General features: G+C 44.9%; 1 protein-coding gene and 1 pseudogene across 1 annotated transcript; both read right to left on the minus strand.

The window, feature by feature from the left end:
• Window positions 1-2,432: 2,432 nt before the first annotated feature.
• Window positions 2,433-57,252, minus strand: LOC136379563 (adhesion G protein-coupled receptor E2-like). The gene is given in 19 exon segments (XM_066346931.1): window positions 2,433-2,830; window positions 2,916-3,084; window positions 3,989-4,080; window positions 4,343-4,409; window positions 11,455-11,690; window positions 11,964-12,161; window positions 15,889-16,068; window positions 16,239-16,459; window positions 16,648-16,755; window positions 30,478-30,655; window positions 31,167-31,244; window positions 31,373-31,419; window positions 32,108-32,187; window positions 32,189-32,252; window positions 32,829-32,975; window positions 47,644-47,799; window positions 49,090-49,224; window positions 49,406-49,456; window positions 57,128-57,252. Coding segments are annotated over 19 exon segments (2,340 nt in total). The 5' UTR covers window positions 57,168-57,252; the 3' UTR covers window positions 2,433-2,737.
• Window positions 7,037-9,694, minus strand: LOC136388981 (endosome-associated-trafficking regulator 1-like; annotated as a pseudogene).
• Window positions 57,253-72,089: the final 14,837 nt, after the last annotated feature.

The raw sequence follows: 72,089 nt of genomic DNA on the forward strand, positions 1-72,089 counted from the left end.
CTAAAGGAGTGTAAAGGAGATGGAAGAAGAGGTGAGAACCCATAAGTAAAAGAACTTTGTATGTCTACAAAAAATTAAAAAAATTAAAAAGAAATTTGTAAATATAAACTGTGGTTGTTCTTAGTAATCATCGCCAAGAACTATTCTATGCAATTCTGTCTTTTCCTTCCTGCTTTTGCAGTGGGTGGAGGGTGCTGAAAATACCAGGCAACCTCCTTAAGAAAGTCTAAAATAGCAGCTAATGCTTGTTTCTGTTTAATTCTTAAATTTGTACATATTTCTCCCATTTTTTGCCTTTGTTGGGAGGCACTGAGTGACTGAGATAGAGGTGGAGGAAGGATAGATAATGTGGCTGGGAGTGGAATGAGCATCTCTGCTGCCCATCAGTGAATCTTGCTTATTTAGTTAATTGTGCATGGCACACGGCAGGTGTTCAGTAAGAGTGCTGATGTGTAGATCTTACTGGACTGAAGGAGCAAGCTGCCAGCAGGTACACACTGCAAGAAAATGAACTCTGCTCTCAGGGAGATGAGCTAAGAAGAGAACTCTGAGCCTCAGTTGGGAGCACAGCACAGGCTGATGACTTGGTTGCAGCCATGTCAGATCCTGAACAGAAGACACAACCAAGTCGTGATTTGACTCCTGGCCCATGATAAACGTAAGATAATGCACGTATACTGTTTCAAGCTGCTAAGTTTCTGGAAATCTGTTGAACAGCAATGGAAAAGTAATTTATGTTACAAAAGTGCGTATGTTACAAGGTGCTCCATTTGATAATGGTTTATTAAACAATGTTTCTACTATAAATTTTAGTTTAATAAACTATTATGAATTAAAAAATGTTCCATAATATCAAAGACTGTTTCTCTCCTAACATTTGCAAAAGTTCATTAGTAGAAACTTTTCAAGCATGGCGGCTATAGGTAAGTCTTTTTTTTTTTTTTTTTTTTGTATTTTTCTGAAGCTGGAAACGGGGAGAGATAGTAAGACAGACTCCCGCATGCGCCCGACCGGGATCCACCCGGCACGCCCACCAGGGGCGAGGCTCTGCCCACCAGAGGGCGATGCTCTGCCCCTCCGGGGCATCGCTCTGCCGCGACCAGAGCCACTCTAGCGCCTGGGGCAGAGGCCAAGGAGCCATCCCCAGCTCCCGGGCCATCTTTGCTCCAATGGAGCCTTGGCTGCGGGAGGGGAAGAGAGAGACAGAGAGGAAGGAGGGGGGGGTGGAGAAGCAAATGGGCGCTTCTCCTATGTGCCCTGGCTGGGAATCGAACCCGGGTCCCCCGCACGCCAGGCCGACGCTCTACCGCTGAGTCAACCGGCCAGGGCCACTATAGGTAAGTCTTAATCATACTTGTTCCCAGTTAAAATTGATTTAATTTATATCCTTACATTTAAAAGATGCTATTCCAAAGGCAGACTGGGTAAGAAAGAGAGTTATTATAATACATGGGAAAATAAAAGAGATTTACAGTATAACCAATGAAAGTTTAGTTCTAATGCTAGTTTTCTAAGCTGACTGGACTTGTTTTGTTTTTGTTTTTAGACTTTATTCACTTAGAGAGAAGACATAAAGTGTGTGTGTGTGTGTGGGGAGAGAGAGAGAGAGAGAGAGAGAGAGAGAGAGAAATAAGGGAGAGAGGAGCAGGAAACATCAACTCCCATCTGTGCCTTGGCCAGGCAAGCCCAGGATTTCAAACCAGCGACCTCAACATTCCAGGTCGATACTTTATCCACTGAGCCACCTCAGGTCAAACCTCTAAGCTGACTGGATTTGTAAAACAGAAGTGAAAAGTGGATTATGAAATAAAAAGGGATTCTTTTCCAATACACACAATTGCAGAGGGAGATCTGGCAGGAGTCAGTGTAAAAGGATGCATTCTTTCATAAGCATTATTTAGTTTGTAATAATACTTAGGAAATTTAGAAACTTTTTAAAGGATAAGAATAGAAGAAGCAAGCCCTGGCTCAGTGGTAGAGCATCAGCCCAGCATGTGGATGTCCCGGGTTCAATTCCCTGTCAGGGCACACAGGAGAAGCAACAATCTGCTTCTCCACTCCCCCCCTTCTCTCTCTCTCTCTCTAGCAGCCATGGCTGGATTGATTTGAGCCATTGGCCCTGGGCACTGAGGATCCTCTGTGGAGCCTCTGCCTCAGGCACTAGAATAGCTCACTCAGTTGTGAGCATGGTCCCAGATGGGCAGAGCATCAGCTCCAGATGGAGGTTGCCAAGTGGATCCAGGTTGGGGTACAAGTATGAGTCTGTCTCTTTATCTCCCATCCTCTTGCTTGGAAAAAGAAGGGGGGAAAAAACGAATAGAAGAAACCAAAGAAGCTTTATTTCAATGTCTTTTATTTCTGTTTAGAAATACTATAGTAAATGAAAAAGAATTTCTTTTTATCATTAAAGAAAAGTTGCCATAGTACTAACAGGTATTGGGGACATTAAATAAAGTTAGAATATAGGGTTATACAAGGAGAAGAAAAATAAAGAGTGCTGATGTGTAAAAGTCAAGATAAACACAATTCCTCAGGAGTAGAACAAAAGACATGCTTTTTAGCTAAGACCATTGCTAATGGTTCAGGAGTCAAAAGTAAATCCAGTGGGAGCTGTCTTAGAGGATCGCCTACTACATATGCAGCTTGTCCAGTGTGATGGGCATGTCCTACTCAAATGGATCAGTTAGTGACGGGCTCTAGGACCAATGTGTGATCTTACCATGCTGGGCTTGGAAGATTAAGACATGGCCTTGCTGGAGAGGGTATAAGTCTCAGAGCTGGCTTTGGTTTTCTTGATCCCTTTCAACCATTTCCGGTACTGCTCCCGGACCTGCAGAGGCAAAGCACGATCTGAGTCAGCTCACTGCGAGGGCTGAGAATGGAAAGAGTCCTGGGTGGGAGCTGAGCAGTGGTACCTGCTGGCTGAGGAGACAGTACACCAGGAAGATGAAGACGCCTTGCAGGCTGTTGATGATGGTGAAGAGATAGGCCATGGCGTGGGCAGCAGGACCCACCTGCAGGATTCCCAGACACCACGTGCAGCCCAAGAGGAAGAGTTGAGCCATTGCTTTGAATGTCAGCATCCTGGGTAGGAGGAGAAGGGAGGCCCATGGTGCACCCAGAGCAACAGAATCAAGGTCATTCTCATCTCCACCCCATGGATATTCCTGCCTTCCTTTTGGTGATGAATTCTTAGATTGAGTGTGATCAGTGTTAACCTTCACTGTCAAAGATTCTCTACAATAGAAATGCCACTTGGGTCCTGGACAGCATTTTGATTGGATCAAGTAGGGTCATAACATTTCATAATGTAAGTTTCAAAATTGCATGATGCTCCATAGACATCCCTAATTTTATGTGACCCACCTTACTGCGGCTGCACTGTGCATCAGGCTCTGTGCTGGGGTCTGGGCAGTAAGAGTAACAGAGGCAAGATTTCTATTTTCATGACAGTCACAGGCTATTCAAAGGACTGGTACAACCAAATAATAGCATGCAAGATTTAGAAAGGATACTGACAGGGACATACAAGAAAGAGCATTAAATTTGCACAGGGGCTCCTGGAGCGAAGGACTACCCACATTCCATGGAATAGAATTTTTTCCAGAGATTGAAACAGACAGGGGTGAGAAGGAGCCTGAACCCAGGGTGGGTGTGCAGTGCAGGCTGCGTTGTGGGAGAAGTCACAGATTTTTCTAAGTGCGGACAGGACTGCTGACAAAAGTCCAGAGAACGTTTATCAACCAAAGTCAGTTCTTCCTGTTGCTGAGGGAGTGACGATCTGGGATTAGAGACAGAAGGTTGTGGCTAGGCGTCAGCCACACACCACAGAATCCGAGGTGACTGCCACAGAAGGACAGCTGCACCTCCTTCCTCTGGGGTCCCTCAGGAGACGCTGAGAAGGGACATCAGGTACTGCTGAGGCACATGATTTGCACCTGGGACCACACATGTGTCTCTGGGGTTGCCACGCTCTTCTCCATCTTACCTTGTATTCCGGAGGGTGGACAAATCACTGTTGAGGGAAGAGAGTTTGCTTCTCAAAATCCAGAGGGTCATCAGGAAGAAAGCTAGATTGACCTTTAGGAAACCATGAAAAGTTTAGTGAATAAAATTTTAACTTATCTCTCTTCTAGCCTGTCCAACAGCAATTCCACACTTAAGCAGTTTTCGTATTTAGTAACAGTGTTAGAATTTATAGTTTGAGGAGCAGTCTTACAACCCAAACCAAACCCATGGCAACGTAGAAACATTCCTGCCTGTGTCATTCCTCCCCAGTTATAATTCTGCTCGTCTAATGACCCCAGCTAAGTGTAAAGGATGCTCTGATGTCATCACTCACAAAGATGATGGCGCAGACTGGTCCAAGGAAGCCCCATGTAAATCCCTTTTCTGGGCGGAGCCAGCAGCTAAGCAAGAGAGAGAATTAAAAATGCATTGGTTTTTAGAAATATAGAACAGTTATGTAAAGTAATTAATTAATTCATAAACAAATATTGAGTGTCTCTTCTGTGACAAGCTCTGTGGTTGGCCCTGAGGATATAGTTGTGGAGAAAGTACATGTCTTGACTCTCACACACCTCACATCAGGTAGGAATCACACAATCAGACACACTGTGACAATAAAACAAAAATAGGAGACTAAGAGAGTGCTTTCCTGGATGTCATGCTTAGCTTTGGGTCTAGGAGAATAAGATGGTTTAGGAAGATTTCACAAGAAATTATACTTGAGCTGAGATTTGAGCAATGAGTGGAGGTTACTGCGATGTGTGGAAGCCCAGGAGAAGTCTGTACATGTGTTAACAGTTTATGAGAGCCCTGTGAATCTAACATGGTTTTAAGGGTCTTTCCTGCACTATTCAATTTATTAAATTTTTTATCTATTGCAAAGCTTATCTACTGAATTATTTTTTATTTTTAATGAATTTTAGAATTTCTTTAAGAAAGCCTTCAATTTGAACAGGAGAAAAAATTTATTGGATAAAAAAGAACATCTATAGAAAAAACAGCCAAAAAAGGCACTGATTGCATGTTGCACCTTTTTTATGTCAGAAAGAGGCTGGAAAGGCAGCCTGGGAGACCTGGTGCTAACTTGGGAAGGCTCTGCACATCCTCTGATCCCTGAATTCTAAACTTCATCATACAAAAAGGCCACTTGGACTGTGTATCAAAATTCTCCAGGCAAAAGCATTTTTTTTAAACCTGAAGACCCCCTACAGAGGTGGGTTTCCAGAGGGCTACAGTGTGGAATCAGTGCTGAGCTTGGTCCCTGTGTGAGGATAGCAATGTCCACCACGTGGGGTGTCCACACTCAGGTCACCAACTGCAGGAGCCGCCCCTGTGAAGGCTGAAGGAGTGAGCTGAGCCAGAGAGGCACTAAGTGATGGCAAAAAGGCATGAGTCTGTGTCCAAGGCAATGTTTTGAATTTTGGCTCATTTAGTGTTTTTCTTTACTTGGGAAATCAAGAATCATCATTGAACTTATCTTAGAATGAATGTTCTAGAATAAAAATGGATGCCATGCATCACAGGTCTGCTGTTTTCATGTTCAGTAACTTTAAAAAATCGGTGGTTTTTCAATTAAGTACATAGAAGAAGACATAGGTACTCAACTCATGGACCTGGGTTTTAAAGAGCATTTTATGAATTTGACTCCACAGGCAAGAGAAGTGAAGGCAAAAATTAATGAATGGGACTACATCAGACTAAGAAGTTTTTGCTCAGCAAGAGAAACTGATAACAAAATAAACAGAAAGCCAACTAAATGGGAAATGATATTTTCAAACAACTGCGCAGATAAGGGCCTAATATCCAAAATATACAAAGAACTCATAAAACTCAACAACAAACAAACAAACAATCCAATAAAAAAATGGGAAGAGGACATGAACAGACACTTCTCCCAGGAAGAAATACAAATGGCCAACAGATATATGAAAAGATGCTCATCTTCTTTAGCTATTAGAGAAATGCAAATCAAAACGGCAATGAGATACCACCTCACACCTGTTCGATTAGCTGTTATTAGCAAGACAGGTAATAGCAAATGTTGGAGAGGCTGTGGAGAAAAAGGAACCCTCATACACTGTTGGTGGGAATGTAAAGAGTACAACCATTATGGAAGAAAGTATGGTGGTTCCTCAAAAAACTGAAAATAGAACTACCTTATGACCCAGCAATCCCTCTACTGGGTATATATCCCAAAAACTCAGAAACATTGATACGTAAAGACACATGCAGCCCCATGTTTATTGCAGCATTGTTCACAGTGGCCAGGACATGGAAACAACCAAAAAGCCCATCAATAGATGACTGGATAAAGAAGATGTGGCCCATATACACTATGGAATACTACTTAGCCATAAGAAATGATGACATCGGAACATTTACAGCAAAATGGTGGGATCTTGATAACATGATACGAAGCGAAATAAGTAAATCAGAAAAAACCAGGAACTGTATTATTCCATACGTAGGTGGGACATAATAGTGAAACTAAGAGACATTGATAAGAGTGTGGTGGTTACGGGGGGGAGGGGGGAATGGGAGAGGGAAAGGGGGTGGGGAGGGGCACAAAGAAAACAAGATAGAAGGTGACAGAGGACAATCTGACTTTGGGTGGTGGGTATGCAACATAATTGAACGACAAGATAACCTGGACTTGTTATCTTTGAATATATGTATCCTGATTTATTGATGTCACCCATTAAAAAAATAAAATTATTAAAAAAAAAAATCGGTGGTTTTTATAGAATGTCTTTGAGTAGATCACAGAGTCTCTATAACAATAGGGAGTTTAGCAAGAAGGAAGGGCTACCTAGAAACCTCAGATGTGACCTTCACCCTCATTACAGAGCTGCAGTTGGCTAATAATACTATCCTAAGTCTATATTAGTATCTAGATACTATGATACTATGTTAGCATCTATGATAAATATTTTTACTGTGAAGACTGCATATTTAGAGACTCAATGGCATTTTAAATCCAGTAAGTAGTAATTTCAGGATGTAAACAGAGATGGGAGCTGGAAGCTTTTCAAGACCCATCTTCCTCTTTAATTTCAGAAATTCTGTCTATGGATTTAAGGATTTCAGCAAGCAACAAGGTTCAGCATTTCAGCTCCAGAAACCAGCTGTTTTATGAAGGCCTGCACGTAGTTCATGACCATGTGGAGGATCTCCAAGGCCACATAGTGTTTTGCTTGGCCGCCATCAGATGGCCGCCCTGGCCCAAATGCAGGGCCTGGTCTGGTGCTTGAAGTTGGAGACCTGTACCTGGAGGTCTTCTTTCGGTTTTATGACATGATTTTTCTGTCATTACAGCACGTTTGGTCATCAGCTCCAGGGTCTGCTCCACCTGCTGAACCATGGATTCCAGATCATGGTATCCTCACTCTCCTCCTTGATCACTATTGCTTCTAATTTCCGCTCAAGCATCCTCACCATTTCTTTTTGTGTCTCAGAGAATCCCGGAGCCTCACAGTCAGCTTTTTATTTTGTTTAGAGAGAGAGAGAGAGTGGTTCATTGATTGCTTCTCATACCTGCCTTGATGAGGGTGGAGGGTCCTCTAACTGAACCAGTGACCCCTTTCTCAAGCCAGCAACCTTGGGCTTTAAGCCAGCAACCTTTGGACTCAAGCTAGAGACCATGGGGTCATGTCTATAATCCTATGCTCAAGTCACCCCAGGATCACCTGCTCAAAGCCAGGAAGTTCTAGGCCTGGAACCTGGGTCCTCAGCGTCCAGGGTGAAGCTCTATCCACTGCGCCACTGCCTGGTCAGGCTAAATCAGCTTTTTCTTAGCTTCAAATTCTCACCTTTCAGTGCTTGGTAATTTATCTGCAGTGCCGCAGGTGTCTATCTCCCAGAAACTCTCTGTGGGCTGCAAAATCTGCTCTGCCCCGCCCCAGACCTAGGACAGTAGGAGTCACTCAGCTCCCACAGGGGCGGGGCCTCGGCCCACCAGCTCCAATGGGCTGGAGAAGAAGGAGCTGTATGGGTTGCAAAGCCATGCACTGGCTGTGACTCTGGAGGAGTGAGCGGGTCTGCTCCACAGCAGAGAGCAGATAGACCCTGTCCCACCTGACAGCATCCTGCTCCTCCTCCATGAGGTCTCTAGCTCCCGTGAGTCCGAACCCCACAGTTTGGGAGGTTGGAAAGTTGCAGTGGAGTCCCAGTGAGTGACTCTTGGCTTCCTTTGAATAAAGTCTGCTGTTAGCCGTGTCCTCTTTCAACAGGCTGACTCCTTTGAGTACAATAGAATGGATTTGCCATTCCGAGATCTGCAAGTTTACTATCTCCAAAATGTGTCTCCTGGGCTCCTACTAGACCTTGCTTAGGCACGTCTCCTTTCCGTAGACCAGATCTGGGTCTCCCGTGAAAGCCAGCACCGGATTGGGGACATAGTCCATGAACGTGAGCCAAATGCCGAAGAAGAGGGAGTCCGGGTCCCTGCCACCGGGAGCAATCCCAGCTTAGCTGGGGAGACAAGACAGGTGCTCACAGAACACAGCAGCTGAAGTAACAGTGACAGCGGCTCCTCCCGTGCCACCATGAAGCAGCTCTGCGCCCTCCTGGACGAGACTGAGGCTCACGTCTCCTGCGGTCCTCACCTGGGTCCGCCGGACTGCCGCTCCCTATCTGGAATGACGAAGCGCGGGTCCTCCTTTACCTGGCAGCTGAGGCTCCTTGGCCCTGGCTTTGCCCCAGTCTCCTGCCACCCAGCCCTGAATTTTTTAAAATTATGGCTTTCTTTTTGGAGATGTATTTCACATACCATGAAATTTACCCATTTCAACTGTTCAGTTCAGTGACCTTTCAGATATTCACAGAGTTGTGCAATCATCACCACTATCTGACTGTAGAGCATTTTCAGCTCCCCAAAAGAATCTCATTCACATTAGCGGTCACTCCTTGTTTCTGCTTCCACACACCCCACCACCCACCCTAGCACCAGGGTACCATTAATCTCCTTTCAGTCTCTGCGGATTTGCCTATTCTGGACATACATGGAATCATACAATATGTGACTCTGTCACCAAGCATATTGTTTGTCAGTCAAGGTCCATCCATGTTACAGCATGTTTTTATGACTGAATAATCTTTTATTTCAATTAATTAATTAATTAATTAGCTAATTAATTAATATGACAGGAGGGGAGATAGAGAGACAGACTGGGATCCACCAGGCAACCACCATCTGTAGTGGAATTTCCAACCCAGCTATCCACAGCACCCCGGGGCCACACTGAGACCAACCAAGCCACTGGCTGTGGGAGAGGAAGAGAAAGAGAATGGGGAGAAGGAGTGGAAGAGAAGCGGACAGTAGCTTCTCATGTGTGCTCTGACTGAGGATGGAACCCTGGAGGACTGCACACTGGGCCATGGCTCTACCCACTGAGCAACCATACACGGCCTTTTATTCCTTTTAAATGGCTACATAATATTTTATTGTATAGATATGCCATTTCATTTATCCATTCATCTGCTGATGGACATGTAAGCTGTTTCTAATATTTGGCTATTTTGAATAATGCTGCTATGAGCATTCATGAACAAGTTTTTGTGGGAACATATGTTTCCATTTGTTCTGGACCTATACCTTGGAGTGGAACTTCTGGGTCGTGTGGTAGCTATCTATGGTCATCTGAGAAACAGTCAAACCATTTTCCAAAGTGGTTGAACAATTTTGCATTCCAACCAGCAATGTATAAGGGTTTGAATTTTTCGGCTACAGGAGGAGAGAAGAGAGAGAGAGAGAGAGAAGCAAGAGAGGGAGGGGCGGAAAAGCAGATAGGTGCTTCTCCTGTGTGCCCTGACCAGGAATCGGACCTGGGACTTCTACACACCGGGCCAACGTTCTACCACTGAGCCAACCAGCCAGGGCCTGTGTTTTTATTTTAACCATTTAACCTAATTGCTGTGAAGTGACATTCCATTTTGATGTTTTTGATTTTCATTTTCCTAATGACTAATGATATTGAGCATCTTTTCATGCACATATTGGTCATTTACATTTCTTGGGAGAAATGTCCATTCAAATGTTTTGTCCATTTTAAAACTAGGTTGTCTCTTATTGTTGAGTTATTCCATTTAATTTAAACAGCAGTGCAAAACAGGAGTTCTCATATGATTACAGGTTGGTAATTGAAGCATAAAGGGGTTAAATCTATTGCTAAAGGTTCTACTGGTAAAGTGACCGAATTCACTCTTGATCCCACATTAGGGTGCCGTACAGAGTGAGGCAGGCAGGATGTTTCAGGACAATGAAATAAACACTGAGAAGAATGTAAACAAGAAAGAAGGAAAGCATCCAAGAAGGACCCCTGGGAAGAGCTGAGTTGATGCAGGTGGACATCGATTTAGCAGCCTGCTGTGGTTAAGAGCACATGCTCTGGGAGACAGCCTTCCTGACTGGAGAAGTGAAGACTTGCTCTCCTTCAAAAACAACAAAAATGTAAGCAAAACAACCATTTCAAAGCTCAGGCAACTCCCCAAAGTCACAGAAGAAATGAAAAATAGTCTGTCCAAGAGAACCTCGATAAGACTGGTGAGGAAGGACTCTGCGATGTTTTAAAACTGAAGTATTTTCAGTCTTTCTCTCCCTAGTTTAGTCATGAGGCAGCCAAGAGCTGATAGCACTGCAGACAACAGAGAGGTCTGACTGCACCTGGAGCTCCGTTAAAAGCATCATCATCATCCTCAGAGCACAGTCAGTATTTCTTCCTGACCCTTTAGCTCCCTAGGAGCCCTTCCTTTTATTCTCTGGCACAGAGTAGCACCAAGTAAATCTCAACTATGATACAGTCCATTCTTTAGATTATTTTAATCAGCTCTACTTTTCCAAATAAAAAATCAGAACATACTATATAATTTGGATAAGGAGGTAGATTTATAATGATGCCCTAAGCACTTTTTAAAATTACCCTCTATTGGCCCTGGCTAGTTGGCTTGGTGGATAGAACGTTGGCCCAGTGTGCGGACGTCCAAGGTTCGATCCCCAGTCTAGGGCACATGTGAGAAGTAGCCATCTGCTTCTCTGTCCCTCCCTTTCCCCCTTCTCTCTCTCTTCCCCTCTCTCAGCTAGTGGCTCGACTGGTTCCAGTGTCAGCCCTGGGCACTGAGAATAGCTTGGTTGATTTGTGCATCGGCCCCAGATGTAGTTGCCAGGTGAATGCCAGTCAGAGTGCATGTGGGAGTTGATCTCTCTATGTCCCCTCCTCTTACTTAAAACAAACAAACAAACAAATAAATAATAAATAAAATTATACCTCTGCTACTTCAATGAGAGATTTAAAGACATTCTCCTTAATTATTATAAATACCACCAGAAAGATACCCTAAGGATGATCCTTATTGTGTCTATTAATATGATCATGCATAATCAAAATGCATCATTGATCCTACAAATGCCATGGCCATGGTGGAGAAGATATAGTGGGAATTTTCCCTTACTGGGCAGGTGTTCCATAAAGGTGAGGTCTGGATGCTGCAGAAATGGCCACAATCACAGCCGGGACTCCATAGCCCACATGGAACATGACCTTCCTCGTGAAGCTGCTGACACTGGAGTAGTTGACCACAGTCAGGTTGCGTGCAGTGAGGAAGAGGTGCAGTCCCTCCAGCAGCATCCAGGTGAAGGAGGCCAGGTAGAGATAGTGTAAGGCACCCGCGATGATGGCACACAGCACCTGGGGAGAAGCAAGAGTCACCAGGTAGAATACTTAGGGTGGAGTGTGACCTGAGGACCTCTCCTTTTTACTGCCATTGAGTTCAGAGCACCTGGTGTTAGCACAAGGTCATCAAAAGTAAAGGTGCTTGATAATCAATGTCAGCACTGCCCCTATGACTTCTCCCAGAAACTATTTTATTAAGAAACTATTTTATTAAGTTTATGTAGCATGGCCCCATAAACTCCACATCTCCTGGAAAGGTCAGAGGGTCCTTTGAGACAGTGTCAGTACCTTGCGCTCAGTTCTGTCAATGGCTGTGAGGAAGAGCAGGTGGGCCAGGAAGAGGCAGACTGAGAGGTGCAGGTGGAGGGAGGTGCTGGTGTTCTGGATGGCTTTGCACAGCAGGAAGGTGAGGGCCGCCAGGAGGAGGCACAGCAGGGAGAGGCTCAGCCCCACGTAGGTGATCACAGCCAGTACAGGATCCTCCTCCTGGGATCCGGCAAAGAGGAGATATCACTTTCCTGGGCTGGGTTAATGACCCTACACTATTAGTAATTGTATGTAACAAAATTAGTAATTGAGGAGCCACATAATTTGGATGTTTATGGCTAATGTTAAAATTTTGGGGGGTTTGGAACTGATTAATTCAGACCCTGGAAGAATTGAGGGATAGAGTGATCTTACTCAAGACAAAGTCCTGGAAGTCATAATGTTTTTATTCCTTTACACTCTTGGGCATGACTGAGCTTATATGTCACCACTGAGGTTGACCACCACCCACCATCTCCATTACATGATGCTGTGTGACAGAGTCTGTACCTGGAGACCTGATGTCCAGCGGTCAACTGCCCACCCCAGACTCACTCACCTCATTCCTCCATCACCTGCTTTTTACAGATTTAGACCCATCTTTAAAGAGGAAAAGTACTATGCTCTGATGATGGTGATAGCTTAAATATTCACATTTCCTGCCTTTTTTTTTCCTGAGAGAGAGAGCAAGGGAGAGAGATGAGAAGCATCAACTAGTTGTTGCATTACTTTAGTTGTTCATTGATTGCTTCTCATACGTGCCTTGACGGAGCGGCTCCAGCTGAGCCAGTGACCCCTTGCTCAAGCCAACAATGTCTATGATCCCATGCTCAAGCTGGCAACACCACATGAAAGCCTGATGAGCCCACATTCAAGCCGGATGAGCCCGAACTCAAGCCAGTGACCTCTGGGTTTCGAACCTGGATCCTCAGCATCCCAGGTCGATGTTCCATCCATTGTGCCACCAGGGTCTGGCTCCTGCCTCTTTTTTAAAGATTAAAATGTATTTTTCCATCTATTTTTGTGAATCAACTTGAATTCATGAGAAGAAGGAAAAAAAAACACCCAACAATTTTAGTCTAAGTAGGTGAGATAGCGAGAGGGACAGAGAGAAAGAAAAACAGAAATGTGAAAATGACAAAGAAGATACTCTGAGTCGGTGCATCTGGATAAAGAACAATATGGTGCTATTTGTGATTTTTTTATTGTTGCAACAAATCTGTAAAACTGAAATTGTTTCTTAAGAAATGTCTACAAATAAATAGCAAGCCCTCCAGGTGATTGGGATGCCTATTAATTTAAGAATCTTTGATATAATGAGATAAAACTAATTCCTCTACCACACAAAGAGCTCCCCCATCCATAAGAAATGTATCAACAGGGCAATAGAAAAGGAACCAAGATGTGAACAACTTGTTTCCAGAGACAGGAATAAATGAAGATGTTCCATTTTACTCACAATTTAAAAAATGCAACAATTTCCCTAGATGTTATATTTAACTCTCAGATAGATAAAAATCCAAAACTTTGACACTGACTTTGTGATGAGGGCATGACGAATCATATACCTTCACACAACGCTGGTGTGACCTATATATGCTGAAATATAGAAATATCTACCAACACACAATTGTGAATTTGACCCTGTATATATCCTAACTAGATACTCAAACAGAAAACTAATGCAGTGTATTAGAATCACCACAACTGAATTTGTATTAGGAAATGATCATGAAACAAAATGCCCACTATGAGAGGAATTAATAGGTAATTTATGGCACATTCACACAATGAAATGCAGTGGCAATAAAAATAATGGAGTGTCTCTTTGTAGACTGGAATAGAATAACCTCTTAGAATAAAAACATAATGGCACAACAGTGAACAATGCCACTATGTGAATGAAAAAAGAGGGACCAAGAACAAATGCATGCATTACTGTTATATGTATAAAATAACCAAAGTGCAGGAGAAATTACCAACTTTGGTTGTCTGAAGCAGGAGGCACTAAGTGTCTGGGGTTAGAGATGAGATGGGGAATTATCAGTGTTTCTCTTAATCTGTTTGAATTTGAAACACAAATTTTATGTCTTCAGTAAGTATAATACTATATGTAAATAAAAGCATGAATATTGTGTTACTAGTGATGTGGCAGGAAAAACAAGGCCTTGAAGTGTTGTCAGACTCTTAGGGCTTCTGACCATTGGCTACAATCCTTTCCAATCTTATTTTCATGTGGGTGCTCACAGGAAACACTCCTCACGTGAGGTCAGCTGAGTGAGTCTCTGGTTTGATGAACCAGAGAGTAACAGCTCACCTGGCTGGGGAAGGAGCAAACATGGCTCCTGACCCACCTGTACTCACTGCTCCCCAGCCCCCTCTGACCTCTGCCATCAGCAAATCTTCTTTTTTTTGGCACTCCCTCAGAAGCACTGTCTTAACCCTCATGGTGAGCAGAATTCTAATTTGGCAATCATATCCTTACCTGCTGGTGTACACACATATTTTTCCAGGCTTTTCATCACATGCCAATCTACGTGTGGCAGTAAAGGAGTTTTGCAGATGGAATTCTAGTCTTATATCAATTGATTTTAAGAGAGGAAATTTATCTTGCTTTGGCCTGACCTAATCAAGTAACCCTTTAAAGAACTGGGTTTTCCTTGGAGAAAATTTTGATGTGAGGGAGTTTTCCCTCCTGGCCTCCAGATAAGAGCACAGATACATGGCGAGAGGATCACCTGTGAAGGAATGCAGGTATACCATAGCTGCTGAATGTGACCCCTGCTGCCAGCTAGCAAGAAAGCAAGACCTCAGTCCTACAACCACAAAGAACTGAATTTTGCCAGCAATCAGTGTAATGCCAGTGGCCGAGGCCAGGCAGGTCCCCATTGGATTTGGGCAGATAGTAGAGAAACTGCAGAGCTGGAAAGCATTGGGCCATACCATTTAATAAAGTCTCACAATGGTGGGCAAGCACACAGACAGGGAAAACTGCTTCTCAGGTAAAGAAACAGACAAACACACAGGCAGGCAATGCACCATCCGCAATCCCCCTGAGCACAAGCACCCATAGCCTTTGCACACGTGCCTCTGCCAGGTGCTCACGCGCTAATCAAGCAAAGTGCTTGCAGCTGGTACACCAACGAGCAAGCCTAACACAGCTGCCCACATTCCACCCCTTTAGGGTTGCTTGCCTCACAATAGGTACAATATATAACCAAAAATGACAATTACAAAGGTGCCCTTCACAATGTCTCCCTGAGCATTCTGCCCAGGGAGTCAACTGGAGGCCCACCTCTAGCCCCCTACCCCATGGTAGGTGGGAGGGCCTGTATAGTCCAGGGCTGTGTCCTTTGAAAAAAGTGACCTTGGTGCATCTCTGTAACTGAGTGAGAGCAGCTTCTCAGTGTAGGAAGGTCTCCACAGGTACTGTGCCCCCCTCTCATCAGAGTCTATCATAGTTGCAGTCCAAGAGTCAGTCCACGATAGACAGCCCAGCTGTCTGTGCAAATCACCAAGGTGAAGGTCCATTACAGGCAACTAGCCATATAGTTCTTAATAACAGACTTCAGCACCTTTCCATAAGTGCTCTGTTTGCTGCCACAAGCCCCATCCAAACCCCTCAGCAAGCTCACAGAGCCTGGCGGGGTCAAATACATTTGAGGCCAGTGAGCAAGCCTAACACAGCTGTCCCACAATCAGGGAACTTAGAGGAGGACAGCAATCCTCAGATGAGAGGCTTGTAAGACTTGTAAAACTCACCAGACAACCCAGCTACACCATGTTTGTTTGTTGGCCCAAAGAAATTATGAGATAATAAATTTATGTTTTTCTAAAGTATGGGAATGCATGAAAACTTATTACCTAGCAATGGACATTGAACAACGTCCCTTCTCAAAGCTCTCACCTGCACGTCATAGTGGGCCATGAGGACAGCAAAACTGCTGAGGTGGGTGCATCGGCAGGTGGTGCTGCTGTTTCTGGTGTCCACCATCCAGCAACCTTTGGTGGCCCAGTGACCACATCCATTCTGGCCATGCTCCCAGAAGGCACAGAACACCTTCTGTCTTGGCCCAGGGGTTGCTGACTATAAGAACAGGACAGAGATGTGGTCTAGTGCTCAGAAATCCCAACCCAAATCTGGCCCATGAAGGGCTTTCCTGGGGAGATGATGCATGGGGAACCCCCTTAACCCCAAGCATGTGCCCAGTATTCTGGCCTTTTCCATACCCACAGCCTCATTCCACCAGGACTCACATGCTTGAAAACAAAGGTGACTGGAGAGCTGAGGTTCTGGGTATTCTTGTTGCTCACAAAGGCAGAGATGACATCTGAGAGCAGGATGGAGGAGACTTCTTGCAACAAAACTTTTTGTGTCGCATGCAGAACTGCCTGTTCTTCAGCGTCCAGGACCATCGGGGCCTCAGACAGCAACTTGCTCATCCCTGGAGACGAGACAAGGCCCACGACAGAAGGGCCTGCAGGATAAGGCCAAGGTTGACATCTTGATGTGCCCAGTAGGCCCCCTTCCTCCTGGGATGCATTCTCTCCTTTGACCCACCATAGCCCATACTTTCCTTTAATATTAATTCTCTATTTGTCACATCCTTGGGTATCTTGTCCCACTGTGAGGCCTCCGTGACCTTCTCCCCATCTCAGTCATTACCTGAGTCACCAGATTCCTGCTCTGTTTCCCAGGTCAGCAGCATCTTTGCTTGATTTTTACCCAGCTTGACATTCCTTTGTCTTTGCTGATTCACCTCCAGGGACAGTTCTATGAGTTGTGAGAGTTACAAAAGTGAATTAGGTTAGTAACTGTGACAGCAGTTGTTGCTTTAATACTATTTTTATGTATATATATATATATGTGTTTTATATATATAGTTATACTATATATCAAATATTAACTATGATATTATTATATGTGTACCAAATGATGCCATTTATATATAATCATAAGACACATATTTGATATAGGTATATATCATCTGATTTATAAAGGATTATAAGAGAAACTATTCAACAACAAATTATATAACATGAATGAAATGGACAAATTTCTATAGACCCACAAATGAAAAAAGTAACTGAAGAAGAAACCAAGTCTGAACAGACCTATCACAAGCAAGAAGATTGAATTCATAATCAAAATTTCCCAAAATAAAGAGTCCATAACTAAATTCTACTATTTAAGAAAGAATTAACATAATTTTTTGTAAACTCCTAAAAAAAAAAAAAAAGAATGAAAATGAATACTACCTAAATATAATTCTACAAGGCCACAATTATTCTGAAAACCAAATCAGAGAAAGATATCAAAAGAAAAAATTAGAATCCAGTAACACTTATAAACTTAATGCAAAAATCTTCACCACAATATTATCCAAGGAGGATTTTTCTACAGAAAACTACAAAATATTGTTAAAAAAAAATTTAAAACTCTAAATAAATCTAAAGACATCTTGTGGTTATGAATGAGAAGGCTTAATATTTTAAATATGACATATTCCCAAAAGTGATCTACAGAGTTAATGTAATATTAACAGCATCCTGACAGCATATTTATTTTTTTGCAAAAATGGAAAAACTCAACCTAAAATTCACATCGTTTTGCAAGAGGCACAAACAACAACAACAAAAAACTAAATAAAATAAATTTTATCAAAATTTAAAGCATATGTATTTATTTATTTTGTGTGTTTTAATATTTTATTTTTAAGAATTTAGAAAATTAAATTTAACAGGGTGACATTGGTCAATAAGAGTACATAGGTTTCAGGTAAACATTTCTATAGCATTTGAACTGTTGATTATGTTATATACCCATCACCCAAAGTCAAATAATTTTTTGTCACCTTATATTTGTCCCTCTTTACATGTTTCCCTCCACACCCTCCCCAATCACCCTCCTCCACATCTCCCTCCCCCTGGTAACCACTTCACTTTTATCTATGTCCATCAATCTCAGTTTTATATCCCACCTATGTGTTATTATATGTGTATCATATAGTTCTTAACTTTTTCTAATTTACTTATTTCACTTAGTATAATGTTCTCAAGGTCCATCGATATTGTCATAAATGGCACTATGTCATCATTTCCTACATCTGAGTAGTATTCCATTGTGTGTATGTACCACATCTTTATCCAATCCTCTGTCGAGAAACACTTTAGTTGTTTACACATCTTGGCCACTGTGAATAATGCTGTGATGAACATGAGGTGCATGTGTCATTATGTATCAATGTTTTTGAGTGTTTGAAGTAGATACCCAGTAGAAAGAGGGATTGCTGGGTCATATGGTAGTTCTAGTCTTAATTTTTTGAGAAACCATCATACTTTCTTCCATAATATTTGTACTAATTTGCATTTCCACCAGCAGTGAATGAGGGTTTCTTTTTCTCCACAGCCACTCCAACACTTGTTATTACCTGTCTTCTCTTCTTGCATTTGAGGCTCTAACTCTTTCCAAAGGCTTGGGAAAGTCTCATCAATTATTTGTTTGAATAGGCTCTCCATTCCCTTCTATTCCTCTTCTTCTTCTGATAGACCAATTATTCTTATATTGTTTTCACTGATGGAGTCAGACAATTCTTGTAGAGTTCTCTCAGTTTTTTTAATTCATGAGTCTCTCTCCTGTTCTCTCTGTAGCATCTCTTGTTGCCTGTCTTCAATGTCACTGATTCTTTCCTCTATCTGGCTTATTCTCTTAACTAAACTTGCTACCTCAGTCTTCAATTCATGTATTGACTTCTTCATCTCTGTTTATAAAGTTTCAATTTCTTGGTGAGGTAATTGTTTTGTTCATTAATTTGTTTTCTGAGCTCATTAAGTTGCTTATTGATGTGTTCTTGCATCTTGTTGAGTCTTTTTAGAACTTTAATTTTTTTTTGGCCTTTCTTTATTAATTTAATGGGGTGACATTGATAAATCAGGGTACATATGTTCAGACAAAATATCTCCAGATTATTTTGACATATGATTGTTTCATACCCCTCACCCAAAGTCCAATTGTCTTCCGTCAACTTCTATCTGGTTTTCTTAGTGCCCCTTCCTCTCCACACCCCATCCCTCTCCTTCCACCCCTCTCTTGCCACCCCACTCCCCAGTTATCATCACATTCTTGTTCATATCTCTGAGTCTCATTTTTATGTCCCATCTATGTATGGAATCATATAGTTCTTAGTTTTTTCTGACTTACTTCTTTCACTCAGTATAATGTTATCAAGGTCCATTCATGTTATTGTAAATTATCTGATGTCATCATTTCTTATGGCTGAGTAGTATTCCATAGTATATATGTACCAAAGCTTTTTCATCCACTCGTCCACTGACGGACACTTGGGCTGTTTCCAGATCTTCGCTATTGTGAACAATGCTGCCATAAACATGGGGGTGCATTTCTCCTTTTGGAACAGTGCTATGGGGTTCTTAGGGTATTTGACCCAGTAGGATAGCTGGGTCAAAAGGTAGTTTGATTTTCAATTTTTTGAGGAATCTCCATACTGTTTTCCACAGTGGCTGCACCAGTCTGCATTCCCACCAGCAGTGCAGGAGGGTTCCCTTTTCTCCACATCCTCGCCAGCACTTATTCTGTGTTGTTTTATTGATGAGCACCATTCTGACCGGTGTGAGGTGATATCTCATTGTGGTTTTAATTTGCATTTCTCTAATGATTAGTGATATTCAGCATTTTTTCATATGCCTATTGGCCATCTGTTTGTCCTCTTTGGAGAAGTGTGTATTCATTTCTTTTGCCCATTTTTGATTGGATTGTATGTCTTCCTGGTGTTGAGATTTATAAGTTCTTTATAAATTTTGTTTATTAACCCCTTATCAGATATATTGTCAAATATGTTCTCCCATTGTGTAGTTTGTCTCTTTATTCTGTTCTTATTGTCTTTGGCTGTGCAAAAGCTTTTTAGTTTGATATAGTCCCATTTGTTTATCCTGTCTTTTTTTTCACTTACCCATGGAGATAAATCAGTGAATACATTGCTGCGAGAGATGTCGGAGAGCTTACTGCCTATGTTTTCTTCTAAGATGCTTATGGTTTCATGGCTTACATTTAAATCTTTTATCAATTTTGAGTTTATTTTTGTGAATGGTGTAAGTTGGTGGTCTAGTTTTATTTTTTTGCAGGTAGATGTCCAATTTTCTCAACACCATTTTTTAAAGAGGCTGTCTTTACTCCATTGTATGCTCTTACCTACTTTGTTAAATGTCAGTTGTCCATTTCTGGGTTCTCTGTTCTGTTTCATTGATCTATATGCCTGTTCTTATGCCAGTACCAGGCTGTTTTGAGTACAATGCCCTAGTAGTATAACTTGATAATGGAAAGTGTGATACTTCCTGCTTTATTCTTCCTTTTTAAGATTGTTGAAGCTATTCATGTTCTTTTTTGGTTCCATATAAATTTTTGGAATATGTGTTCTATATAGTTGAAGTATGTCATTGGTATTTTAACTGATATTGCATTGAATTTATAGATTGCTTTGGGTAATATAGACATTTTAATGATGTTTATTCTTCCTAACCATGAGCATGGTATATGCTTCCACTTGTTTGTATCTTTCTTGATTTTTTTTATCAATGTTTTATAATTTTCTGAGTACTAGTCTTTTTTAATCTTCTTGGTTAAATTTACTCCTAGGTACTTAATTTTTTTGGTTGCAATAGTGAAGGGGATTATTTCCTTAATTTCTCTTTCTGACAGTTCATTGTTGGTGTATAAAAATGCCTCTGATTTCTGAGTATTAATTTTATATCCTGCCACTATGCTGAATTTATTTATCAGGTCCAGTAGTTTTTTGATGAGACTTTAGGGTTTTCTATATACAATATCATATCATCTGCAAATAACGATAGTTTTACTTCTTCTTTTCCAATTTGAATGCCTTTTATTTTTTATTCTTGTCTAATGGCTATGTCTAGGACTTCCAAAACTATCTTGAATAAGAGTGGTGAAAGGGGGCACCCATGCCTTGTTCCTGATCTTAAAAAAATTGCTTTTAATTTTTTCCCATCGAGTATGATGTTGGCTGTGGATTTGTCATAGATGGCCTTTATCATATTGAGGTATGTTCCCTGTATTCCCACTTTGCTGAGAGTTTTGATCATGAATGGGTGCTGGATTTTATCAAATGCTTTTTCTGCATCTATTAAAATTATCATGTGGTTTTTGTCCTTCCTTTTGTTTATGTGATGAATCACATTGATTGATTTGCAAATATTTTACCAGCCTTGCCTCTCCAGAATAAATTTCACTTGATCATGGTGTATGACTTTTTTATATTAATATATTGCTGGATCCGGTTTGCTAATATTTTGTTGAGGATTTTAGCATCTAAATTCATCAGGGATATTGGCCTATAATTTTCTTTGTTTGTGTTGTCTTTGCCTGGTTTTGGAATCAGAATTATGCTTGCCTCATAAAAGGAGCTTGGAATTCTTTCTTCCTCTTGAAGTTTTTGAAATAGCTTGAGAAGGATAGAAGTTAGTTCTTCTTTGAATATTTGGTAGAATCACTTGTGAAGCCATCAAGCTCAGGACTTTTCTTTGTTGGGAGTTTTTGATAACTGTTTTGATCTCATTTGGTGTAATCGGTCTGTTTAGGTTATCTGATTCTTCTAGATTGATTTTTGTAAGATTGTATGTTTCAAGGAATTTGTCCATTTCATTTAGGTTGTCTAGTTTTTTGGCATACAGTTCTTCATAGTATTTTCTTACAATCCTTTGTATTTCTGTTGTGTCAGTTGTTATTTCTCCCCTCTCATTTCTAATTTTATTTATTTGAGTCCTGTCTCTCTCTCTCTCTTTTTTTTTTTGGTGAGTCTAGTTAAAGGTCCATCAATCTTGTTTACCTTTTCAAAGAACCAGCTCCTAGTTTCATTGATCCCCTGTATTGTTTTTATAGCCTCTATGTCATTTATTTCTGCTCTGATCTTTATTATTTCTTTACTTCTATTACCTCTGGGCTTTACTTGCTGTGCTTTTTCTAGTTCTTTTAGATGCAGGGTTAAGTTATTTGAGCTTTTTCTAGCTTCTTAAAGTATGCCTGTAGTGCCATGAACTTTCCTATCAGTACTGCTTTTGCTGTGTCCCATAAATTTTGGGTTGTTATATGTTCATTATCATTTGTTTCTAGGAATTTTTTTATTTCTTCTTTGATCTCATTCTTAATCCATTCATTATTTAGCAGCCTGCTATTTAGTTTCCATGTGTTTGAGAATTTTTGAGCTTTTCTGTTGTGATTCATTTCTAGTTTCATGCCGTTGTGATCGGAGAAAGTGCTTGATATGATTTCAGTCTTCTTAAATTTGTTGAGAGCACTTTTGTGCCCTAACATGTGGTCTATCCTAGAGAATGTACCATGAGCACTTGAAAAGAATGTATATTCTGCTGCTTTAGGGTGAAAGGTTCTGAAGATATCTATTAAATCGAGTTGATCTAGTGTTTCCAATAAGTCTGCTGTTTCTTTGTTAATTTTCTTTCTTGAGGATCTATCTAGTGATGTTAGTGGGGTATTGAAATCCCCTACTATTATAGTATTGCTGTTGATCTCACCCTTTAAATCCATCAAAGTCTATTTTATATATTTAGGTGCTCCTATATTAGATGTGTAGATATTTATAATGGTTATATCTTCCTGTTGGATTGCTCCCTTTATCATTATGTAGTGGCCTTTTTTATCTCTTATTATAGCCTTTGTTTTAAAGTCCATTTTTTCTGATATAATTATTGCTCCCCCAGCTTTTTTTTCATTTCTGTTTTCATAAAATATTTTTTTTCATCCTTTTACTTTTAGTCTATGTGCATCTTTTGTTTTAAGGTGTGTCTCTTGTAGACAGCATATGTATAGGTCCTGTTTTCTTATCCATGCAGCTACCCTATGTCTTTTGATCAGATCATTTAATCCATTTACATGTAAAGTTATTATTGATATGTAGTTGTTTATTGCCATTTTATTCTTTAAAGCTGTATTTTTCTTTTGCTATATTGTTTTTCTCCTTTTATCGGTTTACAGCAAGCCCCTTAACATTTATTGCAGCATTGGTTTGGTTGTAATGAATTCCTTGAGATTTTTTTTTTTTTTGTCTGGGAAGCTTTTTATTTCTCCTTCAATTTTAAATGATAGCCTTGCTGAATAAAGTAGTCTTGGTTGTAGGTTCTTGTTCTGCATTACTTTGAATATTTCTTGCCATTCCCTTCTGGTCTCACGTGTTTCTGTTGAGAAGTCAGATGTCATCCTTTGGGGGCTCCTTTGTAGATGATAGCCCTTTTTTCTCTAGCAGCTTTTAATATTTTCTCTTTATCACTTAGCTTTGGTATTTTAATTATGATGTGTCTTGGTGTAGGTTTCTTCAGGTTTCTTTTTAATGGAGTTCTCTGTGCTTCTTGAATTTGTGAGAGTTTTTCCTGCATTAATTTAAGGAAGTTTTCAGCTATGATATGATTGAACAAAGTCTCTATCCCTTGTTCTTTCTCTTCTTCTTCAGGAACCCCTATGATGTGGATGTTATTTCTCTTCATGTTGTCACAGAGCTCTCTTAGAGTTTCCTCAGACTTCTTGAGTCTCTTTCCTTTTTCTGCTCTACTTCCATGCCTTCATTCAACTCGTCCTCCAACCCCCTGATTTGATCCTCAGCTGTATCCATCCTGTTTTTAATTCCTTCCATTGTGTTCTACATTTCTGATATTGTATTTGTCATCTCTGACTGATTCATTTTTAATATTTCAATGTCCTTTTTTCTACTTGCTATTTCTTTATTTAGGTGTTTGTAATGACCATCCATTGTTGTTCTAAGATCCCTAAGCATTTTAACAATCACTATTTTAAACTCTGCATCCAGAAGTTTGGTTATTTTTATAGCACTCAGTTCATTTCCTGGAGGTTTCTCTTGTGGTTTCATTTGGATTGCACTTCTCTGTCTTCTCATTATGTCTGTGTGTTTGGGTGTATTGTTTGTAGAGCTGGTTGAGTCTAGGCTTGATGTTGTCTGCCTCCAATTTTCAGTTGTGTTATTTCCAGGTCTTCTTGGGTTGGCATCAGCTATTATTTATAATCCACTGTCAAATTTGGCTTTTCTAGTAGAGCCAATTTGAAGTCTTGATTTGTTTGTTTTCTTCTTAGTTTTCTTAACACGTGTTGGTCTTGTTTTCTGATCTCAGCAGTGGTCTTATTTGAAACTGTATCCAGGAATGAGGTGTGTGTAACCTGAGACTGTGAAGGCCTGATCTGCCAGTTACTCTCTCTGGGGGTGGGAGTTTTCTCAGCTTTAGTAGGGGGAGGTGTATCTCAGATCTCCATGGAGACCTGAGTTATTGCCTCTCCTCCCCATTTCTTGTTTTCAGCTGTGTCTTGTTGTGCTGATCGGAGCTGGAGAGATGTCTGGAGATGGGTCACCTGCAACCACTTTAGTCTTGTAGGGTGTGGAAGGATCAACCCCTCTCCCAGCTATGGCTGCCTCCAGCACTGGATGAGTCAGCTTCTCAGGTCATTTCATGCATTTCTCTGCCCCTCACCATCTATCTCTCTCTCTCTCCCTTTCCTTTTGGAAGACTAGCCAGCCCTTTCAACACACCTCGTTTCCAGGTCCCCAGTCAAGTGGCTGTCAATGATATTTTCTGCTCTTTTTCTTGGAGTGAGAGTCCTTCTGGGCTCTCAGCCTCACCCTCCTTCCATTCTTGTAAGTAGGAGAGATTCACTGCTCCTTAGTGCTCCCTACCAGGCTCGGTGTGGCTTCTTCTTTGCTCCTTGGTTTTTGAGACCTGTTCTTGTAGTCCAGAGTTGGTTTTTCATGCTGATTGTTCATAAATTAATTTGTAATCCAGTTTGGTAGTGTGAGCTGGGAGTCTGTGCATCTGCCTACTCCCTGGGCCATTCTTTTATTCTCCAGAACTTCAATTTTGAATTCTCTATCATTTGACTCCAAGGTTTCCATGTGATTAAAATTTTTTCTGGAGATTTTTCATTTTCTTTCTGACCTATGTTTCTGTCTATTGTAGCCATGGTATTAAATTTCTTCTTCCTTAATGCCATTTGATAGTGGAATTGTTAAGAACCCTAACCAAAAACACCCAACTAATAAAAAATTAAAATAAAAATACAATTAAAATATAAAAATTAAAAAACCTGACAAGTAAAGAAGAAAAACCACAGGAAAAAAGATCTAAAGTAAATAAAAAAACATCTACAAAAATAAGAATAAAAAATATAAAAATTAATGGTCCTGGCCGGTTGGCTCAGTAGTAGAGCATCAGCCTGGCATGCGGGGGACCTGGGTTTGTTTCCCGGCCAGGGCACATAGGAGAAGTGCCCACTTGCTTCTCCACCCCCCCCCTCCTTCCTCTCTGTCTCTCTCTTCCCCTCCCGCAGCCAAGGCTCCATTGGAGCAAAGATGGCCCGGGTGCTGGGGATGGCTCCTTGGCCTCTGCCCCAGGCACTAGAGTGGCTCTGGTCACGGCAGAGCAATGCCCCAGAGGGGCAGAGTGTCGCCCCCTGGTGAGCAGAGCGTTGCCCCTGGTGGGCGTGCCAGGTGGATCCTGGTTGGGCGCATGCGGGAGTCTGTCTGACTGTCTCTCCCCGTTTCCAGCTTCAGAAAAAATACAAAAAAAAAAATATATATATATATATATTTTTTAATTTATATAAAATTTTTTTATATATTATATATTATTATATAATATATAATATATAATATATTTATATATTATATAATTATTATATTTTTTTATAAATTATATAAAAATTTTTTAATTTATATATATATATAAATTAAAGAAAAGACAATTTAAAAGAGAAAAAAGGGTAAGAAGAAAATAAGGAAACTAGGGGATAAAAAAGGAAAAATAAATTTTGGTTTTGAGAGGTTTCTTCCAGTAGATGTCACTGTATTACAACTTTTAGCTCTGTAAAGTTCCTGGGCTGTCCTCCTAAGATGTTGCTGGCACATTGGTGCAGGCAGAGCCACAGCTGCGTTGGTGGGTGGGGCATGTTATGACGGCTTTAGAGCTTTGGCCTTATGGCTTTGGCTTTACAAGTCCAGCTTTCCAGCTTTCCAGCTCTAGCGATGGCAATCTCAAGCTCAGCAGACCTGGGGACTGGATGTGGAGCACCTCTTTAGTCCATTTGGTGCATGGATCTTTCAGGCACACCTGCAAGCCCAGCTGGGGTTCCTTTGCTGCAAAACAATTCAATTGAAATTTCAAGGGGAGAGATCAGGAGTAATCTCTCACACCACCATTACTCTGACATCATTTCCCTGTCTTGTCAGTAACAGCCAATCTAACAGGTGTCAGGTGATATCTCATTGTAGTTTTGATTTGCATTTCTCAAATAGCTAGTGGAGATAGCATCTTTTCTATTATCAGTTGGCTATTTGTATGTCCTCTTGGGAGAAGTGTCTTAGGAGTATTGTTTCTTTAATTTTTTGGAAGACTTTGAGAAGGATAGGAACTAAGTCTTCTATGAATGTTTGGTGGAATTCACTAGTGTAGTCATTTGGTCCTGGACTTTTGTTTTTTGGAAGATTTTTGGAATTTGTTTCTATTTCCTCCTTGCTTGTAGTCTATTTAGGTTTTTTACTTCTTCATGACTCAGTCTAGGAAGATTGTATAGTTCTAGGAATTTATCCATTTCCTCTAGGTTGTTGAATTTGATGGTATATATTCTTTCATAGTATTCTATTATGATATTTTGTATATCTATGATGTCTGTGGTAATTTCTCCTCTTTCATTTTGGATTTGGTTTATATGAGTACTTCCTCTTTTTTCCTTAGTAAGTCTAGCTAGTGGTATGTAGATTTTATTGATCTTTTCAAAGAATCAGCTCTTTATTGTATTAATTTTTTCTATAGATTTTTTGTTCTCTATTTCATTTACTTCTCTAATTTTTACTACTTCTTTTCTTCTGTGGACTTTGGGTTCCCTTTGTTCTTTTTCTTCTAGTTCATTAAGATGTGATATTAGGTCATTTACTTGGGCTCTCTCTTATTCCTTGCTGTAAGCCTGTAATGATATAAACTCCCCTCTTATTACTGCTTTCACTGCATCCCAGAAATTTTGATATGTCATTTTCATTGGTCTGTATAAATATTTTTTATCTCTATTTTTACTTCTTCCTTAACCTAGTGATTTTTTTAGGAATATGTTGTTTAAGTTCCACATTTTGGGGAGTTTCTCTACTTCATTTTTGCAGTTGAATTCTAATTTCAAAGCCTATGGTTAGAGAATATGCTTGGTGTAATTTCAATTTTCCTGAATTTGTTGATTTAATTTTGTGGCTCAACACATGATCTGTTCTTGAGAATGTTTCATGCACACCAGAGAAGAATGTATAATCTGATGTTTTAGGATGAAATGTCCTGTAAATATCTATTATGTCCATTTGGTCTGGTGTGTCATTTATGACTGGTATTTCTTTATTTTCTGTTTGGATTATCTATCTAAAGCAGGGGTCTTAAACTCATGGCCCGCGGGCTGCATGCGGCCTGCCGAACAATTTTGTGCGGCCCACAGACTAATCCACGAAGTTCAAAATATTTTGGATAAAATTAAGTAAGCCTAGGGGCCTACTTGTATTTTTCATTTCTCTAGCATCCTAGCTAGATATTAGCTTAGTTAACAGCAGTTGTGATGCGAACTACAGTTTCTGGTCATTTTGTGACACTGAAAAGTGTTGCGTAACAGTTGCCTTTTATAGACCTAGTGTGGCCCGCCGAACGGCTGTGATCTTGCTCTGCGGCCCACATGCTGAGTTGAGTTTGAGACCCCTGATCTAAAGCCATCAATGGTGTGTTGAAATCTCCAAGTTTGATTGTGTTTTTGTGTGCTTCTATTTTTTTTTTTTAATTTTTCTGAAGTTGGAAATGGGGAGGCAGTCAGACAGACTCCCACATGTGCCCAACTGGGATCCACCTGGCATGCCCACCAGGGGGCAATGCTCTGCCCATCTGGGGTGTTGCTCTGCTGCAACCAGAGCCATTCTAGTGCCTGAGGCAGAGGCCATAGAGCCATCTTCAGCGCCTGGGCCAACTTTGCTCCAATGGAGTCTTGGCTGCGGGAGGGGAAGAGAGAGACAGAGAGGAAGGAGAGGGGGAGGGGTGGAGAAGCAGATGGGCACTTCTCCTGTGTGCCCTGGCTGGGAATCGAACCCGGGACTCCTGTACACCAGGCCGATGCTCTACCACTGAGCCAACCAGCCAGGGCCTGTGTGCTTCTATTTTTAAATCAGTTAGTAGATGTCTTATATATTTTAGTGCTCCCTGGTTTGGTGCACATATATTTAAAAATGTTATGTCTTCTTGATACAGTGTTCCCTTTATCATTATGAAATGTCCATTTTTGTCTCTGGCTACCTTTGTTGTCTTGAAGTCAAAATTGTCAGATATGAGTATGGCTACATCTGCTTTTCTTTGGATATTATTTGCTTGGAGAATGATTTTCGAACCTTTCACTTTGAGTCTACTTTTGTCCATGTGCCTTAGATGTGTCTCTTGAAGGCAGAGTATGGTTGGGTTTTGATTTTTGATCCAATCTGCTACTCTGTGTGTCTTTATTAGTGAGTAGTGTCCATTTATATTTAGGATAATTACTGACACTTGAGGATTTCATATAGCCATTTTATGTTGTTGTTTTTTTCTAGTAGCTCTGTGTCTTGTTTGGTTCTTCTCTTTTGTGTTTCTCTCAGTCATTTTTGTTTGGTGGTATTCCGAACTTCTTTCCCCTGTTTTTTCTTTTTTAAAGCTGTGTATTTCATTAGTAGCTTTTTTTGTGGATGGTTACATTATATTATTAAGAGAAAAATTGTCATATGTATAAGAGTCCTTTGTCTTAAGATTGCTAATGCACTCTATCCTCCTTTGCTGCAGCAGATCTTTATCTTCTCCCCTTTTATGTTGTCGCAGATAATCTTTGTTTTTATGGTGATCTTGTTGGAGCTTTTACTTGTAGTTTTGATTTGTTTTGTTCTGTGGGTCAAATAACCCCCTTAAGTATTTCCTGCAGTGTGTGTTGTCTGGTGATAAATTCCTTCAGCTTCTGTATGTCTGCAAAAGTTTTTATTTCTCCTTCATATTTGAAGGATAAGTTTGATGGAAATAATATTTTGGCTGGTAATTTCTCTCTTTCAGTACTCTGAATGCCTGGGTCCACTCTCTTCTGGCTTGTAGAGTTTCTGCTGAGAAGCTTGATTAAGCATCTATTTATTAAAGTAAAAAGACTCTGAAGAAAGTGAAAAGAATCCATGGAATGAGAAAACATATTACAAATCACATGTCGTATGTATTTGATATACTTACAGCTCAAAAACAAAAAGCCAAACAACCCAGCTTAAAAATAGGCAAAAGACTTAAACAGACATTTCCCCCAAAAAGATACATGAATGTTTAAGAATCACATGAAAACATATTAAATATCATTAGTCATTAAGGAAATGCAAATCAAAACCATAATGAGTTGTCACCTGACACACTAAAAAGCCTAAAATAAATCCAAAACAAATTGAAAGTAGCCAATCTTTCTGAGGATGTGAAGAGTGGAACCCTTGTACATTGCTGGGGCTGGGTGAGTGGCATGTACAATGGTGCAGCATTTTGGAAAAAATAGTTTGATGGTTCCTAAATGTTGAACATACAAGTACCATATCACTGAGCAATTTGACTCCTATGTATGGACACAAAGAAGTGAAACAGTTATTTAAACAAAAATGTGTACACCAATATTCACAGTAAGTCTACTCACAACAGTTAAAGGGTAAGAACAATCCAATGTCCATAAATGTATGAATGGATAAACAAAAGATAGTGTAGCCATGCAATGGAATATGATTCAACCATAAAAAGGAATGAACTATGATATATGTTATCACATGGTGAAACTTGAAAACATTATGCCCGGGGGGAAAAGAGCTGGACTGTAATGTCACACATATTGTGTGGTTCTATTTATGTGAAATGTACAGAATGGGCAACACCAGAGACAGAAACAGATAAGTGCTTACCAGGGGCTGAGGGAGGGAGAAATTAGAAATAACTGCTTAGTGAGTACAATGTTCACTTCTGAGGTGATGAAAATGTTTTAGGAATAGAGGCATGAGTACAACTCTGTGAAAGTACTAAACACCACTGAATTGTAAACTTTGGTTAAAATGGTGGATTTTATGTCATGTGAAATTTACCTCAATGGAACAAATCACTTAAATAATAAATAATTTGAAATTATATTCTTCCAAATTTAACAATTTGCTTTCTTTTGAAGCCATTTCTATTTTATCTTGAATGCTTCATTATAATTATTTCATTTGCTGACAATTTACATTACAATGAAAATGTATATTATTTATAATTTTTTAAACTTCTTTTTTACCTTTTATTTTGAGATGTTTATGATAGTAACACAGAGACACAAGTGTGATCACTCAGCTCTAGCGAAAATGGAACTGGAATGAGTCAGGGAGCAGGCAGAGCAGAGCCTGGGGCAGACTGGCTTACTCACCTGTTCCTGCACTTGTATTGAAGGTCAATGGCCCATTGGGCAGGGCCCTGCTCAGCTCTCTCAGGATGTGCTCCTGGCCAGTGAGCAGGTTAATGGCCACACAATGCTGCTCTGAGTGGGGCAGCTTATCCAGGTCCCCCGGAGTCTCCAGAAGGTCATCCACCACCTGTATGATGCCCTGGGGAGATGGGGACACAGACCCAGTGGGTCTTGCACCAGGGAAGCATCAGGAAGACCCACCCACTCAGATGCAGAGAACAGATCCTAGAGCCTGTCTATTCCATCCAGGGTAAAGATGGCTCCGGATGGAATTCCCTGGGCCTTTGCCTGTGCAAACCAGTCCCTCAGAGGTCAACCCTGTTCATGAATATCAAGGACAATGTAAACTTAATAGCCAGGAACAGGAGAAAAGGTGTTAGTAGGTGGATTCTAACAGTGGGTACAAATACCTGTTTGCTCTTTCCATCCATTCTGGGAGAGGTGAACCCCAGAAAAGGGCACCACTGCATTGGGGTCTGTCTCCTCCCAGACCAAGGCTTCCCCAGGCCTCTATGGCAGGGGTCTCAAACTCGCGGCCCGCGGGCCGCATGCGGCCCGCCGAACAATTTTGTGCGGCCTGCACACTAATCCACGAAGTTCAACTGCTCTATGGGATGCCTCCACCTGCCTCCCTGGGGACCTGTTCTTACCTCAATGGTGTCCTTAGCTGAGGCAGACATGAAGTCTCTGCCCAGCTCCTGAACTCTTTCAAAGAAGAGGGAGAGACTCTGGGGAGACAGGAGGCAAGGGGGTCAGAGAGCTTCACATATCAGCGGGGGAACATGTGGAAGAAATGTCTGAACAGTGGGCAACGTGGAGGGATTTTTGCCTTGTAGTGCCTCCTGGAGTCACTCACCTGGCTCTTGACTCCAGGGGGTGGGGTCCAGGTGGGGAAGGAGATCTCTGCAGGGAACAGAACAGCCATTCATTAGGTGTGAGAGTCTGTGTTCTGGAGGCAGGGTCTAGGGACAGGTCAGGCTGGGTACCTTCACATTGGGTAGTCCTTTGATTATTCCGGAATCCAGATTTGGGCACCCAGCCTGGGCGGCAGAGGCATGTGTATGAGCCCAGAGTGTTGTTGCAGAAGGTGGAGTTGTCACATTGATGCTTCCCGGAGCTGCACTCGTCCACATCTGGGGACATGAAGAAGGAGTCAGACTCTGCCTGTCCCGGCTGGATCAGGCCTCTCTCCTCTCCGTGCTCCTCCCACTTCCCTGTGTTAGTGCCCCCTACCCCTCACCCTTTGGATGGAAGTGATGCCACCTGGTGAATGCACATCCCTGAGTGGTGGATATATGTCAGGTGAGCCCCATACAGATAGATGCACAGGGTGTGAGGTGTTTCAATACCTCACTCCCCATTAGTTACTTAGCTACTGCCTGCGGTCCTCCAGTAGCCGTTATCTTGATACCCCAGCTCCTTCCTCGGGATTCCCCAGGTCTATTCCCATTTAGCTTCAAGGAATTAAATAAAGGCTGGCCCAGCAGGGTACCCAGAATTCATTCTGCTGGGTTTGTGTAGGTGCCACTGAGTATGTCATGAGATGGTTTGAGCTGTGAGCCTTTTGGGGTGTGGGATCTGAGCTCTGAACCTTCACAGGCAGTGCCTTTTGGGCCATTGGGGGACCCAGGAACTGGCTTCCAGCCAGGGCAGCAGTGGCACTCATAGCTGCTCAGAGTTGAGGCAGTGGGTGGATTTGTGGCAGGGGCTTTGCCCTGAGGTACATTCATTCACATCTGAGGACAAAGCCAGAGCGTCAGCCCCTCCCTCCACTCACTGCACTCATCCTTCCTGCCCCTTCTCTCAAATCCCCTAGTGTTCACACTGAGGACACCCCCACTACGCCCTGCTTACCAGCCACCTAGCCCACCAGGACACAAATCTGTGATGATGTTTTTCACTGTAAAAGCACCATAATCTCAGAGCATCCCCACAACATAAACAGGGCAGGACTGTGGGTGTGCAGGTGTCATCCCCACACTGTGTCCCCTAACATGTGGTGCAGGATGGACTGTGGGGTCCTGTGATGGACCTTTAACCGGGAAGGCTGCAACACTCATAGCTCTCCACGTGTTGATGCTGTGGGCTGTGGCACCGATGCCACCCAGAGCGGCACCCTGCCCTTATTAGAACAGAACCAGAAGGTGAGCCCTGCCCGGCCCAGGCCCCCGCTCCTCACGGCCTGCAGAGGACACACCATCGCTGAAAGTGCTGCCACCTGTTCTCTGCCAAAGCTCAGTGCAGCCGCTTCCTTTAAGATGGCTCATCAAAATAATGAAGATGTGGTACATTTATGGGAGGGAACTTCGAACCTTCACAGACGGTGCTGCTTGGGCCATTGGGGGACCCAGGAACCGGCTTCCAGCCAGGGCGGCAGCAGCACTTATAGCTGCCCACAGAGTTGAGGCAGTGGGTGGATTTGTGGCAGGAGCTTTGCCCCGAGGTACATTCGTTCACATCTGAGGACAAAGCCAGAGCGTCAGGCCCTCCCTCCACTCACTGCACCACTTCTTACTGTCCAGCACGAAGGACCCCACCTTTAGTACACATGCCACCACCTGGTGACCTTCAGCTTCACCCTCAAAGCCCCTTATGGTGGACTCCCTGCAAGACGGACATGGCAGGGACCATTGTCCCAGTTTATAGGTGGCAAATCCAGGAGGAAGCTGAGTCATGGGGGCTGGACCTCCTGACCAAGGACTCCTGCCTACTCTTTCCTGGGCCCTGGCACAGGTTCCCTTTCTGGGAACCGGAAGTCACCCCCTCTGCTAGCCTGTGACAGATGAGGAAGGGGAAGGGTCTGGGGGTGCTCTCAGGGGCTCCACAAGTAAACCCCAGGCCCAGAAGTCCCTGCCACCTCCCTGCTCTGTGGCAGGACCTTCCAGGGAGGTGCATCCCTGGGCAAGGCCTTGGCAGGCCCTTGGCATCTGGGGAGCTGAGAATCTTCTCCCGCCCCCTCGGCTGCAGGACTTGCCTCGGCTCCTTCCCCAGCTCTAGTCCAGCCGCGCAGCGGGGGCTCTACCTTTGCACAGCTTCGGGTCCTCTGGGCTCATCTCCAACCCGGGCGGGCACTTGCAGGTGTAGCTGCCCTGGGTGTTGACACAGATGCTGTGCCCTTTACAGATTCTGGGGTTCAGCTGACATTTGTCCACTTCTGCAATGGGAAGGAGAGAGCGGTGGACGCCTGCCACTGTGGACAGCCTTCAGGGATGGGAGTCAGCCATGTTTCCTGGCATAGAAGCATCTGGAAGGCCCCATCATCTCCTCCCAGGTGAGTGGGTGCTTTTTCTAATCCACATGGAAGTGTCCTATGGGTAAGCATGGTGGCCTAGCCTCTATGCCCTGTTGTCCAGATGTGGCCAGAGCAGCTCAAGTCCTCCCTGCCAGCTCTGATCCCCTCAGACTCCCGGGCCACTCCCAGCTAGAGCAGGGACATTGCTGCCACCTGTGTCCCAGCCTGAGGACTTGGGCAAAGGCCCGAATGGGCCTTCCTGGAACCAAGAGCAGGAGAAATACTGTATTTCCTGAGCAGGGCTAATTTTGGTGGCCTTTGTCCTGATCCCCCAGGGAGGTCCTGTTGGCTGAGTTCTCCTTGGAATCCTGGTTATTCTGGTGAGATAGCGCTCTCATGTCCAGGCTAATTCTGAGACTCCAGCCTATGGAGATAGACTGAGAACCACCCCTGAACCTGAACCCTGGAGGGCAAGGCTTTGAGGCAGGGACACAGAAATGGAAAATGATGCTAGATAGGGCAGGACCACCTGGACAGTGGTTGCCAGGCTATGATGAACAGTAGGCTCACATCCAGCCATGTGGCCTTGGCTGGTAGAGGTTTGTCTTCTGATCCCCGTGAAGGCATCTCCTGGTCTGTCAGAAAGTGATGAGAATACATGTGTGAACAAGGCCAGCAGTGTGCAAAAGCTGGGTTCCTCTTTACACAGGGCAGGAGGGAAGGGGCTGGGATTCTGGCATCAGGCTCTCCTCTCCACAGCAGGGCAGGGCTGTGGACCCTGCTTAGAGCCCCCAGGATCCTCAGCTCATATTCCTCCTCCCCTCTCTGTATTCTGCACTAACCCCTTTCTCTGGATGAGTCCCGGCTTCTGCCTGACCACTGATGGCCCCATCTGCCCCTGTGGATGCCGGAAGCCCCTTCCCTGCCCGCCTGCTCCACCTGGAATGGAGCAAAGCTGAGTGATGCATGGAAGACTGGCTCCTCCTGGGTCCCTGGTGAGGAGATGCACTGGGCCAGCTGTTCTCTGAGCAGCCACCCTGGGGCACTGTCCCCCGGGGTGTCCATCCTGGAGAGGGGCTGTTAGGTCATAATGATTACAATCTAAAAACCCAGCAGCCACCACTGTGTTGTGCTCTCTGATGTCATATACCTTCCCAGCAATTAGAACTAAGTGAGGTAAGCACCATTGTCACTCCATTTTACAGATGGGTAAACTGAGGCACAGATAGGTGTTGGGGACTGAAAAGCCAACAGGGTTTTTGCAGTTTAGATTTTTGGGGAACTGGCAGTAAGCTGATAGTCTGCCCAATTCCCACCTTACTTGTTCTGTTAAGTTGCAAAAGACTGTTAAGCTGTGGTGCTGGATTGTTTATACTCATCCTACTCCCCATGTCCCCTGGAAAGACTGGAGGCAAGTTTCTTCTATCCTTTGTTTTGTGTAAAGTTAAGATGTTATATATGGTGGGGGTTTTTTGCCCTTGGTAAAATTCTTGGATTGCCTTAATTCCATGCCATTTCCACTGAGGACCTGGAATTACTAGCCATGCCGGTTTGCAGCAGAGATGAAGAACATGTCCAAGGTCATACAGTTAACAAAAGACAAAGCTACTTTTCTTTCTTCTTCTTCTTTTTTTTAGTGAGCTCATGAGAGAGAGAGAGAAACAGACAAACAGGAAAGGAGAGATAAGGGACATCAACTCATAGTTGCAGTACTTTAGTTATTCATTGATTTCTTCTCATACATGCCTTGACTAGGGGGCTCTAACCAAGCCAGTGACCCCTTTGTTGGTCAAATAAGTTTGTAAATAATGATATATATGTTTGCTCACTTATAGTTTGCATTGGGCATGCGAACAGGCTGTAAGCACGCAGGGTGGTTATAGCCTAAGGCTTAGTTTTAAGACTAAGCTTTTCCCCACACCCTTGACTGATTGCATGATGTGGGGTGGTGCACTCTCATGAGGAATCTCATTATGCCTCAGATAAGTGACTTTGTATCAGAGACTTCCTTGTTTGTATATTAGATTAAAGGTTTTGATTTCTACACTATAAAATGGGGGCAGACCAAGAGCTTGCTCTCTCGGTTCCTGAGATTAGCATTAGAGGAGAGAGCAGAGAAAGGAGAGCAGAGAAAGGCCACATGGAGGAGAGGAGAGGCAGCCAAGATGGCGGAGTGCTGAAGGAGATGGGGAACAGAGGTGAATAAGGCTGGTGAGCTAGAAACCTTTGATTCTAGGGAACTTGGATAAGTCAGTGGCTTTGGGAACACTGAATGGAAAGGGAAGTGTCTTCCCACTGTGTGTATTGCTTGTCTGCTGGGTGCAAGCTAGGATTAAAGCTAATGGCCCACCAGTTCTTGGTTCTGTTGTTTCATTACTGTCTGTCCAAATCAAATGCGAACCTGCATGGGGCAGGCGGTTGTGATGGTGGCCGTGGCTACTGGCTTTACACCCTTGCTCAAGCCAGTGACCTTGGGCTTCAAGCCAGTGACCATGTGGTCATGTCTATGATCCCATGCTCAAGCTGGCTCACTGTGCTCAAGCTGACAACTTTGGGGTTTCGAACCTGGGACCTCAGTGTCAAAGGTTGATGCTCTACCCACTGCGTCACCACTGGTCAGGTAAAGCTACTTTTCTTTTCATCTGTAAAAAATAGGCACTCTTTTTTTATTAAAAAAATAAATAAATACACAAAATAACAATACTATCACTTCTCGAACATTACCAGTGATTTCTGAATAAGTGTCCTGGCCAATGTCACATACACAAGCCATCGGGTAGCAAAACCAGGTGTTGGGCAAACAAGTTTGTAACAAATGTTTTTAGGTTTTCTCGCTTGTATTGGGGCAGCGCCATGTGTTTGTAGTCTGTGGAAGGCTGTGGGTGCTTGCCCTCAGGGTGGCAGAGTGCAAATTGTGGATTGCCTACCTCCATGGGGAGGAACCATTGTTTGCTATTGTTTGCTGGAGAAGGGGTATTTCTGTCTAGCCTGTTTGGCTGGGGAGTGCTGAGGAGTTTGGGAGTCCTGAGAGAAAGGGAAGTGGTCTTCCCTGCCTGTTTGCTCTTCCACCATTATGAAATTTTAATAAATGGAATGGCCAACCATTTTCTGGCTCCACAGTTCCTTTACTGTCTGCCCAAATCCAATGAGATTGGCTGGTCATGGTGGTGGCCACTGGCCTTACATCTGGTGTGCTGGTAGGACTCAGATCAGTTCAGTATGGAGCCACTGACACCCTTGAGGAGAGGGATAGGGGAGTGGTCATTGCTCCCCAGTGTATGGTTCTCCATGGCACTCCTTTTAGGGGCTGTGGGCTAAGTGACTTTTACTACTCTGCAAGAGGAGATCAGAAATTTGTGTGAGAAGCTGCCCGAGGTCAAAAGCTCCCGGATGAGCTGCAGCCTGAGTGGCACCAATGGCTTGAACTGGAGCGAAAACTGCAGAAGGAGGCCAACCAGGTTCGAGAGTTGCAGAGTGCGAGGCAAGCTGAGCACCAACGATGCCTGAACTGAAACAGTCTCTGGAGAAGGAAGCTGAATGGGTTTGTGAGTTGTAGTTTGCCCTGGAAGCTGAACATTGGCACCGGAAGTTGTTAGAGGAACGACTGCAGGTTAAAGAGCTTGGATTTCAGCTTTTGGCTGACAGCCAGCAGCCACAGAAACCTAAATGGTCACCAAAGGAGCAAGCAGCATCTGTGCCAGTGAGGTGGCTCTGAGTCGCTGGGAGCAGGCATTTCCAGCTCCTCGTCTAGGATGAAGAGGCTCAGGCTGAAGCTTTCGCCCACACACTCAGAACTTGACCAGTGGTTGTCCAGAAGGTAAAACCCAGCAGCAAAGAGTTCCTCTCCTGGTAGCCTGGTTGCTGCGATTATGGGACGTAGGAGTGGAAGGCATCATGCTCTCCGGAGCAGAGGTGGAGAGGTTGGCCACTGTTGCCACATGCTCCTCCTTGGGTAGCATCTTTAGAGATGCCATGATGGCAGGGATGAGGGGAGAGGCCTGAGTCCCTGTTTGAACCAAGTTGCCTGTAATGGACCTTTACCTTGGTGATTTGCACTAAGTGGACTGATCACTGAGAGGTGTGATAGACTCTTGGACTGCAACCTGAGGAGGGGCATCGGCTCCCTTGTTGAATGGACATGACGCTTTTGGACAGTATGAGAGACCCTGATGGGGGGCAGCTCTAGTGGAGGCCCTACTGCACTGGGAAGCTGCTCTCATCCAGCTGGAGAGACACACCAAGAACACTTTAAGGCAGGGGTCCCCAAACTTTTTACACAGGGGGCCAGTTCACTGACCCTCAGACCGTTGGAGGGCCGCCACATACAGTGCTCCTCTCACTGACCACCAAAGGAAGAAGTGCCCCTTCTGGAAGTGCAGCGGGGGGCCGGATAAATGGCCTCAGGGGGCCGCAGTTTGGGGACGCCTGCTTTAAGGTTTCCATGGACACAGCCCTGGAATATACAGGCCCTCCTACCTACCATGGAGTAGGGAGCTAGAGACAGGCCTCCAGTTTATGCCTTGGGCAGAGTGCTCAGTGAGACATTGTGAAGGGCATCTTTGTAATTGTTGCAATTGTATAACTTGTGCTGTTGCTACAGTTTATATAACATATTGTACCTCATTCCTCAAAGAAGGATACCTGTGGTGTAGATTGTGAAATGAGCAACTTTAAAGGGGTGGAATGTTGGGCAAACAAGTCTGTAACAAGTATTTTTAGGTTTGCTTGCTTGTATGGGGGCAGTGCCATGTGTGTATAGTCTATGGAAGGCAGTGGTGCTTGCCCTCAGGGCGGCAGATTGCAAATTGTGGATTGCCGGCCTCCATGAAGAGGAGCCTTTTCATAATCTAGCAACTGTTTGCTATTGTTTGCCAGAGAAGGGGTATTCTGACCAGCCTGTTTTGGCTATGAGCCTGGAGTGAGAGAGGGAAGCAGTTTTGCACTGCCTGCTTGCTCATCTGCTGTTGTGAGACTGTACTAAACAGAATGGCCACAATCCTCCAGCTCCACAGTTCCTTTACCACCTGCCCGAATGCAATGTGAACCTGCATGGCCATGGCCACTGGCATTACAGGGAGATGGAAGATGCGGGTCATCTTACTTTTAGGTTTCATTTCTTTAACTCTGCCAGTAAGTCTCGTTTCAGGGCTTGTGGCAGATGACCAACCGCAAAGGAATGTCTGACATCACAAGCCAAGAAGTCCTGGATAATCGAAAACTGCTAGAAGTTAAACATACTCAAACTTCTGTAAAAGACCATCCTTTGTCCAGCAGCCAGTTGGGCTAATGCCCCACAACCCTTCCTACTTCCCCTCCCCTAACCCTTAAAAAAGCACATCCTAGCCTGTGCCTGGCGTGAGACTCTCCCTTATGAATCACTCCGGCAGGGTTCCTCTCTTTCTTTCAATAAAGGTCTTTTCGGATTCTGATGGATTCTAACATTTGGTGCCGAAACCCAGGACAGGGTATCAGATGACTGGACGATCCCTTCCACCAGCCAAACTCACTACCAGGGAATCTGTGGGCAGTGGCTGCTCATCCCGGACTTACTCCCTAATTCTGTTTGGTTGTGTGAACGTAGGTTGATTGGCCGGCTACCCGACCCTGTCTCAAACCCCTGCTGGACCAGAAGGTAAGGAATTTCTGCTCTTTCCCATCTCCGGTAGGCCCCTATTCATCACTCACCCTCACTCTCTCTCCTCTCGGGGTCTCTAATTGGGAGGTCTCTACTCTGGGCAGACTGTAACCGGACTTCTCTGAAAGTCTAGGCGCCTATCCAGGTTGCTCCAGTCTCTTGAAAGCGAGACTCCCGGTGACGGTCGGCCTTCTCGTTTTCCACGTTCAGTATAAAGGATAGTTGAAAGAGTCAGAGGACGCTCTTCTCTTTCTCTATTCTCCGCCCACATGGGCTCCTCCCGGTCCTGACCCACAGAGACTACTTCTTTGGATACTTCTTAAAAAACCCTCACCAAACTCGGTCTCTCAGATCTCAAACCAAAAAAAATTAATCTTCTTCTGTAACACAGCATGGCCTCAGTACAGACTAGATAATGGCTCCTACTGGCCCAAAAATGGAACTTTTGATATTAACATCCTCCAGGACCTAAATAATTTCTGCCACCGGACTGGGAAGGCCTCAGAGATTCCTTATGTGCAGGCTTTATTCTACCTTTGCTCCTGTCCTTAATCTCTGTGCCGCCTGTTCTACACACAGGCTGTTTTTGGCCAAAGAAACCTCACCTAAAACCTCCGCTCCTAATCTTTCCTTCTCCGTGGACTCCCAACTCTCTCCCCCTCCTTCCTCATCCCCGGGGGCATTCCTCTCTTGGGACCCCTCTCTGGTCCCTCTTCGGACCTCTTCACTCAAGTCTCTTCCCTCTAGAAAGCCCCCTCCCTTCGTGAATCCTGTTTCTCATTCACTTGCAAATGCCCTTCTCTTCTTCAACCCCTCCTTCCCCCTCACAGGCTGTGGTGGTGCCTTTCTCTTTTCTGTCCATTCCCCCTTCCTTAGAGGCCCGGCTCTGCCTCTCTCCTCCTCATCCCCTTCCCCCTCCTCAGAGACTGCGACTGTGCCTTCCACTCCTATTTCCCCTCTCCTCCCCCCACAGGCAACTGTGCCTTTCTCCCCCTCATCCTCTCCCTTCTCCTCACAGGCTCTAATCTTTTTGACTCCTCTGACCACGTGGCACCACGACAAGCACTTCAACCTCCTCCTCCTCCTCCTCCTGCAGATTCTGACCCTCCTTCTTTCCATCCATCTGTTCACACTGTCCATCCATCTGTTTCCTCTCTTTTTCCCCTCTATGCTGACAACTCCCTGCTATCTCAAAAAGCTTAAAAAGGCAGAGTTGTCTATTGAGCAGTGTGAGTAAATACTCTGTTTTGTCTCTTTGTTTATAAAAAAATATCTCTAATATAATTTTAACTGAAACAAGTAAAGCACACTTATTTAAATTTAATTTATAATTTATATGTAAAATCTTTGTTTAATCTGTAATTGTGTCTGTTTCTAAGGCCTTAAGCCAATAATTACCCGCTTCTTAAATCAAGGTTTACTCATCCCCATGGACTCTCCCTGCAATACCTCCATCCTTCCTGTTTGAAAACCTTCAGGGGCTTATCACCTCATACAAGACTTACACCTAATCAATGAGGCAGTAGTTCCCCTCCATCCAGTAGTCCCTAATCTCTACAGGTTACTGTCACACATTCCCTCAAACACCACTCACTTTATGGTCCTAGACCTCAAGAATGCCTTCTTTACCATTCCTCTACACCCTGACTCTTACTTTCTGGTTGCCGTTACTTGGACTGACCTGGACACTAATGCAGCCCAGCAACTTACGTGGACTGTCTTGCCTCAGGGGTTCAGGAACAGCCCACACCTGTTTTAGCAGGCACTAGCTCAGGATTTAACAGCATGCAATCTCAAAACTAGTACTCTCTTACAATATGTAAATAACCTACTCCTCTGCAGCCCCTCCCTGCCTGCCTCAAGAAAACACACTGCCACCCTTCTTAACTTCCTCACCATGAAGGGATATCGTGTCTTCTCTGCTAAGGTTCAACTTCAATCTTAGTCCATAGTCTATCTGAGCATCACCTTAATCCCTACCACCTGAGGTCTCACCCTAGATCGAACTCAGACCCTCCACAGTCTCCAACCACCTACCACCACAAATCAAATCCTTTCTTTCCTTGTTCTAATAAGCTTTTTAGACACTGTATCCCCAATTTTGCTCTCTTAGTCAAGCCCCTCAGTAAGATCTTCTGAGCATGGCTTTTAAGGTTTATAGTGGCCAAGGGAGTAACAGAAAAGTCAAATAAGGCCCAAAAGAGGTCAAGAAATACCAGCTTTTGGCATACACTCTTAAAGGCTCCAGTGCCCTAACAGGCTTCATAGAATTCCATCAGGGCCCTGCTCCCGAGTGGAAAGAAAGGTCATTGAACTGAAGCCTATGAGGCTTCTCAGCCCCACCAAGAGGCACATCTTTGCTGTGGAAAGAGGGACATGAGAAGGTAAGCTGCCCCCTTGCTCCATGGAGGGAGGGTTCAGTCTCTTCTAGCCCTGCTCCAGATACCTGTGACCTGACCTTGCCCAGCATGCTGGGAATTGCCACTGAAGGCCCGAGGACATCGTTCACGAGCCTAAGGTATTTCTTCCAAGTAGCAGATAAACTGATGTCATTTCTTGTAAACACAAGGGCCATCTACTATGCCTTGCCTGAATATTTGAGTTTTATTTATCCCTCGAAAATCTCTACTGTGGGTATTGACAGTCTGATTTTGTTGCTTTATTTAATGTATAGTGTCTCCTTTATTCCTCTTGTCTCAATGCCCCATGCCTATTGTAGGCTGGGACCTGCTGCTAATTCCAGCTAGAAGCAGTGGTCACTAGGACTCTAGCTGCAAAGTGTAGGAATGTAACCACCCTTTCCCTAACTACTTACAAGATTTACAGGTTACTCAGAAAACTGTTCAAAGACTGTCCAAGAGGCGCTTCCAGCAGTACATCACCCAAGGACTGACTTTCATGTGGACAGGTCCACACACCGTGATCCTGACAACTCCCACTGCTGCTAAACTAGAAAGACAGCATGTCTTACTCCAACCACAAACCAGAAGCTGGTTGGTCTATGTATGGTGAAAGAAACTAAGGACTCTTTTAATCAGACTTTGGGAAAAGGGAAACTAGAGTAAAAGGAAAGTCATCTCAATTGTCACTAAAGGTTAAAGATTTTTAAATCAAGAGTTCTGACTAGAAAGGAATTGTATGGTTTTGATAATAGAAGGTATAAGGTATGGAAATACTTTTGAAAGAAAACGGAAAAAGCAAGTTGTTATGAAAACCAGTTATTTCTGGATAAGAAAGTTCATGAAAGCTGAGGGTTTATGTAAGTTGTAGGAGATTTGTACAGAGAAAAAAAGAATTTGAACAGTAAGAAAACTGGGTTTCAAAGAATGTTTAATTAGTCACCCTAGCTAACAATCCTATTGTCTGCGGCAACTAGTCCTCTTACTTTAATATTGTCTTGTACCATGTTTAATCAATTTTATAGCAAGGTTTGTTCCTGTCTGTTAAATATCTGTTACATGTCATAAGTTAATATCCCTAGACAGCAGCCTTATACTCTTCAATAAATTAAGTCAAGGATTTGACTTAGGAAATAGAACCAGTGGGGTTGTTGTAAGGTACCAAAAAACTGAAAATTGATATTGATATTCTGGGAGGAAAGGTCAGGCTTTCCTATCAGGCTTTCCTGTCCCATCCCTCCTATAGGGAGGGGAGGGAGAAGAATGTAGAAGTTTCTGGCTTGCAAGAACAATGGGTCATTCAGTTTTAAATGTAAAATGAAGGTTGGCCTAGAAACTTCTTCTCTTTCAATAGGAGGCAGCATTTTTTTTTTTTGTATTTTTCTGAAGCTGGAAATGGGCAGAGACAGTCAGACAGACTCCCGCATGCGCCCGACCAGGATCCACCCAGAACGCCCACCAGGGGCGACGCTCTGCCCACCAGGGGGCGATGCTCTGCCCCTCCGGGGCATCACTCTGCCGCGAACAGAGCCACTCTAGCACCTGGGGCAGCGGCCAAGGAGCCATCCCCAGCGCCTGGGCCATCTTTGCTCCAATGGAGCCTTGGCTGCGGGAGGGGAAGAGAGAGACAGAGAGGAAGGAGGGGGGGTGGAGAAGCAAATGGGCGCTTCTCCTATGTGCAATGGCCGGGAATCGAACCCAGGTCCCCCGCACGCCAGGCCGATGCTCTACCGCTGAGCCAACCAGCCAGGGCCAATAGGAGGCAGCATTTACATACCACCTTGCATTGATTGTAGTTCCTCCCCCTTCCTGGAACTGTGAGGGTAAAATACCTCTAAGTTAGTGAGGGAAGTTGAATCCTGAAAGATTTGTAAATATCTTTGATTGTGTTACCTTAAGAGTCTTAATGTTTCTGTGTATCCCCTAAACAAATGTTGTCAGCTCATACCATGATGTCATTCTCTCCCACCCTTGTTTGAGCAAGGGTATATAAATAGCCCCTAAACTATTTTTGGCACTGCATGATTTGGGCCTGCAGATGCCCCATGTCAGCCATATGTGGCCAGCATATTTAATAAATCTCCTCCTCTACAAAATTAAAAAAAAAAAAATTAAAACCCCAAATTCCCCTCACTCGGGGACCAGTCACCCTGAATACTCCCCTGCTTTCAGCTGCCCCTTTATGCTTTACTGCTCAAGGTACTGTCCCAATGGGTCACCTCCATCTAACCTCTACAACACAACAATAACTATCCAATTTCCCAAAAACATCACAATCATAGAGTCAACTATCAAGTTTCTCCAAAAACAGATTATTTTCTAATCCTGTTCGATTCACAGGACCCCCTACTCTTACAGATTCACAACAGAAATGCTCCTATCCCACCACACAGCTATATCCCTGGCTCACTACCCCTACCACATGGTTGCAATGCTCAAAGCAGGTCTTTAGCCATGTCTCCCCCTACCCCCAGTCAGGGCTGCACTTTCCTCCACCTTGACCATCTGGAGTTCAGAGTCGGACAGACGAAACCAACCCTTTGTCCATCAATTCTCTATCCACCTCTCATCCTGTATCATCCAATCAGGGGCTTTCTACTTGTGTGGGACCAACACCTATATATGTCTCCCTACTAATTGGACAGAAACCTGTACCCTTGTCTATTTCACCCCAAATATCAACCTAATCCCACGCCATGAGCCTCTATCAGTTCCTAGTACACTACCCGTCAATCTAAGGACCAAATGAGCTGTCCAGGTAATCCTTCTTCTTGTTGCTTTAAAAATTTCTATAAAAATAAGTCTAGGGGAAGGGGGACTGGCCACTGCCCAGTCTTATTCTCTCTCTCTCTCTCTCTCTCTGAAGTCCAGCGAATTCATAAAAAACAAACCGAGTCATGGAATCAGTGGTTTTGCACAAACTGGGTGTCTTGACTATTGCCTTTCATTGGTCCACTCACTCTCCTATTTATTTTTCTAACTTTTGGACTCTGCCTCTTATGTTTGTTAACTAGTTTCTTACAGAACCACATGCAGACCTTCGCCAATCAGAAAACTGGAAAAATCTACCTAACCTTACACACCGACCCTGAAACCTGCCCTCATGAAACAGAAAAATCTGGAACCCTATAAATACACCCCTACCTGACAAGAAGCCATCACTGTTGGGCAGATTAAATATATTATGCTCACTTTGTTAAAGATGGCGCTGCCCACGTGGAGGCCGTTGCCCAGGTGATATTAATGTGTGTTGGGGGCAGGCTGTGGGCAGACAGGATCGTTGTAGCCTGGGGCTTGGTTTTGGGATTAAGCCTTTCCCACCCTTTTTGATGTGGAGTGGTACAATCCAATCAATCATGCCTCAGAGAAGTGACTTTGTATTAGAGACTTCCCTATTTTGTATATTGGATTAGAGGTTTTGATTTCTACACTATAAAATGGGGACAGAACGGGAGCTTGCACTCTTGGTTCCTGAGATTAGCATTAGGGGAGACAGCAGAGAGCAGAGAGCAGAGAGCAGAGAGAGGCCACATGGAGTAGGCCAGGAGAAGCAACCAAGATGGCAGAGTGTTGAGTGAGCAGTCAGTTTGTGTAGAGGAAGAGTTTGTGCAGGGAGAAGGAAGGAGATGGGGAACAGAGGTGAATAAGTCTGGTGAGCTAGAAACCTTTGATTCTAGGAAACTCGGATAAGTCAGTAGCTTTGTTAGCACTGAATGTGAGTGGGTTTTGGAACCCAGTATGTGTTTTTTACTTGCCCGCTGGGTGCAAGCTAGGATTAAATATAATGGCTCATCAGTTTTTGGCTCCATTGTTTCTTTACCGACTGTCTAAATCCAATGCGAACCTGCATGGGCCAGGCTGCTGTGATAGTGTTCCTGGCTGTGGATTCTGGCTTTACAGCATCTTTCTACCCCTCATTGAGAGTAATCCTTAGAGAGGTCATAACCCTCACTGCCCCTACTCAGCAGGAAGAAGTTACAGAAGATAATGACCTCCGTCCTGTCCCCTTGAGGCCTCTCTAGGAACACTCTCTTTCCTTTTTTTTAATATATCAAATAGTTGGGAATCTTAGGATTCATTTCTTTAACCCTGCCAGTAAGTCTCCTTTCAGGGATTGTGGCAGATGACCAACCACAAAGGAATGTCTGACCGTCACAAGCCAAGAAGTCCTGGATAATTGAAAACTGCTAGAAGTTAAACATACTCAAACTTCCATAAAAGACCATCCTTTGTTCAGCAACCAATCGGGCTAATGCCCCACAGCCCTTCCTACCCCCCCTCCCCTAACCCTTAGAAAAGTACGTCCTAGCCCAGTGATGGGCAATCTTTTGAGCTTGGTGTGTCAAAATTCACCAAAAAACCGACCATAACTCGGGTGGTGTGTCACTTCGAGAAAAAAACCATAATTTCGCGATATTTATAGATAACAATAATGTATAACTGTAATATATAACTGTATTTAATAAACCAAAAAGTAATTATTTAACTTACCTGCTTAGTGACTTCTTTGTTCATCTGTCAGTCAGTTTCTTTTGTTGCCTTGATATTATTTAACTTGTGTGGGGTGCTGTGAACTAAGACAAGTGAGGGGGAGGGGGAATTCTTTAACTAACCTGCCTATTAGTGACTTTTTTGTTGCTGAATTTCATTGGCTAAATCTTCAGTTGAAGGTTGGTATTATTTTGTACACTTCAAGCCCAAGCAAGCGCTACTAACTTCATCTGTCAATCTGTTTCTTTTGCTGGTTTTGATATTATTTAACGCTGAGAATAAGGTCTCACAAAAGTACGTAGAGGGAAAAATTGTGAGCAAAGCCATTGCTATATTTTTCAGGGTGCTAAAAGTGTCTAGTAATCGGTTCTAAGCACTCCAAATTTTCTGTTCGTAGTGGCACTCCTCTTGATTCTCTAAGCCAGCAGTTCTCAACCTGTGAGTCGCGACCCCGGTGGGGATTGAACGGCCAAAACACAGGGGTCGCCTAAAGCCATTGGAAAATACATAATGCATATATTACAGTTATAAAGTAGCCACCAAAATTATTTTTTTGGTTTGGGGTCACCACAACATGAGGAACTGTATTGCGGGGTCATGGCATTAGAAAGGTTGAGAACCACTGCTCTAAGCAGCACCTTTCCAGATTCTTAAGCTTTGACCTCAAGTCAACAAACACCTGAGCCCAGATGCTGTCTTGAAATTCTGCAAGTTGCATCTTATGTAAATTAAGATGGCTGCCGCTCTTGCTAATGGCAGGAAATAGCACCCATAGCACAGGCCCTCGCCTCTCCCAGCCTCTCCCTCACTTATCTCAGTAATGATGGTCAATTAGAAATCCATGACACCCCAGAACAGTAGATTGGATGATGGTTGCTGTGGTTATGTGGTTGTTGGTAATGGCGATCACAGGGCCCCCAGAGATGTGTTCCCTGTGGCATTCTGCTGCTTCCTGCTCTGCCAGCCAGAAATGAGGTCAAAGATCCCCTAACGGCCTAACCGGAAGTCCCAGAACTAGATGCTGTGTGCTGGAGTTCTGTTGTTTTGGCCTACAGACCTCCGGCACAGAGTGTGTACACTACAGCAAATGTTTTATCCTCAGCTACTGCACCTGGCCGTGCAGGAGCCGAGAAAGAAACGAACTTCTTGGCGTGCGGCCCCATACTTCTCTGGTATGCAGCCACATGTGGCCACGTGTCATCGAAAATGGCTACATGTGTCAGTGCTGACACGTGTGTCACAGGTTCGCCATCATGGTCCTAGCCTGTGCCTGGCACGCGACTGTCCCTTACGAGTCAGCCCAGCAAGGTTCCTTTCAATAAAGCCTGTTACACTGGTCTTTTCAGACTCCAATGGATTCTAACACTTACCCTCACACGTGTTTTCACTCTCATTATGGAACTTGACTGCCCCAGAAACAAGCCTGTATCCTCGGGTGCACGTGCAGTGGTAGCTTCCCTCCGTGTTCTGGCAGTCTGCGAATCTTCCACAGGTCACTGTTGAGGGTGGTGCACATTCATTGATGTCTGGAACAAAACGAAGTAAAGGTGTTGTGGATCATAAATGGCAGAAAGCTATTGTAGATTCGAGGCTTAGCAAAAGGCTAAGTTCTCCCCGCTCCATCTCCATATTTGGCTATGGTGCTGAGTATTTGCACCCACTTCACTTTCTTCCTTGGGTTGCTGGAAGCAATTTACATGCCCTTCCTCTGACTCTTTGTTTGTTTCAGATGTTGGTAGATTTCACTAATGCATCCTGTTTATGCCTTGGGAGAGTTCCTGGTTTAGCCTCGGATGTGTAACTTTCTATCAAGGACTTTCTTGATTTGCATATGGCTATATAATAAAGCAAACTGGGGCTCTGGGGCACTCGGATATTGCCATCAGCATTTGAAGAGTCCTCCTGGTCCCATTTTTTCTTGATGAGTATGTTTCCTTAATTCCGCACCGTTATTTGGAGCCACGCTGCTCCATGGCATAAAGGGTCACCTCCCAAAGACATGAGTGCCCTCAGGGCAGAGAGCCTTACCCTTCCTAGCAAGGGGCCTGCTGCTTAATCAGTGCCTTTCAGGAAGGACTAGACTCTGGGGCAGCCCGCTGCAGCAGCCATCCACCCGGGAGCTCATGGTCAGCTCTGCTCTCCTCAGCCTCCTGCCTGTCACCCTGGGTTTGGGTGCTGGAGGAAGTGCTAAGTGGAGGTGCTGCACACTCTCCCCAGTCCTGGAAGGGCAAACTGAGGCACAGGTTCCAGACTCCTGGAGCCCCAACTCCTCTCTCTAGTAAGCTTGGGGAAAATGGCTGTGTTAGGCTTGCTTGAGGGTTACTGGCTGCTAGCCATTTGTGCCAATAGTGCAGGAGCACGCACAGGACAGCACTGTTGTAAGGATGTAAATGCTCCCCTCAGGGGGCGAGGAGAGGAGATCACCCAGGCCACTGAGAGGTGCGGACGTGTTTTCCTGATCCCTTGCCTTCCACTGTGAAAAGCAGGTTTTCCTTTTCTTTTGTGTGTATATATATATATATATATATATATTTTTTTTTTCTTTTCCTTTTTCTTTCTTCTTTTGTCTTGCTTGTCTTGATGAGCCTCCAATAAATTGGAATGGCTCACCAACCTCCGCTGTTCCTTTACCATTTGCCTGAATTCAATGCGAATCTGCATGGCCACAGCCACCAGTCTTACAGAAGCCATGTTTATTCACTTTTCATATTCATGTTTTCTTTTCTCTGTCCTTGATGACGGTCAGAGAGCAAAGGCTGAGGCCCCCACAACTGTCTACATGTCCATGTGGCCCTCCACCACCCAAGCCTCTGTACCTTCACAGCTCTCCACAGGGCTGGTGAGGATCTCCCCAGATGAAGAGCTGAATCCCGGAAGACAGCGACAAGCGGAGGCACTGACACAGGTGGAGTGGGGAGGGCACCAGGGAGCACAGGCTGTGGGAGCCAAGGCTGTGGGGACCGAGACCATGGTCAGAAGAGGAGGGCTGAGGCAGGGGCTGGGGAGGGTGGTGGGAGGGGTGACCCTGAGCCTCCCCCTGCAACAGCCTTTCTCTGGGCTGGGTTGAGAGGCGGGGGGTGGGGGGGAGTTGGGGGGCTCTGGCTGTGGGCTGAGGGACTCCCAGAAACTCACCCCTGGTGTTCTGGAGCCCATCTTCCAACAGAGTCAGCAAGACACACAGCGCTGGAACAGAGAGATGGAGGGTGGGGGGACACAGAACACAGAAGGGTTAACAGAGACCTGCAGGTGACACATCTGAGGAAAGGGGACTGCTCTCCCCTCCCAGGCTCTGGCCATCACTCAAGCAGAGGGGCACAGGTGGCACCTCCCTGGCTTCCAATGCTCCTGGCCAGAGGATCTGCACCCATAGCCAGAAGGTGGGTTTCAGAAGCTGAAGGATGGGGCGGGGCCTGAGCCTGGCAGAGGTCTTGTTTTTTGTTGACTTATGGGCAGCAGTTCAGGAAACAGATGGGAACCAGGTGGCCTCGGTTCTAATCCAAGACCTTGGTCAGGTGCCTCAGTTTCCCTTTCCGTAGCATGGGGATGAAGAGGGGATCTCTTTTCTAAAGTCATGTGCGAATTAAGCACATAAGTACTGCCTGGTGTGTCAAAGTGTTTACTGTCATCATTTCTTGTAAAAATGAAGGAGTTGGAGCAGGTATTCTCTCAGATCCCCCCAAACCTAAGGTGCTCTGACCTCACACCAATCCTCAGGAACAGGGGTGTAAACACACCTTACCCACATCTGTCAGCCGTGATGACCGCATGGACCCCAGTAGTGAAATTTCACCCCCTGGCTCCCTGCACACAGGAAGATGCTGTGGGCTCATGGGGGTGCTGCTGCACAGCCCCCAATCCTGCTGTTCCTGTCACTCAGGGCACCCTCCTTCTCAGGGCATGTCCTGGGGGTCTTCCTCAAGTCAGCAGGGGCTCTAGAGATGGGGACCTCCTTGCTGTACACCAGAGAGACAGGCAAGGAGAAATAGGGAGAAAGGAGATGGAGAGGTGGAGAGAAAATTAAGAGGAGAGAGACGAGAAGACAGAGAGATATAGAGAGAGAGGCAGAAGTTAAGAAAAACAATGACAGAGAGAGAACAGAGAAATAAGGAATTCCTAGAAATGGACTGAGAACCAGAGATTGTACACAGAGACACAGAGAGATAATTGAGAGGGAGACAGAGAAACAGAAACAGAAAGAGAAGGGGAGGGGCAGAGGGAGGAGGGGACCTGGGCAGAAGGTGGGGATGTGTAAGGGCTTCAGGGAGCTGTCCAGTCCCTGCTGATCTGGAAATGCTGGGAAGGCAGCCCAGACCCCGATAATCTGGGGAGACCAGATGGGGTGGGGGGCTCAGAGGGATGGGAGCCAGGGAGGAAGGACATGAGTCACTTCCTGGGTCAAATGAAGGGACAACTCATGGCTCAGTCTCCATGGAGGAGCTCCCAGGGGAATTTTGGGGTCAGTCATTGTGAGCAGGGCTTGAGGAGTTGTGGGGGGTGCAGGCAGGAGGATCCCCTGAGCACTCAGCCCCATTGTCCAAACTTGACACCCCCCAGGTCAGCGGAGGGCAGAGTCACCCCCCAGGTCCTCCCGGTGGGGTAAACGAGGTTGGAATTCCTCTTCTCCTCCTCTCTGGCCACAGGGTTTTGTTAGTTCTCCTCTTGGAAGGACCCGGTTCCTCTTTGTAGGACAGGCCACAAAATGACCTTCCCTGGCAGGGCGGGACCTGGGCTGATTCGTCCCCAGCTTCCAAAGCCCCAGTAGCAACTTTCACGCTCACAGCTGCCCTAGGAGGCAGAGGCTCTGTTCATGTGTCCACTCTGCAAACGAACACACTGAGGCTCAGAGCCCAGGAAAGGCTTATGGAGAACCCGCTGAAGAGGGGGCTGGGGAAGGTGGAAGTGAGGGGTTCAATTCCCCAGACCCCGCAGGGCGGGGCTTCTTTGTGCCCCATCAGCCTGAGCTGGGCTTTCCTCCCTCACTACAGAGGCTGCTGGGCCAGACCTCCATCTGGGTCCTTGGAAGTCTCCCAAACAGTAGCTCAGAGAGGAGCTGCGGGCCGTCTGCTCCCAGTGCCATCTGGTTCGTATTCCCCTAGCTGAGCCCCGGCAGCCAGATTCCTGCTTAGGGACCCTGTGGCAGGGGTGGGGCAGTCATTCTCTCCTTGCTCCTCCTGCTAAGGACCCTGCAGCCCATCTCCAGACCCGCCAGTGAAATACTGTATTTCCTCATGTATAACATGACCCCATGTGTAAGACGCACCTTAATTTTGGAGCCTGAAATTTGAAAAAAAAAGTGTATTACATAAAGTTATTGAACTCAAGTTTTATTCATTATAAAATTCATACAACTCTTTATCACTGTCAAAACTCCCATCCACTAGCTTGCCCTCATCTGTGCCTGATGATGAATCACTGTCTTCATATATTGCCTCGTCCTCAGTTCCATCTATGGCAAGGGTCCCCAAACTTTTTACACAGGGGGCCAGTTCACTGTCTCTCAGACCGTTGGAGGACCGGACTATAAAAAAAACTATGAACAAATTCCTATGCACACTGCACATATCTTATTTTAAAGTAAAAAAACAAAACGGGAACAAATACAATATTTAAAATAAAGAACAAGTAAATTTAAATCAACAAACTGACCAATATTTCAATGGGAACTATGCTTCTCTCACTGACCACTAATGAAAGAGGTGCCCTTCCAGAAGTGTCGCGGGGGCTGGATAAATGGCCTCAGGGGGCCTCATGTGGCCTACAGGCCGTAGTTTGGGGACCCCTGATCTATGGCATTTGAAATGTCACACTTCTTTCAAAACTACAACCACTGTATTAGACACACCCAGTTTTTAGACCCCAAGTTTTTTGAAAAAAGGTGCATCTTACACATGGGAAAATACGGTAATAACAATAAGAAATTAATAAATACTTGTTGGTCAGATAAGTTTGTAAATATGATATATATGTTTGCTCGCTTATAGTTTGCATTGAATGTGGGGGGACAGGCTGTAAATAGGCAGGATTCTTATAGCCTAAGGCTTAGTTTTAAGACTAAGCCTTTCCCACCCTTTTTGATGTAGGGTAGTGCACTCTCATGAGGAATCCCATCATGCCTCAGATAAGTGACTTTGTATTAGAGACTTCTCTATTTGTATATTGGATTAAAGGTTTGGATTTTTACACTATAAAGTGGGGAAGACTGGGAGCTTGCTCTTTCTCAGTTCCTGAGATTAGCATTAGATGAGAGAGCAGAGAGGAGAGCAGAGAGAGGCCATGAGGAGGAGAGGAGAAGCAGCCAAGATGGCAGAGTGTTGAAGAAGAAGCCAGTTTGTGCAGAGTATGTGCAGAGAGAAGGAGATGGGGAACAGAGGTGAATAAGGCTGGTGAGCTAGAAACCTTTGATTCTAGGAAACTTGGATAAGTCAGTAGCTTTGTGAGCACTGAATGATTGGGTTTTGGAGCCCAATTAGTGTTTTTACTTGCCCACCAGTGCAAGCTAGGATTAAAGACAATGGCCCACTAGTTCGTGTCTCTGTTGTTTCATTACTGTCTGTCCGAATCAAGTGCAACCCTGTAAAGTGGAGGCCAGTCTTTTCCTGCCCCCTTTTACAGATGTGGCAAGTTTGGATCAGGGCTCTGTGATTGGTCACCTTCCCCTTCAGGTGTGTTCCACACAGACTCGGTAAATTTACTAACAATCATCTAATTGTATGCATGCAACAGGTGAATTATATGCTATGTAATGACACCTGAATAAAACTATAAAACTCATGCCTGTGGCCCTGGGCAGGACAGAGCGCTCCATCCCTGTGGCCTGGGGGAGCTCTGTTTGGCACCCTGTTGGGCAAACAAATGTGTTTCAAGTATGAAACTGTTGTAAGGTACCAAAAAGCTGCAAATTAATATTGATATTCTGGGAGGAAAGGTCAGGCTTTCCTGTCCTGTCCCTCCTTTGGGAGGGGAGGGAGAGGAATGTAGAATTCTCCTGACTTACAAGGATGACTAGGGTCATTTGATTTTAAATTCTCTGGAAGGATTAAGGTTAACTGAGAAACGTCTCTTTCAATAGGAGGCATAATTTACATACCACCTTGCATTGATTGTAGTTCCTTTCTTTCCTAGAATCTAAAGAGTAAAGTACCTCTAGGCTAGTGAGGGAAGATGAACCCTGAAAGATTTGTAAATATCTTTGATTGTGGTACCTTGAAAGTCTTAATGTTTCTGTGTATCCCCTAGACAAATGTTATAATCTTGTTAATGTTTGTGCCATAATGTCATTCTATCCTCTGCCGCATGTGATCAAGGGTATATAAGCAGCCCCTGAACTATTTTGGGGACTGCAGGATTTGGGCTTGCAGATGCCCCGTGTCAGCCATATGCAGCTGGCATATTTTAAATTTTCTCCTTTAATAAAACTCTTCAAAATTTATCTGGACTGGGTGTCTGTTGGGCAGATAAAATATATTATGCTCACTTTGTTAAAGATGGCACTGCCCACGTGGAGGCCATTGTCCAGGTGTTGGGGAGATAAAATGTATTATGCTCACTTTGTTAAAGATGGCGTTGCCCACTTGGAGGCCATTGCCCAGGTGATATTAATGTGTGTTGGGGGCAGGCAGGATCGTTGTAGCCTGGGGCTTGGTTTTAGGATTAAGCCTTTCCCACCCTTTTTTGATGTGGGTTGGTACAATCCAATCATGCCTCAGAAAGTGACTTTGTATTAGAGACTTCCCTATTTTGTATATTGGATTAAGGGTTTGGATTTCTACACTATAAAATGGGGACGGAACGAGAGTTTGCGCTCTTGGTTCCTGAAATTATCATTAGAGGACTGCAGAAAGAGGCCATGTGGCCAGGAGAAGCAGCCAAGATGGCGAAGTGCTGAGTGAGATGCCAGTTTGTGTAGAGTTTGTATCTGGGATAAGGAAGGAGATGGGGAACTGAGGAGAATAAGGCTGGTGAGCTAGAAACCTTTGATTCTAGGAAACTCGGATAAGTCAGTGGCTTTGTGAGCACTGAATGTGATTGGGTTTTGGAGCCCAGAGTGTGTTTTTACTTGCCCGCCGGGTGCAAGCTAGGATTAAAGACTATGGCCCACCAGCTTTTGGCTCCGTTGTTTCTTTACCGACTGTCCGAATCCAATGCGAACTTGCATGGGCCAGGCTGCTGTGATGGTGGCCCTGGCCCTGGATACTGGCTTTACACCAGGTGATATTAAGTGTGTCTCTGTGGGCAGGCAGGATCTTTGTAGCCTGGGGCTTGGTTTTGGGATTAAGCCTGTCCCACCCTTTTTGATGTGGGGTGGTGCAATCCCATCATGCCCCAGATAAGTGACTGTATTAGAGACTTCCCTACTTTGTATATTGGATTAAAGGTTTGGATTTCTACAGTATAAAATAGGGGCAGAATAGGAGCTTACTCTCTTGGTTCCTGGGATGATTAGCATGAGAGAGCAGAGAGATCACAGCAGAGAGCAGAGAAAGGCCACGTGGAGGAGGCCAGAAAAGCAGCCAAGATGGCGGAGTGTTGAGTGAGAAGTCAGTTAGTGCAGAGTTTGTGCAGAGAGAAGGAAGGAGATGGGGAACAGAGGTGAATAAAGTCTGGTGAGCTAGAAACCTTTGATTCTAGAAAACTCGGATGAGTCAGCAGCTTTGTGAGCACTGAATGTGAGTGGGTTTTGGAGTCCAGGGTGTGATTTTTGCTTGCCTGCTGGGTGCAAGCTAGGATTAAAGACTATGGCCCACCATTTTTTGGCACCGTTTCTTTACCGACTGTTCGAATCCAATGAGAACCTGTATGGGCTGGGCTGCTGTGATAGTGGCCCTGGCTGTGGCCACTGGCTTTACAGTGTCTCTATGTGGACTAGATGAAGTGAGGTATGGTGCCTTTCAGAATCTGGGGTGCAGTACTTTATAACAAAACAAGTGAGTTAGGTTTGCTCACTTGTATTTTGCATTGGCACTGGCAGCGCCATGGGAGTATAGTCTGTGGAAGGTTGTGGGTGCTTGTCCTCAGGGCAGTAGATTGCAAATTGTGGATTGCTTCCCTTCAATGGCAATAGAATTGTTTGCTATTGCCAGAGGGGTATTTCTGCCCAGCCTGTTTTGCTGGAGAGTCCAGAAAAAGAGAGAAAGAGAGTGCTGAGGGTCTTGGGAGCCCTGCTGAAGCTGGTGGGGGCCTGTGAGTCCAGGTAACTCTAGAGGAGTCCGGGTTGTAGAACCTGTGACTGAGTTGGGGATTGGGGGCTGTTGGTCAAATAAGTTTGTAACTATGATATATATGTTTGCTCACTTATAGTTTTTATTGGGTTTGGAAGACAGGCTGTAAGCAGGCTGGGTCGTTGTAGCCTAAGGCTTAGTTTTAAGGCTAAGCTTTTCCCCACACCCTTGACTGACTGATGATGTGGGGTGGTGCATTCTCATGAGGAATCCCATTAATGCCTCAGATAAGTGACTTTGTATCACAGACTACCTTGTTTGTATATTGGCTTAAAGGTTTTGATTTCTGTACTATAAAGTGGGGCAGACCAGGAGCTTGCTCTCTCTTGGTTCCTGCTATCACCATTGCAGGATCCTCCTGATCCCATACCCTTCATGGGAAAAGCAGTTTTTCTGCTTTTTCCTTGTCTTCTCTTGTGGCTTGCCTGTCTTGGTGAGACATCAATAAACAGAATGGCCCACCATACTCCTACTCCATTTCTTTACCGTCTGCCCGAATCCAATGGGAACCTGCATGTGAATGGCCACGATGGCGGCTCCTGGCCTTACACTTTTCTTCTAGGAAACTCGGATAAGTCAGTGGCTTTGAGAGCCTTGAATGGAAAGGGAAGTGTTTTCCCACTGTGTTTATTTCTTGCCCTCCAGGTGCAAGCTAGGATTAAAGCTAATGGCCCACCAGTTCTTGGCTCCGTTGTTTCATTACTGTCTGTGCGAATCAAACTTGAACCTGCATGGGCCAGGCAGCTGTGACGGTGGCCGTGGTTAGTGTCTTTACAGGAGCCCTGAGAGAAAGGGAAGTGGTTTTTCTTGCCTGTTTGCTTGTCTACCATTACAAGATTTTAATAAATGGAATGGCCCATCATTTTCTGACTTCACAGTTCTTTTACCATCTGCCTAAATTCAATGGTAAACAGCATGGCCATGGCATTCACTGGCCTTACACACCCCAAGAGTCATTTTTAACTCTCTTTGTTGCTTGGTTCCCTAGGCAACAAGCTGCCCTGATGACCATTAGAGCTACCCTGGGTGGGGCGGGAAGGGAGGCATGGGGGAAGTCACAGCAAAACTCAAGTTCAGACTCACAGCGGCAAATTTCTTCCACCCACAGCTGAGTCTCAGCCAGGTCTGAGGGAGCTAGAATGGGGGTCTCTGGGCCTCCCCTGCTACTGGGACAATGAGAGATACACTGGAGTCACTCTAAAGTGGAAGGGCTTCTGTCCTTAGCTCCCTAGCACCCCTCTATGCCATCTGTTAAGAGTGACTTCCTGAGGGAGTCACAGAACTCACTCCCCTGCCATGTCACACCCCACTCCCACCCCTTGCGCTTGAGTTTCTCTCCTTAGGAAGCAGCTTCCAAAGTGATCAGCAGGGAGCTTAGAGATCCCTCCAAGGCGGGGAGGGAACAAGCTCTTAGGGCATCCAGAGGTTCCTGCCCCGTGGGGGTTCCGGCACTGCCAGCTGCTCTCCCCAAGTGCTGCGGCACTCGCCTAACCATGTGGTTTCCTCCTTGTCAGAGCTGCCAGCTGTGCCTCCTATTTCTCCACACATGGAGGGGGGAGGGATGAGGAAGCAGAGGCACCAAGGGGTGCTGCCAGAGGCTCCCTTGCCCCTCCCAGTGGGGCCCCACAATACTCACCATGTAGGACCAGGGAGACGCTGAGGCGGGGACCTCCCATGGCCCGAGTTGCTGGCAGGGTTTGGGGCAGGGTGGTCCCGTGTCCCCAGGCTGGGCAGCTGTGTGTTGTCTAGTGGCCTCCACACACACTGTAAGTGTGTGTGTGGGGGGGGAGCCACTGCCCCAGCACCCCCACACCGCGGAACTGGTGGGGCAGCTGGAAACCAACAGGAAAGTGAAGTAAAAACACAGACCCAGGGGCCCTGCATGTACACACACACACACACACACACACACACACACACACATGCACACTATGAGGTCAGATCCTTTGCTAGCAGTTTCACCATTTGAGCATCTGATAAACACTCTGACTCCTGTGTGCTCACGGACACTTATCCCAGGGGAAAGTGGGGCAACAAGGGCAGGAGTAGGGAAGTCTTCCCCAGGGAGCTTGTTGGGCAAACAAATGTGAAACAAGTGTTTAGGTTTGCTCCCTTATATTTTGCATTGGCCTGAGAAGCGCCCTGTGTGTGTAGTCTGTGGAAGGCTGTGGGTGCTTGCCCTCAGAGCAGCAGATTGCAAATTGCAGATTACCTTCCTGCTCAGGAGGGGCAATTGTTTGCTATTTTTTGCTGGAGAAGGGGTCCCCCCCTCCCAGTCTGTTTTGCAGAGAGTGCAGTGAGAGAGAGAGAGAGTCCAGAGGGTGAGTCCGGAGAATGAGTACAGGTTGTGGAACCAGAGACAGAGTCTGGGTTTGGGAGCCCTGATTTCCACCCAGCCTGTTTGGCTGGGGACTGCTGAGCCTGGTGGGGTCCTGAGATGGGAGAAAGGGGAGTGGTCTTCCCTGCCTGTTTGCTCGTCTGCTGTTATGAGACTTTAATAAACAGAATGGCCCACCATTTTCTGGCTCCACTGTTCCTTTATCATCTGTCTGAATCCAATGAGAACCTGCATAGCCATGACAGTGGCAGCCCCTGGCCCTACAGGGCTGTTTAGGTTGGAGAGGAACCACTTCAGAATTAGCTTGGGGCTTCCACGTTGGGGACCCCTTGTGCTCATTGCCTTGACTGCCCTAGTCTCCAAGGGTAGCCCCTGTGCTAGCAGTATCCCCCATCCCCATGGTTTTCAGAAAAGGAAACTGAGGCACAGGGAGTCCAGCATCCAAATAGGAGCTGGATGAGCGTGGAGGTGTCCTTCACGAATGCCAGGCAGGACCAAGAAGAGAAAGTTCAGACACCAAGGGGCCATAATGCTAGAGAGGGACTTCTGGGCCAGCGTTTCCCCTGGTGGGAAACTTACACTTCAGGGGATCATGGGCACCACGTTAATCAACAGAGAATCACATGATAGGAGGGTTGTTTCCTTTTTGTGTTTTTTTTTTAATTCATTTATTTTTATGGCACAGACTGGGAGAGTCAGAGAGAGGGACAGAGAGGGACAGACAGACAAGAAGTGAGAAAGACGAGACAGACAAGAAGTGAGAAAGACGAGAAACATCAATTCTTCATTGCGGTTCCTTAGTTGTTCATTGATTGATTTCTCATATATGCCTTGACAGGGGGCGGGGGCTATAGCAGACCGAGTGACCTCTTGCTCGAGCCAGCAACCCTGGGCTCAAGCTGGTGAGCCTTGCTCAAACTAGATGAGCCCACGCTCAAGTTGGAGACACATCCCAGTCCAACACCCTATCCACTGTGCCACTGCCTGGTCAGGCTCCTTTTTGAATAGGTCACATGACTGGTCGTCTCTGGGACCATCTAGTAATTTTGAAAATACACTATTATTCATCAAGCACTTAATGTGAGCCAGGCCTGACTCTAGGTGCTGTGTCTATTTTAATGCATTGACTCTGCAAAACGCCTGAGGCAGGTGCGGCTCTGGTTCTCCTTTACAGAGGGGGACGCTGAGGCAGCTCAGCAGAGACCCATGGGCAGGAGGCCTGGTCCCCAGGGTCCAGGAGAAAGTCTCTGCTGGGTGCTAATGTGTCTTAACATCTTAGTGGCCCTGCGGTTGATCGTGCTAGAGTCCATGGTTTTATGTTTCTTGTATTTGTCATTTTTAAGTTTATGGAGTCTCAGGGGAACAAAAAGGGTTTTCCAGTTATGACATCCATATGCAGTTTCCTTTTTAAGTGAATGTATTCAAGGTTGCAAAAGTGTAGAAAATTAAAGAAAATATTAAGTCCATCATAACTCAAAAGAGGAAGATAGTAGCCATTGACAAATGAGGTCACCAATGGCTGAAGGCAGAGAGGCATCAAGCTGAATTGAAGAAGAAACCAGAAGAATGCAGAGGAGAGGGGACCTGCAATGTCTGGGGCCTTACACTCCAGCCTGTGACCTCAGTGTTCTTGACTGAGGGAACAAGACCAGACAGAAATGTTTGAAAGATAACAAACCATGGGTGTGGACCTTGCTGGTCTCAGTTCCTTGAAATGAATTGCAGCTCCAGTAAGAAGAATGAGTGGTAGGATTATGACTGATGGGTTTATTAAGGGCAGACCCTCTGGCTACCTCTCTCCTTCCTCTCCCTAAGACATGAAAGGCAGGTAGGCCTGTGAACAAAGAAGTAATAGAAATCAGGCATTTGTCATGTGAAAGCTAAAGCTGTAAAGGTATATAAGATGTAAGAAATCTTCGGGGAGCACGTATTTTGGTTGCCTCTGTTGGGGTCACTCTGCTCCACCAGCTGAATAAATCCTACTACCTTCATCAACTTGTCTGGGTGTTTTTGTCCTCCTTTGATTCCTGCAACATATGGTACATTGGCCGAGAAGTGAGGAGGAAAGATGCACGCAATTGGCGGACTTCAAGCACCCTGTTGGGGAGCCCCCAAGCTGCCCTGCAGACGTGCCTGCTGAACGTACACTGGGAATTTCCCTGTGTGGACACCTCTGCAAGACAGAGGGGGGAATCCTCTTCGCCAATCCCAGCAAGGACCAGACAACAAAGGAACGCCACTCTGTCAGAGCCACGGTAAGAAAACCAGGCAAGGGGAGCTAGCTGGGGTCCTGCCTCACTAGCCAGAAGAGAGGCCTGTTTGCCCTGCATAGGTTAGGAGCGGCAACTGTGCACTCTCTACAGTTGTGGGGAGCGGTCCCCATGGGAGTGGTGACTGTGTTGCCCTCCACAGGTTGTGAGGAATGGGCCCTACAGGTTTAGGTTAGGAGTGGTGACTCGTCACTCTTCACTGGTGTGCGAGAGGTTGTGTGAAAGAGAATGAGTGTGGAGTGAACGAGATGGACAACAGGAGAGGGTTCTGACTCTCTCACTGTAAAGCCAGCAGCCAGGGCCACCATCACAGCAGCCTCCTGGCCCATGCAGGTTCGCATTGGATTCGGACAGTCGGTAAAGAAACAACGGAGCCACAAACTGATGGGCCATAGTCTTTAATTCTAGCTTGCACCCAGCGGGCAAGTAAAAACACACACTGGGCTCCAAAACCCACTCACATTCAGTGCTCACAAAGCCACTGACTTATCTGAGTTTCCTAGAATCAAAGGTTTCTAGCTCACCAGCCTTATTCTCCTCAGTTTCCCATCTCCTTCCTTCTCTCTACACAAACTCTACACAAACTGGCATCTCACTCAGCACTCCGCCATCTTGGCTGCTTCTCCTGGCCACATGGCCTCTTTCCGCTGCTCTCTGCTCTGCTCCCTCTGCTCTCTCATGCTAATCATCCCAGGAACCAAGAGAGCAAGCTCCCGTTCTGCCCCTATTTTATACTGTAGCTTCACAACCTTTAATCCGATATACAAAATAGGGAAGTCTCTAATACAAAGTCACTTCTCTGAGGCATGATTGGATTGTACCGCCCCACATCAAAAAGGGTGGGAAAGGCTTAATGCCAAAACCAAGCCCTAGGCTACAATGATCCCCAACACACATTAATATCACCTGGGTGATGGCCTCACGTGGGCAGCGTCATCTTTAACAAAGTGAGCATAATATATTTTATCTGCCCAACAATCCACCCCTATGCTCACTTTACTACCCACAATTTACATCACCAGCACCCCCGTGCAAGGAAATTAGGCACATTACACAAATTACAACATGACAAATCATACAGTTTCAACAATCACAAAGGTACACTTCACCAGTCTCTGAGCACTTTGCCCAAAGCGCAAAATGTCCTCGGCCTTCTTTCTAGCCACGGGAAAAGATTCCCGGGGCAGGGGAAGGGCCTCCAGCAAAGCCACCCCCCACCCCCATCAGGGTATTTCACATTGTCCAAAATCCGTAATCCATAAGTCCATCCAACAAAGGAGCCAATGCCCACTCCAGTCGTAGTCCGGGAAATCAGTCCACGCATATGGGGCATCAGCCACCCCTCTCATCCCTGCCGTCCTGGCAGGTCTTACACTGTCCCAAAAAGGAGCACGTGGCAACGGCAGTCAGCATTTCCATCTCTGCTTCGGCAAGCTTGTCCAGCCCTATGTCCCAAAATCGCAGACCTACCAGGGCTGTAGTAGCTGCTCCTTCCAGCTGGGCTTCCATCTTCTGGAGACTGTAGATCACAATTCCAGCTTGATTCTCCTCATCTTCCAAAGAGGAACTGAAAACACCAGCTCCCACTGCAGGGCTCGAGTCCTGGGCTGCCGCAGCCTTCTGCTCCACAGACCTTGCAGCTTTGGACCCCATCTCAGCTTCAGCTTCAGCCTCAGCCTCAGCCCCGACCTCCTGCCGCTGCTGGCTCTCCACAACATCCAGGGCAATCTGCAACTCACGAACCTGTGAATCCTCCTCCAGCAGCTGCTCCATTTCCAGGCGAATCTCACAAACCTGGTCAACCTCCTCCTCCAGCGCTTCCTCCAGCTCCAGGGTCAGCAATCTCTTTCTCCCGCGTTTGCTCCAGCTCCTTCCACTGCTCGGTTTGCAGGTCCCGGGCAGCATCTTCCACAGAGCTCTGTTTCCTCACACATGGCTGTAAAAGTCAGCCAGCCTACGATCCCCAAAAGGACAGCCATGGGGAACCCTAACACTAGCCAGTCCTCTACTCCACCACTCAAAGGTTCCTTGCTGATCTGTATTGAATCCTGCCACAGACTACACCAAATGTAAAGCCAGCAGCCACGGCCAGGGCCACTATCACAGCAGCCTTCTGGCCTATGCGGGTTCGCATTGGATTCGGACAGTCGGTAAAGAAACAACGGAGCCACAAACTGATGGGCCATAGTCTTTAATTTTAGCTTGCACCCGGTGGGCAAGTAAAAACACACACTGGGCTCCAAAACCCACTCACATTCAGTGCTCACAAAGCCACTGATTTATCTGTGTTTCCTAGAATCAAAGGTTTCTAGCTCACCAGCCTTATTCTCCTCAGTTCCCCATCTCCTTCTTTCTCTCTACACAAACTCTACACAAACTGGCATCTCACTCAGCACTCCGCCATCTTGGCTGCTTCTCCTGGCCACATGGCCTCTTTCCGCTGCTCTCTGCTCTGCTCCCTCTGCTCTCTCATGCTAATCATCCCAGGAACCAAGAGAGCAAGCTCCCGTTCTGCCCCTATTTTATACTGTAGCTTCACAACCTTTAATCCGATATACAAAATAGGGAAGTCTCTAATATGAAGTCACGTCTCTGAGGCATAATTGGATTATACCGCCCCACATCAAAAAGGGTGGGAAAGGCTTAATGCCAAAACCAAGCCTCAGGCTACAACGATCCCCAACACACATTAATATCACCTGGGTGATGGCCTCATGTGGGCAGCGTCATCTTTAACAAAATGAGCATAATATATTTTATCTGCCCAACACTCACACAGGGCCAAAGTGAGTGTTGGGTCCACTCCAAATTTTCTCTACTGTGAGGCCAGTATCCACGGCCACCATCACAGCCGCCTGGCCCATGCAGGTTCACATTGGATTCGGACAGTTGGTAAAGACACAACGGAGCCAAAAACTGATGGGCCATCATCTTTAATCCTAGCTTGCACCCGGCAAGCAAGTAAAAACACACACTGGGCTCCAAAACCCACTCACATTCAGTACTCACAAAGCTACTGACTTATCCAAGTTTCCTAGAATCAAAGGTTTCTAGCTCACCAGACTTTATTCACCTCTGTTCCCCATCTCCTTCTTTCTCCCACAAAAACTGGCTTCTCACTCAACACTCCACCATCTTGGCTGCTTCTCCTGGCCTCCTCCACCTGGCCCCTCTCTGCTCTCCTCTCTGCTCTCTCCTCACTAATGCTAATCTCAGGAACTAAGAGCAAGCTCCTGTTCTGCCCCTATTTTATAGTGTAGAAATCAAAACCTTTAATCCAATATACAAAATAAGGAAGTCTCAATACAAAGTCACTTATCTGACGCATAATGGGATTGCACCACCCCACATCGAAAAGGGTGGGAAAGGCTTAGTCCTAAAACCAAGCCCCAGGCTACAAGGATTCTGCCTGCCCACAGCCCGCCCCCAACACACATTAATATCACCTGGACAATGGCTTCCACATGGGCAGTGCCATCTTTAACAAAGTGAGCATAATATATTTTATCTGCCCAACACCTACTGTTGGTCAAATAAGTTTTCAAATATGTTGTATATGTTTGCTCGCTTATACTTTGCATTGGGTGTTGGAGACAGGCTGTAAGCTTGCAAGGTCTTTATAGCCTAAGGCTTTGTTTTAAGACTAAACCTTTCCCACCCTTTTAATACTAAGATCTTTTCAATATCCTTCTAATACTAAGATCTTCTCAAAACTAAGCTTTTCCCCACACCCTTGAATGTTGAATCATGTGGGATGGTGCACTCTTATGAAGAATCCCATTTAAGCCTGGGATAAGTGGCTTTGTATCAGAGACTTCCTTATTTGTATATTGGCTTAAAGCACTGGTTCTCAAACATTTTGAAGTTGGGGCACATTTAAAATCCTACAAATAATTGTAGGCACACTATATACAAATTTCTGAGAAATATATTATAATAATTAAGTCAAATATTAAAGAAAAAAATATGAAGTCCAAGCGTGCTTTTATGGTAAAGTGAAATAAATACGACAAAATTAAATTTATTCTGACATTAAAAAACATTTTTATATTAATTTTTTGAGTTATGCTTTTTAGAATTCATTAAAAAGAGGGGTTTTGGCCAATAGGCATATGAAAAAATGCTCAACATCACTAATTATTAGAGAAATGCAAAGTAAAACCACAATGAGATATCACCTCAACCAGTCAGAATGGCGCTCATCAACAAAACAACACAGAATAAGTGCTGGTGAGGATGTGGAGAAAAGGGAACACTCCTGCACTGCTGGTGGGAATGCAGACTGGTGCAGCCACTGTGGAAAACAGTATGGAGATTTCTCAAGAAATTAAAAATCAAACTGCCTTTTGACCCAGCTATACTACTTTTAGAAATATACCCCAAGAACACCATAGCACTGTTTGAAAAGAAGAAATGCACCCCCATGTTTGTGGCAGCATTGTTCACAATAGCGAAGATCTGGAAACAGCCCAAGTGTCCATCAGTGGACAAGTGGATTAAAAAGCTTTGGTACATATATACTATGAAATACTACTCAGCCATAAAAAATGATGACATTGGATCGTTTACAACAACATGGATGGACCTTGATAAGATTATACTGAGCGAAATAAGTAAATCAGAAAAAACTAAGAACTGTATGATTCCATACAGAGGTGGGACATAAAAATGAGACTCAGAGACATGGACAAGAGTGTGGGGGTTACGGGGTGAGGGGGGAGGAGAGGGAGGGGTTTGGGGGAGGGGAGGGGCTCAAAGAAAACCAGTTAGAAGGAGACGGAAGACAATTGGACTTTGGGTGATGGGAATGCAGCATAATCAAATGTCAAAATAACCTAGGGATGTTTTCTCTGAACATATGTACCCTGATTTATCAATGTCACCCCATTAAAATTAATTAAAAAAATAATAAAGCCTGATACTCTGGTCAAAAAAAAAAGAAAGAAAGACCAAGAAAAAAGTCTTTGAGGTGTTCACTTGAATATTTTTAAACTTTTGAGTGTTAGGATTTTCATCTGTTTCTTCATAACATACACACATATACATATATGTGTGCACACACAAAAAAGGAAGCTATGAATAAGCTTTTCTATTTAATTTTTATTTTGAGGAAGGGGAGAAAAGATAGAAAATACAAATAAATTGTGTCTAGTGGTACTCAGCTAAATAAACACAATTTTGATTTATCTTCAAAATATTTATATTTTTACCCCCACATTTTGTAAAATTTAAACTAGATTTTCTACACTACTTGATTTTTTAACTGTGCAAGTTATACTCAGTGCTATATTTATTTATCAAAATAACACTAATTAATGTAGGTAACATTATAGTATCTGCATTTTATAGGTCAGGGACCTGTATAAAAGGCAGAGAGATAAAGATATATTCTCAAATTCTCATGACAAGGGTTATGCTTGAACAGAAACCCAGGTTTCTACAAATAATGTGGAACTATTAAATAATTTTAAGAAAGAATAATATGATTTGGATAACTTTTAGAATAGCAACACGAGTATTATGTAATTTATTAAAAAGTAAGTTAAGCCTGACCAGGCAGTGGTACGGTGGATAGAACGTCGGACTGGGACTCAGAGACCAAGGTTCAAATTCTCAAGGTTGCCAGCTTGAGCATGGGCTCATCTGGCTTGAGCACAAGGTCACTGGCTTGAGTGTGGGATCATAGACATGACCATATGGTTACTGACTTGAGCCCAAAGGTTGATGGCTTGAAGCCCAAGGTCACTGGCTTGAGCAAGGGTCACTTGCTCTGCTGTAGCCCCCTGTTAAGACACATATGAGAAAACAATCAATGAACAACTAAGGAGCTGCAACAAAGAATTGATGCTTCTCATCTCTCTCCCTTCCCAACTGTCTCTTTCTGTCTATCCCTCCCTCTGTCTCTGTCTCTCATAAAACAACAACAACAACAACAAAGGTTAAAAATCCATATCAACAGTCAATGTGAGAAATAAAAAAGTTATTTCTTTGATCCCTGGAGTTCTGGATAATAACCTTGGTTTGAAATATATGTTCTATTCACTTTAATTTCAGCAGGGAAGTGTATTGTAGGTGTTAAAAAATCTTTGGTGTTAGAGATTCTGGTTTGCCTGTACATATTAACTGTATAAAATTGACATTCTATGTTAACTATTGGTTAACTATAAAATACAATTATATTAGTACCCTCCTCATTGGTTTGATAATCAAACTAAATATGTCATATGATGCATTCACTATTTAATAAATATTCATTTTTTTGTTTTTGAAAAAAAAAGAGGGGTTAAAAAATAAATGACAAAAAAGTTATCTTTTTATATATATAGATACATTCTTAGTAAGATTTAGTAAATTTGGCAGGTCTTGGCACGAATGTGTTAAGTTTTTTCATTCCTGTGTTTATGAGAAACATGAGCCTGATGTGTCCTAGCAATTTCTTCAATGTTTGGGCATATATTTAAAGGCAGACTCTCATTTCCTTGTCAAAACATTGAAGAATTCCTCTCCTTTTACTCTTAATTGTGTTGAGGGTAGAGAATTCTAATTTACATAAGTAGGATGTTGAAAATTATAGTAAAATGTTCAAAACTTTTTTAGATATTGCCACATATTCTTTTTATTTTTTTTTTTATTTTTTTTATTTTTCTGAAGCTGGAAACGGGGAGAGACAGTCAGACAGACTCCCGCATGTGCCCGACCGGGATCCACCTGGCATGCCCACCAGGGGCGATGCTCTGCCCACTAGGGGGCGATGCTCTGCCCCTCCGGGGCGTCACTCTGCCGCAAACAGAGCCACTCTAGCGCCTGGGGCAGAGGCCAAGGAGCCATCCCCAGTGCCCGGGCCATCTTTGCTCCAATGGAGCCTTGGCTGCGGGAGGGGAAGAGAGAGACAGAGAGGAAGGAGGGGGGGTGGAGAAGCAAATGGGCGCTTCTCTTATGTGCCCTGGCCGGGAATTGAACCCGGGTCCCCCGCACGCCAGGCCGACGCTCTCCTGCTGAGCCAACCAGCCAGGGCCGCCACATATTCTTATAGAAATCCAAAAGGCTTCAAGAGACAATTCCTTATGTTTAATCATCAATCCAAAACCCCACCATACATATCATCTTAACATTACACCAAACAAAGGATAGAAGAAACTTGCCTCCAGTCTTTCCAGGGAACATGGGGGGTAGTGTAAACAATCCAGCACCACAGCTTAACAGCCTTTTGCAACCTAATCAGGCAAGTGAGATGGGGGGTTGGGCAGACTGTCAGCTTACAGCCAATTCCCCACACCTCTGTCCCCCCAAAATTTAAACTCCAAAAAACTGGTTGGTTTTTTGGTCCCCAACAGGCACACATTTCTCTGGAATACCATAGGGAGCACCTGGAAATGTTCTAGGGTACACCAGTGTGCCCTGGCGCACACTTTGAGAACCACTGGCTTAAAGGCTTTAATTTCTACACTATAAAATAAGGCAGACTGGGGGCTCTCACTCTCAGATCCTGCCATCATCATTGCAGAGGAGAGGTAGCCAAGATGGCAGAGTGCTAAAAGAGAAGCCAGTTTATGCAGAGTTGGTGCAGAGAGAAGGAGTTGGGGAACAGAGGTGAATAAGGTTGGTGAGGCCTTTGATTTTAGAATACTCAGATATGTCAGTGGCTTTGGGAGCCCTGAATGGAAAGGGACGTGTTTTCCCACTGTATTTTCTCACCAGCTGGGTGTGAGCTAGGATTAAAGGTAATGGCCCACCAGTTCTTGACTCTGTTATTTCACTACTGTCGGTCCAAATCAAACCTGAACCTGCGTTGGCCAGGCGGCTGTGATGGCAGCTGCGGTTACTGGCTATACACCTACCCTCCCCCCATTCCTTTGTGTAGTGTGGTGTAATTGTTGTCTGTCGTGGGAGGTATAGGAGGTTCACAGGGGAAACCCACTCCTTTAGCCATGATGGTCAAGAATTTTAAGAAAAGGTTCTCAGGGTATTACAGGGTTACTATGTTCCTGGGAAACTGAGATCCTTGTGTGAACTAGAATAGCCCACTGTTGGACAAATGAGTTTGTAAAATTTGTGTTTTTTGAGTTTGCTCACTTTTATTGTTAAAAATGGTGCTAGGCAGCTGCATGTGTGCTTACCCTCAGAGCAGGGCAATTGATTGCAAATTGCAGATTGCATTCCTGCTGGGGAGGAACTATTATTTTGTAGTGTTTGCTGGAGAAGAGGCATAGAAAGAGAAGGTGTAGCAGGTAGTCACTACAGATCCAGGCCACCCTAATCGGTTTTCCTACATAGACACTTGGCTTACACTAGTTTTAAACCCTCCCCCTTGGCTTAGAGGCCAAGTATTGATAGCAAAGGCAGGGAAGCACTCCACCAATCCCAGAGAGCCACTGATGCAGACCAGTGCCAGAAATTTTAACCCCTGGTGAGCCAGAAGAAGCAGAAACTTTGTCTTCCCCACCAGGCATACTGGCAAGGCAAGCCCTTCTACCCTAGGCTGCCTGTCCACCCCAGAGATGGCTAGTGACTCAGGCCCATCATTGCCAGGTCTATCAAGCCCCAGCATAAACTCGCCTGGGCGGGAGGCGCCTCTCACTGCCCTGCTGGAACAGGTGCAGGCGTTCCCTCCTAGCTGGGAGGCTGTGCTCAAAGACAGTGCATTAAGTGCAGATGCCTTTGAGAGGAGTGAGAAACACAGTGAAGTAGCCCACAAGACTTATGCCAACAAAGACATTGCAAACAGATAGGAAGATAAGTGCCGAACAAAGAAAAAGACAGCTCATGGCTGCCGCCCTTCTGTACAAGGGCAAAGAAATCCTCCCCCGTTTGAAAATGGGAAGAAGACAAGAAAGGAAAAAAAACCACACCAAAAATGGATAGTCAGGCAGGGCCCCTTACACTGTGCTCAGTGTGCTATCTGCTGGGAAACTGGTCATTGGAAAAATAACTGTTTTAGGTGGGACAAGGGGGAGGCATGCTTGCTAGTCACCTCCAAAGGGGAAGACACACTGTTCAATGTAGCTGGGCAATCCCTCTTGAACTGAGGGCGACTAGACTCTGGGGCCCCTGATGAGTCTATGGCCCATATGATAGTAGGGGGGCAACAGATAGACTTCCTGACTGATACAGGGGCTGAATACTTGGTGATGACTCGGCCAGTAGCACCACTCTCCACCTGTAGAGTAGACATTGTAGGGACCACAGGAAAACAGGCAGAACAGGCATTCTGCCTGCCCCACAAATGTACAATAGGAGGTCATGAGGTTATGCATGAGTTTTGTACATGCCTGACTGTCTAGTGCCCCTGCTGGGGTGTGATCTGCTAAGCAAACTGAGGGCTACTATCTCTGTTGCTGACGATGGCCAGCTGGACTTGCAGGTGCCTAAGCCTAGGCTTGCTTTAACAATAACTGTCCCCAGAAAGGAGGAATAGAGAATTTTTGCTACCAAGCCGGGAAAGTCATCCAGTCAGAGGCTAACCTAGAAAAGGCCAGGGGTGTAGGCAGAAGATAATCCCCCCCCCCCCCCAGGCTGGCAATAAATTAGGTGCCTGTATGGATAGAGTTAAAGCCTGGAGCTCTGCCTGTTAGCCAAAGACAACACCTGATTCCTAGGGAAGCCTTGGAAGGAATCAGGTGCATTTAGAGACTCAAGGAGCATGGCACTATTATCCAGTGAAATTCACCGTGGAATACTCCTTTGCTCCCCATCAGAAAACCGGGAACTAATGATTATCAGGCAGTACAGGACTTGAGAGTAATAAATGAGGCAGCAGTGACACTGCACCGAACAATACCAAACCCCTAACCTCTCTGCTCGAGTCTCCTGGTTGACTTACTTGCTTGGACTTGAAAGATGCTTTGCTTTCTTTAGTATAAGACTGGCTCCTGGAGGCCGGGAGCTCTTTGCCTTCCAGTGGGAGGACCCAGCTATAGGGGCAAAGGGACAGTACACTTGGACGAGGCACCTGCAAGGGTTCAAGAACTCCTCTGCCATCTTTGGGGAGGCCCTTGCTCTTGACCTTCAGCAGTGTCCAGCACAGGACATTGGACGTGTCCTCCTCCAGTAGGTGGATGACCTGTTGCTGGGTCACGAGACTCTCCAAGGATGTGCTCCAGGAATGGACAAGCTTCTACACCATCTAGAGAAGAATGGATACAAGGTGTCAAAGAAGAAGGCCCAGATCAGCCAAAGGAAAGTAAAATACTTGGGATTTATTCTCCAACAGGGGGAAAGGAGGTTAGGAGTTCCTGGGTGCAGTAGGATTCTGTCATTTGTGGATCCCCAACTTTGCAGTACTGGCCAAACCCCTCTATGAAGTCACAAAGGGGGGAGAAAAAGAGCCCTTGGACTGGGGGCTGGAAAAGGACTGTGCTTTTCAGGCTCTTAAGGAAATCACAAGTTGCCCCAGCACTAGGTCTTCCTAACCTAGCGAAATCTTTTGTGCTGTACATCTCAAAGAAGAACAAGACAGCAGTGGGTTTATTAACCCAGGACTAAGGGTCTTAGTCTGGGCCAGGGGCTTGCCTCTCCAGACAGTTGGATGGAGTTGCTGTGGGCTGGCAGCCATGCTTGGGAGTCCATCTCAGCAAAAAACACAAGGTTTACTCTGTAAAAACCCAAGGCTGGCAATAGAGGTGTGTACCACTTTATTTATTTATTTATTTTGTATTTTTCCGAAGTTAGAAGTGAGGAGGCAGACAGACTCCTGCATTCGCCCGACTGGGATCCACCTGGCATGCCCACCAGGGGGCGATGCTCTGCCCATCCGGTGCATCACTACATTGTGACAGGAGCCATTCTAGTGCCTAAGGCGAACACCATGGAGCCATCTTTAGCATCCAAGCCAACTTTGCTCCAATGGAGCCCTGGCTGCATGAAGGGAAGAGAGAGACAGAGAAGGAGGGGGGAAAGGTGGAGAAGCAGATGGGCGCTCCTCCTGTGTGCCCTGACTGGAAATTGAACCCGGGACTTCCACACACTGACTGACTGACCCTCTACCACTAAGCCAATCGGCCAGGGCCATGTGTGTACCACTTTAAACCCAGCGACACTGCTCCCAGTAGAGGAGGGAGAGCAGCAGCACAACTGCCACCTGGCCAGCCTGTTAGTTTAACCCATAAGAGACCCAGATTGGGAGCTGTATGTAGATAGAAGCAGCTCTGTCAACTCACCAGGGGAAAGACAAGCAGGGTATGCAGTAGTGACTTTAACAGAGATTGTGTAGGCGTGGCCTCTGCCCTAAGGAACTTCTGCTCAGCAGGCAGAACTAATTGTTCTGACTAGTGCCCTAGAGCTCAGCAAAGGAATAAAGTGAATATTTTTACTGATTCCCGCTTTGCCTTTCTTACTCTGAAAGTCCATGAAGCCATATATAAGGAAAGAGGGCTCCTGACAGCCAGGGGCAAGGACCTAAAATATACAGGAAAAATTCTTCAGCTGCTGGAAGCAGTCTGGAAGCCAAAACAGATAGCAGTAATCCACTGCCAAGGACACCAGAAGGCAGGATAGGTAGAAGCCTATTCCACTTGAACTGAAAAGGCACTACTCAGAGAAGTCATTCCAATGTTTGGACTGCCACTTTAGGTAGCCTCTGACAATGGTCCAGCCTTTGTGGTTAAGGTAGTACATGGAACAGCTCAAGCATTGGACATCACCTGGAAGCTTCATGCAGCATACAGACCTCAGAGCTCAGGGAAGGTGGAGCGCATGAATAGGACTCTGAAGTTAGGGCTTAGCAAATTCTGTCAGGAAACAGGACTTAAATGGATGCAAGCTTTACCTTTAATTCTGCTTAAAATTCAGTGCACCACTCCAAGAACACCGGGTACTCACCTTATGAGGTATTATTATACAATAGGCCTCCCCCAGTATTACGTATTTTGCCAGGGACTCCCTGAGAATTAGGAGAAACAGAACTACATAGACAATTAGAAACTCAGGCAAGGTGGCTGGTACCATATCCAAGTGGATACTGGATAGGGCTTCGATTTATTTGTTTGCCCCTG

The sequence above is a fragment of the Saccopteryx leptura genome, chromosome 1, assembly GCF_036850995.1.
Source record: "Saccopteryx leptura isolate mSacLep1 chromosome 1, mSacLep1_pri_phased_curated, whole genome shotgun sequence".
NCBI lineage: Eukaryota > Metazoa > Chordata > Mammalia > Chiroptera > Emballonuridae > Saccopteryx > Saccopteryx leptura.